The sequence below is a fragment of the Notothenia rossii genome (genome assembly GCF_949606895.1).
Source record: "Notothenia rossii genome assembly, chromosome: 1".
Lineage (NCBI taxonomy): Eukaryota > Metazoa > Chordata > Actinopteri > Perciformes > Nototheniidae > Notothenia > Notothenia rossii.
The window spans coordinates 13,311,042-13,367,787 of NC_136912.1; the positions used below are offsets into that span (position 1 = coordinate 13,311,042).

The following is a 56,746-nucleotide window of genomic DNA, read 5'->3' on the forward strand; positions in this document are numbered from 1 at the left end:
GTTTCTTAAATTCTTCACAAAATGATCTTTCCCACAAGAAAATACAAACACGTAGCCTGTGTTTATGGTCACTGACTTTGCTTAATTTGTTGTATGCTTCAAATGGCTATGACGGGAGTATAAGATAATGATGCAGTGTTTATGTTTTTGAGTGTTTAGTGGTAATAGGCCCGTAACTGTTTGCCTGTTTTGGGCGGATGGGCTTAGACACATGGATAGGGGACATCTGCATGTTTCAGACCGTGTGAAAGACAGCTTGTCCGTCCAAGTGTCAATGTGATGGAGGGTTTGGGAATGAGAGGGGGACATACAGTGGCAGAAAGGGCAGCGACCCCTTCCGTCTGAGATAAACCCTGCTGAGAGAGGTCTGGGTCCCAGGACGCAACCGCTCAATCACACACTCTGCGTTTACATGCACTTTCCTAATCTGGTTACATTAACTTTAATTATTTAAAGTTGTGTACAGAAGAAGAAAAAACTGTGTCCCTTGGCTATGTACACTCTTTTTTTTGTGTGCCAATGTGCATTTTGTATTGTTGTCAGTGCAGTCAAAAATAAATATCTTGACTTGCAGATGTACTTGTGAAGTTTAGATAATACAATCCAAATTTCATCGCGAACTGACACTTAAATAGATGGGTATAAATTCCAAAAATAACAACAATTTGAATAGGTTTGCACAGCAAGCTAAAACTGTACCGTGCTCCTACAATAAATTAAAGAAAATACAAAAATATATTTCAGATGAAGTTATATATCAAATCTGAATTACGGCACTAAAATATGGCAGAAGGCAGGATACTGTACAAATCAAGTACAAGATTTTACTTTAACCAGGTTATCTCAATGCCCATTGTGTGATTTCATTATTTAACTTTAATTATTCCCAGGGATCTGTTCTCCTTTGAGCATGAAAAACTGCCATCACTGGAGCCAACATGCAGACCACCTTCTGACACAACGCTCCCTCTGCTGCTAATGAGAACCTTAAGGCCATGAAGAGGTAAAACACATCTGACTAACACACTGTCGTGCATGACCAATTCAGAGACTTTGTAGCCATTAAAGTGTTAGGTGAAACATAAAGAGTAATAGCAGGGGCAAGGTGGAAATGCACCTGGACATAAATAATAATTGATGTCACACTGAGTTTAGAGCAAGTGAAGCTAACAAAAGCAGTAGCAAATCTGGCACATTACGATTTTCAAGCTGTTGAATCAAAGCTCCCGCTAAATACCTTGAAGCAAAAACACAAAGGAAACCACGGTTTGAATTACATTTAGGGAGGCAATATGAAAATGTATACTGTAATAACTGGAAGGTGTTTTCTAGCAGACGTACCTTGGACTAACTGAAAGGGATTAGAACAAAAACATCCTGACAGGAGAGGCTGGCACATTATAAAAATGACTCATGCTTGGTAACCAGATCCCAGACCAAGGGGAAGTTTTTACTTTATTAAAGAAAAGGGCTAGGCCTAGAAATATTGCTCTGAAATGAGACCTCAAAACAATTCCTTGGGACAATAAAACACAGTGGGTTCCCATACAGTGACCTTTGTATGGTGGGTTGAAAGGAAAAAATCTCCAAACTGATTCCACACCACACCTCTTAGAAGCGCCTGCTCCATTCGCCTCTTTTCCTTCTGTTGTAAAACGATCCCAACGCAAAGAGTCTGTGTAAACCGGGATTTCACAAATGACCACAGACCCTGGGAAAACCATAATGTCCACTATTGAGAAAACTCTTACAGCACTGCACTATCATACCAATCATCCCTCCAAACTCAAACTGAGGACCACCTTGAGAGCTACTTTTCCCAAATAATGAAAGTAAAATACTTTCCATTTGCTTAATCTAAATAAGGGTGGGATTGATTCATCTGGCCGGTGTGCGTGTTTGCCTTTTTGTTTAAGCGATAAAAGTTCAATATACAGTAAGTGGCCGTAAAGCAATACTGCAGGCAAGTCTCCTCCGATAAAAATGTTGACGTTTAGAATGTGAATTGATGCCTTTGGAGAAATTGAAATGTGTTTTATTAATTGCGGAAATTGCTTGGAAAGGGAGTGAAACTGTTTGGATTTAAAACAGTCAAAAATAGTCTCTCAAGAGAAAGAAATAGTGAAAGAAAGTGATATTGTTTGATATCACCTGAACTGCTTACCTGTCTTGTTTAAAAGGATAAAAAGAATGCAGCTTGCACTCAATGTTCTTCTTTTGCTAAATATTTTCCCATGAGCTAATTGGCCTAAAAAGTAAGTTGATAGCAAGCTATTGACATTGGTGTGCCCTCATTTGTCAACTATTTAGACAGTTATATTAAACTATGTGGCAGGTGCGCACGCACAGACACACACACACACACACACACACACACACACACACACACACACACACACACACACACACACACACACACACACACACACACACACACACACACACACACACACACACACACACACATTTCTGGCTTGCTCAGATACGATGAGATGAGAACTCAATAGCTCGGGCCTACCTGATGGAGAGGCCAAGCAGGAACAGATGGGCTGAGGATGGCGGGGGACTGGGAGTGAGGAAGTAAAGGGAGGGAAATATGGGAGAGAGCATCGACAGTCGGGGACCACCATCATTGCTGCCCACACCAGACTTCACTTACCACCACTCGCTCGCCCGCCCCCATCCCATCCCACCAAATTCATTTGCAGCTCAGTGATTCTAGACTGTAATGAATCTGCAATTTGCACACATATGCAGGGTGCCTGACATGGTACTCCTTTAAGATCTTTTAACCCCTGATGGAAACATTTACAAACAAGTGGCCACAAGAGTCATCAATCTGCACATTAACCTCTTTCTTGCCTTGGGGGATTCTGCTATTCTCTATTAGAGGGTTCAGAGAGGACCAAAGAAACTGGAACAGAGGAAATGGAAACGGTCGCTTTCAAAGCTGACTACAGAGGAAATTAGCCAACTACTAACAGGACCAAGCTATGGTCACTTCAGTCCTTGCCTTCCCTTGCTTTAAGATTAGAAAATACATGATCAAAGCCAAGTGACAGATGTGAGACCCTTGAGAGGTAGAATGAGCATTTCTAAGCTCCCTGTGTTGGACTCGCTACACATCTGGAAATGCATCAAGTGACAGATCAGTTTCCTGTGCGGACTACTGCAAGCCAATGCTGCTGTATTTACCTCCCTGGAGCTATGTCATTGTTTTTGTGTGTATGTGTATGCATCAGGCATTGAGTACACCGTAAACAGTGACGGGACACTTTGTCTTTCCGACTTGTGCAACCCGGTATGTGTCTCGTGCCACCGCGCCAGGGAGCCCTGGGTGGCTTCAGTTACTCATGCCATGTGTATACTTTAGCCAAACAAGGCCTAAGGACACTCCAGGGTGGTACAGAGGAAGGAGGGGCGAGGACGCTAAAGGCGAGGTAGTGTGGTCCAATGGTTGAAGGCTGTGATTTAGAGGCTGTTGATACCGGGCAGACAGCCCAGGCTCAGTCACTGACTCACTGTAGATGACGCTGCATAAGTCACTACACTTAAAATGTCCTCATGTGTTTAGAAATGTTCAAGTGGAAATCAGGCGCGCTCACACAGCTGGAAATCGCTACTGGATCACATTTTCTTGTCTCTCTCTCGCTTTTCCCTGAAGCTTTCATAAACAGATGGCCGGGGCTCATTAAGCTGTTGTCAGGACTATTAATGACATTGTGAACACTTTCCGAGTTCTGTACGCCTTAGGGCTTGCTATTGCCAAAGCTGGGCCATTAAAGAAGGTGTGAGAATAACACAATGCTGCTGTGTGCTGCAAGGTGAGGGATGGAAGCCGTGAAAGAAACGTACACACATGGTGGAATGGCTGTAAGCAGCGGGCTCAAGTTAATGATTTCATGTTCTTGGTAGAGCTGGGAAATATGGTGTGCTACATGTAGAAGAATCCTGATACTTTGACATTGCAATAATACATTGCATGCATACTGTGTGCATTCTATGTGCTCCAATTCTATGATGGATGGGCTACACTACAGTCACACCTGACATTGGTACTGCTTCCAGAGAATACCCTCTGCATGCATGGTTGCAAAAGATTATCCAACCCGAACAAGAGATATAGCCACGATATGTTAAAATTAGGTGAAGCTAACATTCTGATATTCTGATATATGTATAATGTTTACAATGTTTACCATTTTAGAAACATGAATCATGCTAACATTTGCTAATTTAAGTTATTACAATTCATACAGAGGGTTATATAAATATCTAAACCTAATTGTTCTTGAGGTATTTTAGGCAAAGCCACAATTAGGATGCTCATAGTAGTACACTACATATGTGCCAGATTTGCCCCAGTTTGTGACTCTTACAACCTCAGAACCAGTGCCTGGATACGGTTCCAGGTACCTGCTGTGCGGACTGAGGCTGGAAAAAGGAGTCTTTTTTATTATGGTCCTTGGTCTTGGAATGACCTTCAATCACGCCTCAAACTGAGGGCACTTGTCTCAATAGCATGTTTTAAATTGAAGTTGTCTGAAGTCCTTACCACCAGCTGCTCTTGCAGTAATAAGTGCTTTCTAACTGTCCTAATGTGCTCAATGTAGTGACTGCTTTTTCGTCTTTTGTTTTCTTAGTTATGTTCTCTCTATTTTATATGTTTGTGTTATGTGTAACGTTGCTGCCTTCTTGGCCAGGTCAGCATTGTAAATGAGATTTGATCTCAATGCTTTTATCTGGTTAAATAAAGGTTAAATAAAAATAAAAAACACTGGTGGAACTGCTACCTCCGCGACCCGACCACGGATAAGCTGGGGAAGAAGGATGGATGGATGGTAGTACACATAATTTCTGGTGATCAAAGTCTTCAGAATTCATCATCTGAGGACAATTAATGGATGTACAAATGTAATACAGTGGGGCAAAAAAAGTATTTAGTCAGCCACCAATTGTGCAAGTTCTCCCACTTAAAAAGATGAGAGAGGCCTGTAATTTTCATCCTAGGTACACTAGGACTAGACAGAATGGGGGGAAATAATCCAAGAAATCATATTGTAGGATTTTTAATGAATTAATTGGTAAATTCCTCGGTAAAATAAGTATTTGGTCACCTACAAACAAACAAGATTTCTGGCTCTCACAGACCTGTAACTTCTTCTTTAAGAGCCTCCTCTGTACTCCACTTGTTAACTGTATTAATGGAACCTGTTTGAACTCGTTATCAGTATAAAAGACACCTGTCCACAACCTCAAACAGTCACACTCCAAACTCCACTATGGCCAAGACCAAAGAGCTGTCAAAGGACACCAGAAACAAAATTGTAGACCTGCACCAGGCTGGGAAGACTGAATCTGCAATAGGTAAGCAGCTTGGTGTGAAGAAATCAACTGTGGGAGCAATTATTAGAAAATGGAAGACATACAAGACCACTGATAATCTCCCTCGATCTGGGGCTCCACGCAAGATCTCACCCCGTGGGGTCAAAATGATCACAAGAATGGTGAGCAAAAATCCCAGAACCACACGGGGGGACCTAGTCAATGAACTGCAGAGAGCTGGGACCAAAGTAACAAAGGCTACCATCAGTAACACACTACGTCGCCAGGGACTCAAATCCTGCAGTACCAGACGTGTCCCCATTCTTAAGCCAGTACATGTCCAGGCCCGTCTGAAGTTTGCTAGAGAGCATTTAGATGATCCAGAAGAGGATTGGGAGAATGGCATATGGTCAGATGAAACCAAAATAGAACTTTTTGGTAAAAACTCAACTAGATGTGTTTGGAGGAGAAAGAATGCTGAGTTGCATCCAAAGAACACCATACCTACTGTGAAACATGGGGGTGGAAACATCATGCTTTGGGGCTGTTTTTCTGCAAAGGGACCAGGACGAGTGATCCGTTTAAAGGAAAGAATGAATGGGGCCATGTATCGTGAGACTTTGAGTGACAACCTCCTTCCATCAGCAAGGGCATTGAAGATGAAACGTGGCTGGGTCTTTCAGCATGACAATGATCCCAAACACACCGCCCGGGCAACGAAGGAGTGCCTTCGTAAGAAGCATTTCAAGGTCCTGGAGTGGCCTAGCCAGTCTCCAGATCTCAACCCCATAGAAAATCTTTGGAGGGAGTTGAAAGTCCGTGTTGCCCAGCGACAGCCCCAAAACATCACTGCTCTAGAGGAGATCTGCATGGAGGAATGGGCCAAAATACCAGCAACAGTGTGAAAACATTGTGAAAACTTACAGACAACGTTTGACCTCTGTCATTGCCAACAAAGGGTATATAACAAAGTATTGAGATGAACTTTAGTTATTGACCAAATACTTATTTTCCACCATCATTTGCAAATAAATTCTTTAAAAATCAGACAAAGTGATTTTCTTGATTTTTTTTTCTCATTTTGTCTCTCATAGTTGAGGTATACCTAGGATGAAAATTACAGGCCTCTCTCCTCTTTTTAAGTGGGAGAACTTGCACAATTGGTAGCTGACTAAATACTTTTTTGCCCCACTATATATGGAATGTATCCTTTACATTATTATTGAGATATTTCAATTTCTCAGAAGGACCAACAGACAGAAAAAAACAACATTGGCATCTATAGAAAGCTCATCATCATCTGACAACTTCATTTGGACTTCTGAACTGTGAGGTGTGAGTTTGTGGGTTTGCCTTCTTGGAGTGGAAAAACTGAAAAAGCACAATGGGAGCTCTGTCATCAGTGCTGGTTTTCAATGCTCATGATTACGATGTTAAGTTGGGAAGCAAACAATGCAGAAACCTAACAGACAGAGAGTACAGTGGAAACTTTCAACATCTCCTCGGTCTGGAAAACAGAGAAGGCAGCAATGAGAGCTTGCAGAGCTCCGGACTCATGTTGTTGATCCTTATGTGGTCACACGCAAACCCAACCGTCTTCCTCTGGGATATCCTCTCAGAGGGTCAGACGCTGAGGGAACGAGAATTCCCTTACTGACCCTGCATAAATAAAAGGACCATGCAGGTGGTATCTTTTCAGGGAATTATTATGTAAATGTTGTATTTATTGTACTAATATTGAATTACTAGCATGATCCTGATGAACTAAAGTGATACAAAAATCCACATCTAAAATGGAATGCAACACATGTTATACACTTGTTTTGAATAATATGGAATCCAAGTATTGTGAGAGAAGACACTTTATAAGGATGTTTGCCCAGTTCTTCATGTGTGTGCATGTGTGTTTGTCTGCTCTGTCAGCTTCGAGCTGCGGTCTGTCGAACTGTGATTCTCTCCAATGGCCTATCTCTTCCAGCAGATGTACTCTTCTCCGCTCCACAGCTGCATCCCACATGTTTTCACACTGTTCGACAATGCAGTTATATTCTTTTTTTGTATGCCTGGAGCTCTAGATTTGGTGGTGATGGTGGTAGTGGTGGCAGATTCCTTCTCTGCATATGGTCTTTACATCCAGAATACTGCAGTAGCACTTTGGCTATACTTGGTCCTGAAATGTCTCCAATTGGGTAGTGTAAAGAATGTAGAGAGTGGGGGGTCAGATCTGGCAGGGTCTGCTAAGGCTTCATAGCACACACAGTCATTTCCATAATTGCCCACAATCAAACCAACCCCTCCTGGATTCCTCCCGCTCCAGATTCCTGTAGATAAGCTGAGCTGGGGCTCTGGTGCCGGAGACCCCCAAGTAAGAACAGGTGCCGCTAATGTAACTGATTTCAGATTCCCGGTGTATCCAACAAAAGGGAAGGAGGGGGGGCTGTTGTTTCTCCAGTAATTGCCATGGTGGGACATACCCTTTCGGGTCACTATCGTGTGACTTTTCCAAAGAGGGAAATAAAAGAGGATTTGTCTCACATTTGGTCTGGTATAATCAGGAGGAAAATGAAGATGCCTCAAAGAATGTGCAACTGCGAGACTCAAAAATGGCTGTGCATCAGGGCATAGCGATTCTTTCACATTGTAGCTTATTTTCCACTGCCTAACACATGTAATTCTTCATTCTGTGGCCACCAGATGTAACCTATTTAACAAACAAAGTCTCACATCCATGATACAGTTTGTGATGAACCATAGCGTTCTCAATTTTCAAAATGTCAACACCTTGCACAAATCTTAATGCCTTTCTCATAATCTCAGTTATTTGAGACGAAAAAAGAACAACAACAATGGATTATTTTCAAATATTTAAAAGACTCGACTCATGGCAATAAACCAACTCCATATGGATAGCAGTGAAAGATGTAGTCAAATTCCTGCACATTTCTGCAGTAGTTATATTGTAAATAACATAACCTGTAAAGTTTTTATTGCATTATTTTTAACTGATGCATACACATGTTAGATATTTTTTGGACTATGGAGTCAACATGCAGAATACAGAATATACCCATATCAAATACAATTTCATCATCTTTCTGTCTATCTATCTATCTATCTATCTATCATAGCAAAGGCACCCTCATTTTCCCCTCAAACATTGCCAGTAGCCTACCAATCAAAACACAAGTGGTTATATTATTTTATTATTAGATTAACATGATCTATTTAAAATGTTTAAAGACTTGCGTAATAATTCTCTGCACTTTTCAGTGGATTGAGCCCACAGTGCGCCTCCCACTGCCTCCACTCACCGTCCTCTGCTCCACCAGGTAACTGTTTACCTCGACGTGGACGCGACTCTGTGGCCACATGCGCGCCCCCGCGAAGTCATACGTCACCGCGCTCGCTCCTCTTCTCGCGCGCTGGTTAAAAAGAAGGAGGAAAGAGCACGGGAAAACATGTGAGCGGTCTGAGGACTTTAGTGAGAGACAACTTTTATGTCTTCTGTGTTTTTTTGACCCCGTGCATGCACAATCCGCCTTGCTGTGCTTAAAAGGAATTACGTCTAAAGGAACGTCACGGCTCTTTTGCAGTTTACGGTGTTTTTCTGGGGTTTGACTTTTTGTGATCATCAGGATAAATTGTGTTATTGTTTTGTTTTTATTTTTATTTCTTAATGTCTTAGTTGTACTGTATAAGCAGAGGCAACCATCATTTATTGATAAACATTTTTTTTATAGCAGTGGGTCAAATTCAGGCACCTGCTCTGACAAACAGCATATTTCGAAATTGTCTTGTAATAGGAATCTACTGCTTTCAGAAATATAGCCCAAAACTAAAAAAATACTCACATTGCAGGTTAATACCACTCTTTTATTTCAAAGGGGGGGGGGAGCTGGTTTTTGTTTTATTTTTTATATATTTTTTGTATTCATTTTATGATTTTTTAAAACTATGAAGCATTTGCAATTTGTCCTGGTCCTGGCCATCGCGGTCAACGTGTGGGAATGTGGAGACGCAAAATTCGGCGAAAGGGGAGAAATTAGCCCCAGGAGGAGAAGATGTTACGACGGGAGCTTGCCCAAGCGGCTGAAGAAAAGGGAGCGAAAAGTGTTGCTTGACGGCAGCAGCAGCGGAGAAGTTTGCCACAGGTTATACCCCCGTGTGTCCTGCTGTCCCACCAGGAGAGCCGCATATCAGATCCTGCACCGCAGGGATGCCAGGGTAGGTTATTATATCCATCCACTACGCATGCATTTCCTTTAAATTGAGACACTGGGCTTTTACGGCTTAAACGCCTCAGGAGATGCATTTACAGCCCTTGTGTATTGTCATTCTGCCTCTTGTTACCGACAGCTGAATATGGGGATGGTCAGGGGAATTTGCCCTGGGCTATGCTGCCTCTCAGATGTAACAGTCTTATTTTAACATTCCTAAAGGGATATACCGTATGTGTGTTGTATGTTACCCAATTGCCCAACTTAAAATAGGCTTCCTTCCTTTTAAATGTTACCAATAAGTTCGCCTTAATAGTTGAAGCTTATGTTTTTAGTCTCTTTGTATCGCCATAACACCTTTTAAATCGTCTAATAATATCTCTTCAAATTAACTTAAAGTGCTCGTATAGTGTCCGTCTATGTTTTCTGTAAAAAGTGTACCTGCTCCTCTTGCTCACCTCATCTGAAGATAAACATATTTCGAGGTTTTGATGATTTTCATTTGGTTTGTTGTCACGCTTACACATCAACAAATGGAACGCACCTTAATTCAGCTGTCCAATGCGCTTCGGCGTTACCATGGTAATCACTCGCCGATTTACGTTACTTCACGCCACAGTTAACTGTCAGGAGAAAGGGGAGCTAGCTAAACTGTTGAAACTGTTTGCCCCAAAAGGTAGGAACCCGGTTGTAACTTTGTATTAGCCGTCGACCTTTTTCTGCGCAGCTGAGAGGTGATAACCCACTCTGCTTCTTGTCGTGTGTTTGACAGCTTGTTCTCAGCGTTTTTTCCGGTGCAAGAATGTGTTTGTTTAACATATTTAACGTTAAGGGAAAAGTCCCACAACACTCACCGCTCATTTACGTTAAACTCTTTCGCGTCGACCGAAGTGATACAAGAAGTGTAACAAATGTCATGTAACGAAGGCTTTTAACTATATGCTCAGTTTCCGTGGAGTGAAAGGCAGGACTGTATGTGCCAAACTTGTATCGGATTCCGTTGGGTCCTTACCGGGCCATTCTCATGTAAACCACTCCTCGAATGATTCAGTGGCTGGGTGGTATCTTACTTTGTGTTGCGACAAAAAGCCATATTGCATCATTTAATTTGCTCAAGTCATGCAAATAAGAGGAGGGGGGGGAACTGAATAGGACGAACTCGACTTCTCCTCCTCCCCATTACACTGCCCACACACGGAGCCCTTTCTGATTATGGCAAAAGAATAACAACAACACCATTGTGTTTGTTAGTTTCACTAATGGGAGAAGCTGGAAAACATCACTCTCCCCCAGTCATCAGCCCTGTCCAAGTGTTAATGCCATTGGGAGGGTGTGTGTGTCCTTCACTATATCCCCCTGCCAACCAACTTACACCTATTCCCTGAGGACAAGTGTTTTGTTAAAGCTTAGCGCTTTCTACATCAGTGCTCTCCCTCTCTCTCAGTTTCTCTGACCATATGAGGTTTGCAGAGAATCACTGATTTATTGCATTAAAAAGAAAAGCGAGATTTCCCCCAAGTGTGGCATTGTATATTAATATGTTTGTTCCGGCAATTTCATTGGCAAAAGCCATTATGCAGATGCTATCCTAGAAAGAAGTAATCCTGTAACAGCTGTTCTCCCACATGAAGCTTGGTTTGATGCCAACTTTAGAAAATGTAAACATCTGAAAGAGCCTGGGAATATGTTATTGGAAATGTTCTTTTCTTACGCTTATATTGTTCCATTTGAGTTTGATTATGGTTATGTTAATTGACCTGCTTTTTTGTGTCCTCAGCAAAAGTGCAACAGTTGAGCCTCATTTTCTCCCTGCTTTTGAAGAACATACTCACTGAGATTCAGCATAAGACAACAAACAAAGGTCCACTTGTTCTGGTTTGGATGATGGCAACATTGGAGCCCATCCCAGCAACATATGGACACAGGGCATGGCTGAGAGCACACAAATGCTACTCTCCATGGACCTCGTGCCAGCCCATGGCACACAGAATCAATGGGCAATTTAGAGCAGGAGGGCAGGCATGCCTACGACAACGCATGGTATGAATTTGTAGGGCCCAGATACAAAGGAGCACACCAGGGTGACCAGGGTCACAGCCAGCCTGGAGCTCCCTTTTTTGAGGAAAGGTCAACAATTAGATAAAATGTAGGACAGAAGAAGTGGGATTCAGATCTGACTATGTCTGACTCTGAAACCTTAAACAGGCCAGACTTTCATTTCCCCCTTCAATTTGTCCGTTATACTGCCTGTTGTGATGAGAGATTCTCTGTGTATGTTAGTACATTTTTCAGGTAGACCCTCAAGGTTTTGCCAGATGTTCTGCCACCTGTTGTGTAAACACGGCTCTGAATATCTTCTAAACTGAAAATCTTTTCCCCAGGTGCAGTTTGTTCTGCAGTCAGAGCGAAGTGTAAGGCATCCATATGTTGGCCTTGGGTCCGCTGGTCTAATTGACTTCGACAGACTGCTAATTTGTTGATACCAGAGTGGGAATGATGTGCCTGTCTATCTCTAAATTGGTGTTTACACATGGACCTCACACAGAGCAAAGCACTACCAGCCTGCCTGGCTGCCTGGCTGCCCAAGCAGTGCTGCTCTTGACCTAAAACAGATTACATTGTGTTTTATTACAGCTAATTTGTTATGTAAATAATCCTGCTAATTTCTTTTGGATTAACTCTTTGTGTATTTTTGCGGAATGATCCCAAGTCAGGCTTTGAGGCTCTTATTTGGGTTCATTTGTGCACTGGGATCTGTCAGACATGGGAATTGTAATTTGACTTTAACTGTTTATGAACTTGGGTAAGTAGGCAGTGAATGAGATGATTTCTTTGTTTATTCCTCCAAACAGACAGGGTGTTCCAACCTCAATGTTTAACAAATTGGAATCAAAGGATAGAGCATTGGATATCACAGAAAATGTTGTTAGGAGAGGATAGAAGTGTGCTAAAGATTTAAAATCTCCAATTGCGAGGCTTTGTTATAATTCAGTTTGACTCAATAAGATTGCAGAAACTCTCAGAAAATGTTTCAGTGGAAATAGACCATACCACCACTTCCAGTGAAAAGTTGGAGCGTTTTTTGCACTGTGAATGGTGTGAAGCTTCATGCAGATCGCAGTAGAGACACTGCAGACTTTCACACTATGCAAGTGACCGCCTGTTTCCTTGCTAATTCATCAGATGATGCTTCAAAAAAAGAAAGTTGCAATGAAAACTAGCAACCCTCAGCGATTGTCAAATCTGCAGATCATGTAGAACATAAACAGAAATCGTATTAATATTGATGTTCTACAAATGATATAGAATGTGGAGTAATGGATTATTACTTCTTGTGGCACTTTACTTGTTGCTAGCAAGTTTATCTGACTTTGTAGTAATATGGGAGAGAGAGGTTGTCAACATACAGTTATTTACAATGTGTTGTAGGGTTGAGTAGAAATAATTGACTTTATGTGATAACTGGGATGATGTTGGCTTATTTAGGACTGAATGGTGAGGGATGGAAAAAGTGCTGGAAATGTTTAGGCATCTCTGTGTTTTAATAAAGGAACATCCAAACATTCAATCTTTAATTGTACACATTCCACGGACTGAAATAAAGACTACATATGGAAAAAGTTAGATGACATTTGCATTTTTTTTAAAGTATTTTGGACTTACTAGAATCATTTGGATTATTATGAAATGATATTCTTTAAAAATCTCGAATAGTGTTTAAGTTATTAGGGATTTATGATACAGAGGTTTGAAAATGCAATAAATAAATATAACGTAAGCCCACCATTTTAATCAAGCATTGCTCCCTTTTTGCGTGTGGTCTCCAGATTTTCTCCACCAACAACACCGAGTGTGGACTTCTCCTGGAGGAGATCAAGTGTGCTCGCTGCTCCCCCAATGCCCAGGTGTTGTTCCACTCCTTGGACATGGATAAGATGCCACACAGGGAGCCAGACCTGCCGCGCCTCTGCCAGGACTTCTGCCGAGAGTTCTACTACACCTGCAGGGGGCACATACCAGGTAAATTATACAGATACTGATGACCATGAATGTGAATTCAATTATACCCCCTGCTCGGTTACCTGGTGATGACACGAGCAAACATATACACATACATAAAGTAGGCATACGTGATGATTCCTGTCTCATACATTTGAGATGAAACTGACACCTCTGATTTAGATAAATTAAAATTCCCAGTAGAGGCCTCGTTCCTCATTGAGACGCAGCCTGCACATGTACAACTGGCAGATTTTTGGACTTGTGCAAGAAGTGGTGCGTCAGTAGTCTGGTCTGTGAATATTTATTTATCCAGCTCTTACCTCATCTGACCTCACCTCCATTTGTTGCTGAGCTTGTCTCACCGTTTGCTGTCTCGCTTGCTTTAAGAGTTGCACTTTAATGCATCGGTAAAACGACCCGCCACACACTGCCTACATAGACACCAGTGTTCTGATTAGTCTGCAGTCTGATGTAGCACTAGCGATATTTTAGCTTTTGTTATGACACGGTATTCAGTGTAGCTGTATTTATGGAACCAGGTGCAGAAAGTTTTGTTCTCTTGTCTCCGTTATGTTTGTTCAGATCATGCACGTTTGTTTTAATCAGCGTACACTTGCAAACATTGGCTTTTTTAAAAGACCTTGAGAGTAGTAACAATACACACATTTGAAGCATTTCCTGACACGTGAATGGAAAATATTAGATTTGCAAAGGTGGGTGTGAAAACATGCACGCAAGGCATCCTGGATACTGCTCACTGGACTTAAGTGCTGGGGATGGTCCTGTATTCGGGATGCATCAGCACCCTGGCTGTGGTCTAGACATGACTTCTTCAGACATCAAATTGTCACTTAAAAACTTGTGGCTCATGCTCTGCCACCACCATGTTTTCGTTAAAGTTGTACATTCACATGAAACTAAAGAAAGTTGAAGTGTTGCTCTGCTTGCCCCCATTATCTCTGACCCTCAGCTCTACTATGAGATGGCAGAATTCCTAGAACAGGGGGTAAAACTCATTGATGCTACAGTTCTCTTGTGGATGTGGTTCTGCTAAATGATAGGAGCCCCTCTGCCCTTTGAAAGCTTTTGGTCCTCCACATTTCCTTTGAAGGGATGCAAGATCACAGGTACCTGTGCTTTCATGGCATACCAAACATGATCAAACACTTTCTGATCTCCTCCAGCCAAGTCTTCTTCCAATCTCTGACGCCACAAACTGATTAGATCTACTCAGATTTGCAAACAGAGAACAGTTTCAAACACACTTGTCTGCAACCCACCCACATGCTACAGCTCAAGTCAAATATCAAACGCATACATTCCATGTGAGTCCATCCTCGTCTGCGTCTAATGGCCTGCTCGCATATCTTGCACAGCACTTGAACTACACTTAAGGTCGGCGAGTGGAACTCCAAAGTGCGTAGAAAGAGGGAAGAAGAAGAGGAAGAAGGAGACTTGTCTGGAGTTACATTACATGCTTCTGAGCTGACAGACATATGGGCTCAGAGAGTCAAACCAAAAAAGCTCCAGAGAGGAATCTGGAGAAGAATCCCCCCTCCCCGTGTTCACCGTCATGCTCCTCCCCGCTCACCCCCCCCCCTTCAGCCCTCCACAGATCAGCATATGTGGTGACGAATGACACATTTATTTTTCTACAAAGGTTGTGTGTATGTAAAACTGCTGAAGTGCATCAAGATGTCAAGTACTTTGGGTAGGCCACCCAGGTTGCCTTGGAAGATAACCAGATGGAAGTATAACTTTAGCGCTGTGGAGCCGGGAATATGGACCGAGTTCTCTCTCTTTCTCGCTCTTTCTCTCTCGCTCTTTCCTGTCTTTTTTGTTTTGCATGGTCTTCCTTTTTTATCTTTCACTTGTTTTGTTTTTTGACTTTTACACAGTACAATAAAGCTGAAACACAAATAAATATAATAAACATTAAAAATGCATATCTTACTAAACACAACAAGCTTGAAAACATAGTTATCTGATTGCAAAAATGTTAATAATTGTGTTTTAAATATTTAATACATTTTAAATATTTAATATGGATGTGTTTTGATTCAAGCTCTTGATCTTACCATGCAAGGCAGCAACAGTATATATTACCAAAAACCTGAACAGAAAATATGTCTTTCACTTTAGCTAATTCAAAATGTCTGGCCTAAGGTATTAAAATGAAACAGTAGCCTTTACTGCATCCATAACTGTCGTCCTGCTCCCATGAAACTTTCTAGCAGCCCTTGATTAGGCCATGTACTTAGCCCCCATTTCTTCATAAAGACATTTACTGCCTTCACTCTCACTTCTGCCCGGAGGCCTCCTACCTTCCTCGTATTCCTCTTCTCCCATATCTTCCTCCCCCTCTTCACTGAGCCCCCCACCCTGCACCCGAGGTCCCTAACCAGCATGGTTAAGATAACTGCAGACACAAAGTGAGTGAGTGGGTGGTATGGCCAGCGCTCTGTCTGTGTGTGTTTGATCTCCATGTTGTGTTTAGATGTTTCAGGGGATATCCTATCACCTCCAGTATTTGGTGCGGTCAGCGCTTGCGGTCGGTGTGGCAGGAGAGGCAGATGAAAGGAGGGACAGGGAGAGTCCTGTTTGTGTTTTTATCACTGGTGTATTTGCTCTCCTTCTTTCCTCAGAGGGATTGGCTAAAGGAAACAATATTGGCAAGATTGTTTTTAGGTCGCAAAGGGCCTCTGAGACCCACTGCACACTTAGCTTTTTGCCGGGAAAAGTGTTGTGACTGCACAGGATGGAGGCGTAGCTGCGTGTGACTGCTGTGTTTACACAGGTCATTTTTTGCTCTGGCACTAAAACATTTTAGGTAAACAAGCAGTCCAAAGGGAAATGAGGAATGATGTGAATCACATGCTTAATTACTTGAATACAATTAGTACGTCAAATCAATGTTTTTAGACATCACATAAATATCACATTTAGGGATGCCTGAGAAATGTAGGATTATTAAAAAGTGTTTTCCTCCAATTTATTGAAATAACAATGTTACATAGGGTAAACTATCATCCACTGTTACTATGGAAACCACTACACTAATGTGACTTTTTGTCACGCTGACAGGTGACAGTAATAGCTTTGACATGGTGTGCCCCTTAACGTGTGTGTGTGTACCAAGAATTTACCAAATGAAATATCCTTCAGCTAGCCTCATAATGTGAACTGTTATGACAGCTGAAATATCATATTCTGTGATCTCTTCAAGTAAATATGGAGGCAGTTAGATTGGGTTTGTTTTGGTTGTGTTTGGGCTGTGTGAGCAGAGCCTTCACCTGCTGGGTAAAGGGAATTGGATTGTACTCCTTGAAAGGTCAGGGCTTTGTCACTTAGATTAGAAGCTGCAGATGAAAATCACTCTGAACCTGCTTCCTTGAGATGCCTAAAGAGAGAGATACAAAACTGAAAGCATTCATACAGCGCACAAGTTGTTACAATGCGATGTTTGTACAAATCAGACAAAATACTAAACTGGATTGTTGCTGAGGATTTGAACGTGTCATCATCAAGAATGTATAATGAAAGTGCAAAAAAAAGGCAAACCCTTTTACTTCCTGGTATGAATCCACAAGGACAAGTGCAAAAGTATAATTTCATACATCAAAATAAAGACAGTTTAACTGTAATTGAGAATGCAATCATGTTTCTCTCTGAGGAGGCATACTTAACAGTAGAGATGGGTCTTATCTGTGATCCTTTTGGTTTGGCTCAGTTTCTTTTCACTTGTTCATTTCAGCCCAGTCAAGCCAAGATTTGGTTTGGCTCATCAAACATATCTCCATCCCTCCCCAACAACACCATCAAGTCCTTTCTCTCAGTCTCTATTTTACTACATTGTCCTCTCTCGCACTGAGCATTCTATGCACACCGTGATAGTACCGCTTTGTACACAACTTACATGTGGAAAGTAAAATCCAAAGTACCATAACAACTATTTATTTGATTAAGCTGTCTACCTAGTTACCCTGCATCTACAGTAAGAGTAACCCCCTCTGTCTGTGTCTGTATTCTGTTGTGTTTGCTAGAACTGTTCCAGGCCGATGTGGACGAGTTCTGCCAATACTATGGGAGGAGAGATGCAAGTCTGTGCTTTCCAGATTTTCAACGAAAGCAACCGCAAGGGCAAGATTCCAACTACTTGGGAGATGAGAAAATAGAAGATATCAGCAGGTTTGTAGCCTGACTTTTACTATGCTTTTTTTTCCATCCGAGGGTTGAGTTACACCATATATAAGATGTAGTGATCGTTATTTTCAACGAGCTTTGGCTAGTACTTGAATGTGTTTCAGCCAAGTGAACGTTTAGGCTTCATTAATACTTATGAGTTTAGATTCATGACATACAGTCAGCATTTGATTGTTTTCATAGTCACATATTCTGGGTTCACTGCTCTATTTGGACATCGTCTATACTCTCAGACAGAAATGCTAGGCCATCTCCTCTCTAATCCTAAAGTTTGTCCAGACTGCATTTGCTCAGCTTTGCTCACATAATGAAAATGCTTATCCTGCGTCATTCTGGTTGCCTCCCTCACTGCAAAGGTCTGTACATCACAGAGGGCTTTGGCCTTTTGTCCATGGGGGATGCCTTTCATCTCTGTTCCCCCTGAGGCAAGAGGGCCAAGCAGCATGTGCACCTGAATTGCAGCAACTAACATTCAGTCAAATAACTTCCACAAGTTAAAGAGTCAGAGGCTTATTTTGGGCTTCTGTGCCTTATGTTCTTGGGGTCTTCTCAGGTAAATGAGAAGGACACTCTCATGTTAGTTACGGGCTTACATTAGGGGAATTTAGACAATGAGTTCAGATGCAAAATGATCAAACTTGATATCCCACCTTAAAAACAAAGAAGGTGTGTTTTTGTCATTGTAAGTTATTCCATTAAGATGATCATTGTTAATGTCTGAAAAACGATGTATGTTTCAACTGTAGTTATGTGTTACTGTTGATTATTTCATTCTTCCTTTACATTTCAAAATGCCCCTTCTACCTTATAACTGGATTATTCCCTCTCACCATCAGTCTCTGACCTTTTGTCTCCTCTTGTTACCCAGGAAACACAAACACAACTGCTACTGTGCCCAGGAGGTGTTGAGTGGTCTGAGGCAGCCGGTGGCCCTGGTGCACTGTGGTGATGGATCCCAGCGGCTCTTTGTCCTAGAGAGGGAGGGAATTGTCAGGATTCTCAACCATGACCTGGAGCTAATCAAGGAGCCCTTCCTGGACATACACAAGCTGGTGCAGAACGGCCTGAAGGTAGGAACGAATCTGACTTTATAGTGTTGACAGTGTTGGTGGGAATCCAGATGTTATATGATATAATGGATATGATTTTGAACACAGATGTTAAGGGATTTGAATGAAGTTGCATGAAGTATTGTTTGCTACATTGCTAGATTCATTTGCTAGAGCTTTAACACAGTCCTTTGCAACACAACTTTGTGCACCTACGTGTGAGGAACATCTCCAGCCAAGACAAATCCCTTAAAAGTGCTGCCTGTTCACTATTAGTATTCAATTATATAATTACACCAAACAAGCAAAGCAGTCATTCATCAAATGTGACCGTGGCTAATCATTACGCTATTATCTGCTAATTAACTGTACATACAGCACACATTGTGCTCACTGCTAATTTTCTGCTAATTCGCACAAGATGGGTTAATGGCTTTCTTAATCTCTCCCATGTTGTTCCTATAAAGGTTCTTACATCCCACATGGTTACCTAATACTTAACATCGTGTCTTAACTATTTACCTCTCGTAGTGACTGGATCAAATTGTCTACACTTTTTTATTATTTGAAAACAATGTTTATCAACTATCTGATATCCTTTTGATTTGATTGAAAAGACTGATATATCTGTTGTTTTTTGACAGCAATAAGCATCTATTTAGCATTTACTGTATATTGTGTGCTTTACCCCCTACCATCATGAAAATGCACCTGCAAGAAGAGGGGACATGATAGGGGTGTTGAGGGGCGCATATAAAAAGGGCTCAACTTCTGTTTGGCTTTGCGCCAACTCTGAGAAAAATAAACATAGGCAGAGCTGTTAAAAAAAAAAAGAAGGTGCACATGAGGTATCTTATGTCATTAAGGACTTTAGAGTCTGTTGCAGCATTTTAGGAATTGTTACGACAGTTGTTTCATAAAGAATATATATATGCAACCGATTGTGGACTGTGCTGTGATGCTAGATCTCTGATTGTCTTCCTTCCAACATCGGAAATGTGGCGAGACTTGAACTTACATTTTTACAATACAACATAACCTGTAGTTTTAAGATTTCTATATCTCAATCGCAAAGACACTGCACTCATGAGGGCAATGTCATACTATTTGTAACCAGTAATCCTTAGTGCATCTCGGATTTTGAATTTGAGAATTGTTTGGAATTTGTTGTGATTACACGAGATGTGGGGCACACTCCCAGACAGGAAGTTTATCTATCACGCTACCTCCTGCTCGTCCACTGACAAGACCCTTTGCTTACAAGGAGTCAAACGGAGCACAGCGATTGAATATGCAACTGCCCCCTGCGGTATGCTCTCGCTGCTCTGCTGTGCTCCCTTATCACCATTCAATCCAAACTGGTTGTGGATAAAGTGATCATTATGACAATTAGACGTGGCTCGATCCCCCGCAGGCCTCAGGAGTCCTATTCTGTGATGTTGGCTGGCGGATTGGGCTCCCAGCCACACGGGGTGAACAGAACCAAAGGAGGGCTAAGGTGTTTACTGGCAGCATCAACAGGATGGAGCTGCCTTTATACAGAGAGAGGAACCCAGGCCCCCGGGAGACAGGGCAGATAACGGGTTTATCATCAGCTCCATGCACATGCTTTGATTGTAATGTTCTGTGTTTCCTTCTGCTCCTCTATCCCCCTCCTTCCACGGATCCCCCCGGTGCCAATTAAGCTGAACTGCACAGAAACAATGCTGTGCTGTGGTGGTGTGGGCTCCTAGCTGCGCTGTGGGTGTTCTTCTCCTGAAATCCAATCTCTATACTCAAGCCCCCCCCCCCCCCCCCCCCCCCCATTCACCCACCCACCCACCACACATTCACACACACACACTATCCATGTCATCATCGCAGTGGTCTCTCCACAACTAGCTCACATTCACACACCTCTAACATGATGGTGAATGTTAGACAATCCCCCTGATTGGACAGGGCCCTGCTACAGGATGTGGTTCAGAATGAGTGCATGTAGACCAGTTAGATTATTTTTACCAATGTGCTGACTATCACTGGATGTTCTAGTCCAATACCAATGCAAATACTTTTTATTAAAGAAGGAGAGGGAATACACTTTAAGCTGCCTATTGGTTTTCGTTGAAATACATGTTTTTGACATGGTAGTAAAATCCCCTGAACTCCTGTTCTAATTGTTTTTAACTTTTGCATTATACCAAACACCAATCTGTTTTTGCCATATACTGACTGCAACATCCTGTCATAAAAAAACAATAGAAACCAATTACAAAAGATTGTGTTGCTTCAGCTTGGAAGCTGTCTGTTTTTCTACAACAAATTCAACAGAAGATATATTACAAAATATAACTTCAGGTGATTCTTTGTACAGTACAATTCTCTACTAATTACAGCAATTCTCAGACTAACAGCATCTTGCTCTGTACAAGAAAAAAGGCGCTCGAGAGTAGCGCGTGCGGTAGTGACAGTGAGTTTTATAAATGCAGACATCTGAGCATAGCCACCCAAAGCTGACAGTCCACTGACATTAGCCCGTGTAACAGGGGCGAGGGGGCCCGCATTAAAATATTTCGCTGCTTAAACAAATAAGTCACAGCATGTTATTCTTTCTGTCCCTGCTCCGCTGACAGCTGCTCTACATTCTCAACGGCCATCAGGGCTGAATACGGACGACTAAAAATAGTGGCCTCATCTTCGCCATAACTCAAACTGATCTCACAATGATCCTCAGCGTAAGGCCAGAAAAAGTCCATTCAATGAATTTCATGGTTCAGAAGATAGATTATATCTTATTCTTTGTTGGTAGGAGATGCATGAGATTGCTGTGAAATCGTCACAGGATTTATGTATCAACCGGTGGAGGAGTTTCAGTGGAGATTTGAGTCTCATTGTACAAGGGAAAAGCAGAGAATACTACGCGGGAAGTGTGTGTATTGTGTGTGTGAGGGAGGGAGGGAGTTGTGAGTGCAAAAGCTTCAGGTAGTCTTTGAGTGAAGGGCGTAGACATTGTTTTGCTCCAATCAAGCCATGTGGAATGTCTTTTAGTGGCGGTTTGCCCACGAGCCAATGAGGAAGGATCAAAAGGTCCAGGGTAACAATACATGAGCCAACACGCGCGTCACTGGGACTCAAAGACAGCTGCAGCACGCAGAATTGAAAATTGTAGCGTTGTGTGTGTGTGTGTGTGTGTGTGTGTGTGTGTGTGTGTGTGTGTGTGTGTGTGTGTGTGTGTGTGTGTGTGTGTGTGTGTGTGTGTGTGTGTGTGTGTGTGTGTGTGTGTGTGTGTGTGTGTGTGTGTGTGTGTGTGTGTGTGTGTGTGTGTGTGTGTGTGTGTGTGTGTGTGTGTGTGTGTGTGTGTGTGTGTGTGTGTGTGTGTGTGTGTGTGTGTGTGTGTGTGTGTGTGTGTGTGTGTGTGTGTGTCGCTGCCTCCACCGCTCAGACAGGACAAGCATTCCATGTAATGCGCCGTGAGATGTGAGATAACAACCGAGTCTGCACCTCACTTTCCCAGCTTTCTGTGGAGCGACGCCAACACTTTGACAGGGCCAAAGCCGGAGCCCCAGAGAACAGAATTGGAGGGAAAAGAGGAATGCAGAGGCAGGTGTTTGTGAAAAATGAAGAGATAATACCTCATGAGAAATTCAATCAGAACCCCCTGCCTGGCTGTGGAAGAATGATGGCAGTCGTAAAAAAAAAAAACTCAAAGATGTTCAAGGGAAAAATGGAGTATGGAATGTGCTTTGAGTTGACACAGCAGAGTCATTTGTAAAGTTTGAGGTTTGGAGATGGCAGGCAAAAGTAAATTATTATTAATGTGAGTGTTTGCAATTTAAAAAAGACTGTGGAAGCTACCTCTATATTTTATGCTGTCATCTTATGTGCTGAAGGTGAAAAGTACAGCACAACACAGTATATTTTAAACTGCTGTAAATGTACCATGAGACAAGGCAAAAGAAACACTCCTAAATCTAACTTTTAAAGCAACAATGTTGAAGCTGAATTCCCCTAAATTAACTTTTAAAGCCGACGATATGTGAGACCTGCCGTTTTTCTAAATGAGCTTGTTTGTACAGTATATTATTTTTTGTGTCGTGCCAATAATATCTTACCTACCGCAGCTCTGGCAGGATGATCAATGCTCAGCAGCAACAGGTTGGCACTTCGTCTTCTTTTAATCAAGGTATCTCCTCTGCAGTAAAAGCCTTTCTGATGCACTGTTTGTTTATCATGGCTCCATTGCGAGCCCTGCTGTTCGCCTGCTGCTGAAGGAGCTAGTCATTAGCAGGAGACCTTATATTTCAGCCCATTTAACCACGGTGTATCTTGGTGGTCCCTCTTTGGCTCCGGATCTAGGCCTCTTTGGAGTTGTGGTCTTTGACCCACTCCCCCTATGGTGAGTTTATTTTAGGGATGAGGGTCACTGCATCCCCAAATCCAACATATGGATCCAGCATTTTAAGGTGAAGTTGGGAATCTCTTTTTCCAAGATGAAACCTTTTGCCATTCGTTGGCAAAGTGCATTCTGCTCTGCTCTGACTAATATCCAGCTGTATCGTGTGTTGTATCGGCTCCCACATAACTCGTTTTTTATTTGAGTTCAATGATCTGACATTTAGTTTTTCTCATAAACTCGCTTTGGAGGAACCGCTTTTTGGGGTGGAGATTTATTCGTCCACTTTCACAAGCTTTCACTTTATATTCAGATTGATAGAACTCGTGTGGCTCATTATTAGGGTCTCTGTTGTGGCTCATTGGTACTTCAAGTTCATTCCTTTGCGAAGAATCATCCCTTTCGCATTTGCGTGTGTCACTGCGAGTCTAATGCAATACAAACAGAACTATGAGATTTGAACACCGATTTATTATTAGTTTTCCTTGGCCTGTGACTTAGACTACACCTATCAACGGCCTGCCACTAATGTTCAAATCTGATGTATATATATTTCCTGAATTCCTTTCTTCCTTCTACTATTTTGAGGGAATACCTTGAGAATGAGACAGCTGTGTTAGTAAATGATACTTGTTTGTTTGCCATGAGTGAGATAACTTCTCTGCGTAATGCATCACTTTTGCTTTCCTCAGTGGAAAAAAAAGAATCAAGCTGTTTTAGAGGGATACAATCACACAGAGAGCACTTTATAAACATTCTTCACACCTAAGTCTAGCATTCTGTTCATTCTTTGGACAAGAAGAAATAGTGAGGGAGAGTAAAACATAGAAAAAGGGCCGAGCTGGCCTGTCTTGCCTAGGGAATGAATTGCTGAAGCTGATTATTACAGCTATGATGGGAGGACCACCAGGGTAGTGACAACTGATCTAGCTGCCTCCGGGGTGAGACAAAGGTTTACATATTACACAAGCAATTTAGATGTTTTCTAAACATGTTGCCAAGACAGTGGGAGTTGGCAGCTCTCTGCCCCCCCACCACCTCCCCCTCCAAGCCTTGCATTTTGCATGGATTTTGTGTAAACCAGTAAAGAGCGAGGGGGACGGGGAGCAAAAAGCACGGATTGAAGCACTCTGCACTTTTGTGCTCTCTATGAACTGTGAGTGAGCTAATAAATTCTTTCAGCCACTCAGCGTAGCATTCACGGATATCCCCCAAAGATTACACACACAAATCACTGCACAATGGAGGCCACCGGGAGGGCCCGAGCGTCACAGGGGCCCCACGACCCTGTGGACAAGCGCACATAACCAGGCTGCAGAGAAGACTGCGTAAAGGCGGGGGGGGTTGTAGAAGAGGCGCAGCTCTACCCAGAGTCAAATGCTTTATAATGGTTGGTAATGGTATATTCAAGGAGGTTGGTGAAGGTGTGAAGTGAAACAGGCGAGGGTGGGAAAAGAGAGAATGGGAGAATAGCAGGGGTGTGAAAGGGAATGTGATGGATAAATAAAAAAGAGGGATTAGAGAGGGTGAAGAATTAAAGAAGGTGGGGGGTGAGGGGTGTGTAGAGGCTGCATGTAGTGGTCCGGGTGATGATGAAGATGACCGAGGGGGGTGATTCCAGCCCGAGCAGAAGCCAAGGAGGGACATAATTAACTCCTGGATCTTTTGTGTTTCTCATCTGACTGCAGGGTGGAGATGAAAGGGGCCTGCTAAGCCTGGCATTCCACCCCAATTACAAGAAGAATGGCAAGCTCTACGTCTCCTACACCACCAACCAGGAGCGCTGGGCCATCGGACCACACGACCACATTCTCCGTGTGGTTGAATACACCGTTTCGAGGTAATGGGAGAAGTGTGTGCCAAATCTACCTTAAATATGGGCCGTTCACTGCCTGAAAGGAAACCCAATCCTCAGCTGCCTCGTAGTCTACATACGTTTAACTGAGCCATTAACTATTGGGGATGGATAATGCCTGGCCCACTAATTTAACCGCCGAAAAACACAGGACAGTTTACAACGTGGTCAGTCGTAATTTGTGGCGATGCATGACGATTGGTGTAAATTCCCACAAATTGCTTTTCAGTACATCTCTCATTTGACTGCTAATGGTTCAAAATTCAAAAAGCACAATTTGTAGAATTGTTAACCTTTTTAAATGAAATAAGAATAGGATGAAATGGAAACTTATTGGATGTTGTAAAAAAAAAAAGTATTGTAAAACCCTAAAAGGAATGTATTATAATAGGCTGTTCCTATCCAACAACACTTATTTGACACATTTCTGCCAGAAACCATAGGAACCACAGTAAATACGAAAGCTTTAAGAGCTCACAGCGTAACATGGGCGTTTATTTGCAACACTCCTGTGATGATAGCGACGTTTGCCTTTCGCTGTGTCGATACCTCACACTCCCTTGACAATGACCTGTAATTAAGAAAACAATCTTCTCTCACGAACGTGTTTAAGTGTTACATTTTAATTTGCATAATCACAGTTGTATGTTTAACTTAATGATGTAATCTTCATTATAGTCTTGGCATGCAGTCACGGTGATTGCAGCGTATAGTCTTTCATTTGAAGGGCGAATAGAGAAATGACTACTCAAAATAACACATCATGAAATATTTGTTGCTGATACTGTAAAGCCAAATCCCCACTTTGCATAAGAACTTGTGCAACATTGTGTTATATCCCCACCCACGGTCTTGGTCTTACTTAGACAATGCTTTAGATTAAATGTCTCCAGACAGCTAACCATTTAAACTCATTTAATGTTGGATGTTGTAAAGTGTATTATGCACGTCAGCATTTCTTATCCATGCCTTGGGAGCATTTTTATCAACCAACATAATTATTCAAGTAATGACATGAGTGGGTACTTATGTATAAAATAATTTCTCCCGAAGTATAGCAAAACATTACATGGTAATTATTTTGAAGCAATCAACTGCCCCAAAAAAATACTTACGAAGACCCTAATACAGTGAATAATTCAAATATGTATATGAGAGTGTATTTAAACATGTAGGTATTTCGATTATATATATGTTACTTTGTAGTGTAGCAACCATTATTTTTGCACCCTCTGACAGAAATGACATTTATGTTTTTTGTTAGGAAAAACCCGAACCAGGTGGACACCCGGACGGTGCGCATGCTGATGGAGGTGGCCGAGCTGCACAGGAAGCACCTTGGAGGTCAGCTTCTGTTCAGCCCTGATGGTCTGCTGCACATCGTCCTCGGAGATGGCATGATCACCCTGGATGATATGGAGGAGATGGATGGACTCAGGTGAGATCAGAGGTCTGAGAAACACACTATCAATGATCAAGTGTTGGTGTGTGTAACACGATTGAATCACTTCGTAGCTCCCACCATCGTGAAGGTGTATTTTCTTTGTGTTTTTGAATGCAGTGATTTCACAGGGTCCCTCCTGAGGGTAGATGTGGACACAGACTGCTGCACATCCCCTTACTCCATACCGCGGAACAACCCGTACTTCAACAGCACCAACCAGCCACCTGAAATATTTGCTCATGGATTACATGACCCAGGCAGGTGAGTGGAACACTTGAAGAACTAAACAGCTGTTCCTTCAATATTGGGGTAGTGCGACTCAATCAGACTTTGAACACCTTTCTTTTCTGTCAATGAATTTGAATTTGTGTTTTCATGAATGTATTTTCAGAAAGGTTTCTCATAAACTCTGCTCTTAGGCCAACTTGCTATGTGCAGTTGGTTGGTGTTTCTCCTGTATTAACCCCTGATATTCTGAACCCTAGGTGTGCAGTGGATCGGCTTCAGTCGGACAATGGAAGCCTCCTGATGCTCTGCACAGACACCAGTGGCAAGAACACATCCGCAGGAAGAATACTGGAGATAACTCCGGGCAAAGATTATGGTGAGCCCATTATTTTTGCAATGTTAACATAGTTCATGATAAAAATAACTGATTGCAACATTTGTCTGTGTTTTGTTTGATGGCATTACGTCTCCAGAAAGACATGAGAATATATCAATTTCTTGGCTTCACGTTTATTCCGCTGAAAATGACATCTGTTTTCACGACTGTCTTTCATTTTGTAAGAACATGGTGTTTTGGCAGCAAGTTCAGAAAACACCCCGGGTCGAGTGCAGAGACAGCGAAGGTTGAACATAAAAATGATGTGATCTCGAAAGATTCCCCCCTTGTGGAGTGTATATTTGCCAGGAGAATGTAATATCGTGTCCACGAGTAAGATTTGAACCTGTCCACAACAATAACTGTCTAGATGATGGTTGAGTATTGTTGAAAACACAGCTGAGAAGGGCCCAGTTCTTCTCACATTGAGAAAAATAATCAATAACAGCAGTTCCTTCGCAATGCTTACACTTCTCCTCACAATAAAACAAATCCCAGCTGTTTGTTCCAAATTAAATTGGGCTAGTTATCTTTGCTTCAATCAATGTTGTTTTGGCAACCCAAATCAACCCAAATGTCTCACTACAATTCAATATGCTGGTTTTTGCGACAGACCAATTCCCTCTCTAACTTGGCAGGATGGCTGATTTAGCCAAACTCTCAGGGAGTGATTACAGTGGGGCAGCAAACCTCCATTCATATTTACATTACATGTCATTTGTTAGACGCTTTTATCCAAAGCGACTGTGGACAATCCCCACAGGAGCCATTTGGGGGGAAGTGTTTTGCCCAGGGACACAACGACATGCTGACTGCAGTGGGACACGAACTTGCTACCCCCTGATTCGAAGTCCAGCCCTGTATCTACTGAGCCACAGCCGCTCTTTTCCAAGACCGCTGTAATCTAGAAAACATGCTATATCGCCATATTCACCATCTTTGAATAGAAGATTATTAAATCCTCTGCCCTAAAGACATTAAGTCTAAGATGTCTGCCAAGGAAGAAGTCAAATACTGTATATTGCTGTCCAATTTAAATCAAAATTCACTCTTTGTTGTTTCTTCTTATCTTGTTGAGTTTCCACACAATCTTTATCTCAAATAGACTACTGACAAAAGACAAACATGTCGCTGATGACGATGACCTAATATTTTATTTCTAAGAAAAATTATATGCTAGAGGGGGTAGGACCAGAAAAGTTTTTTAAAGCTTCTTCTTGCCCCTGTTGAACATGACAGAGACTATTTGAGAATAATAATAATAATAATTTTTTATTTTGTTGTACTTTGTTATAATTATTAATTTGAGTGAGAAAGAAAGGGGGAAAAAAAAGAGTATATATTATTGTTGCATGTTTTTGTTTCTGACATGTTCAATAAACTGACTAAACTAACAAAACTAAGGTTATTCTTTTTATTTAAACACCAACAAAACAGCACTTGCTATTATAGGCAGCAGTTGAATTGTTTCTTGAGCAAATAAGTAGATTCAAACCACTGATGACCTTTCCTCCTTGTCCCTCTCCAGAAAATGAGCCTTCGGTCTATGACCTGCAATCCAGTGGAGGAGCTCCACCTGTGGGGGGCTTCATCTACAGGGGCTGCCAGTCGAGAAGACTTTATGGCAGCTACGTGTTTGGAGACAAAAATGGGTAAGACTAAGAAAGCTGAAACAGTACAAAACTGAAAAAGACATGTTGAGAAATCCAGATGGACTCCCTGCACACTGCACCATTTTACAAACATAGCTTTTCCATGACCATTACATTCAAGTACACACTTGAATAATGAGTTATAGGACAAACATCTTAAGTCCTATTGAGATCAACATAACTCTTCTCACACTGAAATCTGTCCCTTGCTTCGGCACTTGCCAAAGTAAAGACAAAGTTCCATCCACGTGGGGGAAAACAAGTTTTATGTTACTGTCACCACGGCGGCACGGCCCACTCAGTGTAAATGGAGAATTGAACATCCTGCTCGGTGCTGTTCACACTTTTCTTTGGTTTGTAATTTATCCTAGTTTGCTGATGTCAAACACTGACGCTTGAGTAAACAAAGGAAGTAAATAGCAGGGGGAAGTACACTATCTGGAGTTGGCACTGTGTTTAAAACAATGTGTGGTCGGTTAATTCGGTGCCTCATTACAATTTGAGGGCATGCTGTTGTGGCTAAGTGAAGGCTCCGGCATGATGTTTGTTTTGAAACCAAAAGCAGAGGTCCTAAATAACACCATGTGAGACATGGGGTGGAAGAGCAACATGGGTCAACGAACCATGTAACATCTAGTCAAACTTGTCCCTGTTTCCAAATCTCAACTCTAATTTGCCCAGTACTGCTTTCATGTAATCGCATTTTATTTTGTAATCATACAGCGAATTGTGCATGTCATGAGTAGTACATACTGAGCATTATACTACAGTGAACATGAGAAAAACGGACAAAGTAACGACTGCAGGAATTCACCTACACGTTTTGTTTGTTCCAGTAACCTGCGGATCCTCCAGAAGGCTACCTTGTCAGACAGCGGTGAGCAGTGGCAGGAGAAAGCTCTGTGTCTGGGCCCAGCTGGCTCCTGTGGCTCCATGCTGGTGGGACACATCTTGGGTTTTGGAGAGGATGAACTAGGTCAGTGACAATGATAAGACACACACACACACACACACACACACACACACACACACACACACACACACACACACACACACACACACACACACACACACACATCCTCTATCGCCTCTCACATGTCCGACCTTGCTCTCTTTCCCTTTTCTCCCTTCCCTTCTCTGTTTTCCACATGAGTGTCAGATATGTGTGAACTTATTTTATGGAATCACTTTGAGGTTTTACAACATGTGTAATTTTCTTGTATATTTATCAATGGTGCAAATGTTAACATCATGTTGAGGAATTTTCCATTTGGTTATTCAAAATATTTTTGTAGTGTTTCGCACAAACAAAGCGTGACGCACGATTTGCAATCTGGAAAATGTGCAACACCTAGCCAACTAGGAGTTAGATCTCCAAACTACAGAACAAAAATCCCTCTTACTCTGCCCCTGTGGCACCTTCCCAACAGGATATTAAATGGTGCGTACTTCCTTCTGGATTAATTGTAATTTCCATAAGATAGCAAGGATACTCCAAAGACCCATTTATAAACTGCCTATCGGGCCACCTACGAGGCGATGTTATGCATGGGCAGAGAGATGTGTTACTGTTTACCTGGGGGGACTGCAGCATTAAGATAAGAAAGGGTGAGCTGAGGTGAGCAGACTAATATGATACAGAACATTTTACCAGCTGGACCCCCACCAGACTCAGAATTATTAACTGTCAGCTGTGCTGTTTCTGATTAACACTCACACATGATATTCCTCACTCACACAGCCATCAGAAATGTTTGATCACAGTTCTTGCCAGGTCTTGGAGTTATTCTTTGACGAGGTATTTAAAAGATCCTGTATTTGATCATGATTTGCAACTGGTGCAAGAATCATGAAGGGGGTTGGGCTTGTGTCCCATTGTATGGGCCCCACGGACACATGTTTACAATTTGTCCCCTTATGGAATTTTCTTGCGGGCTTGTTCCTCATTAAATTACCCGCCTGGTTCCCAGTCATGAGTATCCAATTGTCCCATTAAACTGTTTCTTAGACTCCTTTGGCAAGTGCAGCCATGCAGAAGCTGTAGCTACCCTCATTCTCCTCATCCTCTCCTTATTACTTCTTGTCTTCCCCACTCTTGTCTAATTTCCTCCTCTTGTCCTTATTTTGGAACAGGTATTGCATGAATGGCCGGAAAGTAAATCATTTGGATATATGCTCTGCAAAGAATATGCAATGCCAACTGTGTTGATGGCCAATATCAATGATTGTTTCTCTTTTGCAGGTGAAGTCTACATACTGGCAAGCAGTAAAACCATGGCGCAGTCCCACACTGCAAAACTCTACAAGCTGATAGACCCCAAAAGGTACATTCACAATATATATTTTCTTTTTCATCATATGTTGGTGGTATACAGTTGGGTCTAAGTCTGTAATGGAGTTACCAGCATCTAGCCCGCCATCCTTTAATGCAGTTTTCGTCTAATGGTAACTATGTGACTGTTATGATCCCACACACAGTATCTCATAAAGACATGAAACTGACTCTTATGAAACCACTGATCTATCGTTGATCAAATTGCATTGAAGTGCAATCTTTCTTTCAAATGTTCCTCCTCAAGTCCTAAGTACTTATACATGTCCCCTCTGCACACACATGATTTATCGCTGTGACAAGAACTCCCCTGCCCTTCATAGAACTATCTGCCTGGGCCAAAACAAATGCCGAGCAGTAAGTGGAGAATAAGCATAGCATTTCAAAATGTTAGTGTAAAGTATTGCTAAGAGCAACACTGACTTAGCTGGCCGTGTTCTCCTTAGAAACGATTGCCTTCTGGTTACTTTCAGAGCATTTGACAGCAGAGTTCGTTCTGCTAAGAGCAGGGAAAACACAAAGGCACCTGTTGTCAAGCACAGAGACCTCTATATAATGTATTTTAGCACACGTAGCAACCGTAGGAACACACACATGTTCATTTATAGAGCACCTTTTACTCCTCATCTCGTAGAAAGAGTTCAGCAGCAATCCAGCACATACACACCGACTCACAGTAGGTTTTTAGCCGTGCAGTCCAGTCTATTTCTGTGCAATCTAATCCTGAATGAATGGATGTTAAACAACTTGAATGTGTTGGGGACATGCGTGTGAGTGTAAGTTCATCATTCAAATGTGTGTGCGTGTCACTGTCATAATGCTTACCATATGCATCGCAGTTTTAGAAACCGTTCCGATGGTGATGGATCTATAAACAATTTTTGCAAGTGAGAAACATTTTGTCACTGAAAATATGCAGAAAGGGCATCAGTTCATCCCACATGATACAGTCGAGATGTATACGCATTTGTTTCTGATTTATTACCCTGGCAGAAAGAACATTTACTGCAAACGTAAGCAGACTTTGTAATTCAAACCAATCGCACATTAAGCTCCAAGCTGAACCCCTCCGATGTTTCTACCTATCTTCTTATCAGCACTTTTGCAGGAAGTTGAGAGGGTAAAACCCAGTGGGATTAGGCCCATCTGCTCAGGTCTGGGTCCAATTGTATGAACTAAATGCAAAGAAAAGTCCCAAATGACACATCTTTAGGCTAGGTTCAAATGAATTGAGAGAGGCAGAAAATGTAAGAGAAGAAGAAACGAATTTGCATGCCTCAGAATCACAATAGAAACATATCCGCGGCTGATTATTCCTGGTTGATGACAGTGCCACCCAGGCATTAGCGCAATTAATTAGACCACAGATGTTTCAAAGGGGCCCTGGTGGCTGGACGCATTTCTCCCAAAGAACAATTCTTTCCACCATCAAGTGGACTTGTTTAGTCTGTGCGGACCCTGTGGTGTTGGAGCCCTGACTCCTAATACACTCTGGCTTCGTTATTATGATCTTGTTACAAGGAGGATGTAGAGGGGGTACGAGGGGAGTGAATGGGGTTGCTAACGTGTCTGACCTCAGCGCGCTATCAAGTCTGGTGGTCCTCCCCTTTTTTATTTACCATAATGCGAGGACATCTGGACCCTCAAACCATCTCATAAAGAGCTTTGTTTTGGGGGGTTTTGTGGTTCAGTATAGCATTTAGCGTTGTGTTTTGATCAACTGGGTGTTTGGGAACATGGAGGGAGGAAAGAGGAACTGTTAGGGAGGGCGGCAAAGGCTTACAGGGGAACATCAGCCATAAAATCCTTCAGCAGTGTTTGTGTAAACATGTCCTGACCAGATGACTTCATTTCTAGGTATTTGTTTGTCAGTTGGAGTACCCCTCCAATAATAAATAGGCCACCATGCATTTTGAAACATGCTGAATGTGTTTGGTCTGAGGGTGTATGTGAGGGAGAGAGCAAGACCGGGCTTGTTTTTAGTATAGCAGCAGGGATGGAAATATTTCAAATCATATAGACTCTATAATAAGACTGGGAGATGCAGTTAAAAGCTCTGAATCCTTAGTTTCACTGAGAGTTTCCTTTCTCTTCACTTCACATATTGTTTCCATATGTTAAACATTAACATCCATGCACATATATTGTACCTAAGGCAAGATACATGTATTTGTACAGCACACTTCAGCAACCACGTAAATCAAAGTACTTTACTTAGATGTAAAAAAGACATTAAACCAACACAGGACACATAAATATTATTATTATTATGTTATTTTCTGATTAAATACAAATATCATATTGAAGTTTTTATGCCTTGTTGCTTCCTATTTTGCCGTTAATCATACAGTAACAAGGCAAAGCAGTTGCTTTCAAATTGAATGAAACTTGAATCTGCACATATACTCTAGGCTGGTATTTATGGGCACGTTTGGCTACTTTTCACTTCCAGTGAGTCTGCGTTTGATAACGTAATTATTTATACAGTCAGATCATTATATTTATGCCTGGAGAAATAATGCAAGAAAGAAACCTACTAACAAACAAAGATATTATGAAACAGCACAAAACAGGGATTTGTTTCAACCTCTCTGTTTATGCAATACGTCATGGAAGTCATAGTCACACAGATACATGTTTATCATATCGTAATTCAAAAGGCACAGGCTGCACTTCACCCGTGCAGTTGGACAGAATCAGCTCCTTACAGTTGGTCCCCAGCAATAGCTCAATTGTTACACATAGAGCCGCACCCCCTGCGGATTTCTGCTGTAAAATGCAATTTGCCTCTCTATTGGTTACAGCCCCTCTCTACAGAAAAGCAGTATTATGAAAGACTTTTCACACGTTCAGGTTTTTGTCAGCTGCAGGCTGCACTGATTGAATTACAGTGAGCACCTTAAAAAGACACTTCGAATAGGGTCCTGGGACCTCCTTTATGAACTGCATTAGCCATGGAAGTCACAAATCACTGGACGTACAGGGGAAGGAGACAGCGGGTGCTCGTTTCTGGATATATTTATCTGTATGTGTGCCTTTTTGTGAGTACAGATATAAACTGTGTGGGTGGTGCGTACACGCGAACATGCACATCTGTGAGCCTGTGTGAGCGTGCGTTGCGCTAGCTCCCAGCACGCTGCAGAAAAAAGCCCTTTCTTTATTTTCCTATCCCTCCTAAATCTTCCTACATCTCTGCTGTGGTCCTCCCCTTGACAAAGCTGCTTGCCAGTTGCACTGAATAGCCCTGGCTCCTACAATACACAGTAAATTTCTTGCACAATTAAAACAAGGAATGAAGCTACAAAAGAAGCCCCCAAACAATGGAGTCGGATGACAAAACAGCAAAAGAGACCACACTGGGCCGTTTGATTAAGCCATTGTTAGGGCGCACAATGTACACCACTCCACAGCCCTTTTCTCACATATACCTCGTGTCAATCAAACCGGCCCTGCGAGCCAACAAGCTAAACACACACACACACACACACACACACACACACACACACACACACACACACACACACACACACACACACACACACACACACACACACTGACAAACCTAATAATCAAACAGATCAGGAACAAATCTGAGGCAGATCATCCACAGTGCAGACCTGAATGGACGTCAGTGTTAAGATATGTTAATGTTCAGCTTCCCCTGATGTAAGGACAGAAGGAAGGCAGTTTTTTGCACAAAACCAAAATCCTACTCAGCATTCATCTTCCTCACACTCTGCATTATCTCTGCGTGTGTTAAGTCATTTCTAAACTCATCTTCAGTTTTAGACTTTCTTAATTTCCATTCTATTTTTAATGTAATAATGACATGATTTGCCTTCCTCATCATCATCCTCATCATCATCTCTCTTTCTGTGTCAATGTAACTACCTCATGTGTGGGCACTGTCGCCCTTCTCCCACTCCCTCGCTCTCACACATACACCACCCCTCCCAAAGTTGATAAATTCCCACAGTGGCTGTTGACCCAGCTGCCTTTGTCAAGTGGCGCTACCAGCAGGTGCTGTTTTCACAGCCACCCTGGCAGTCGTACAGACTGTTTAGTAGCGCTGCTGACCCCTGCTTGCTATTAACAGTGTTAGCTACAGACCCCCCCAATCCTCCAGGGACTCTTACTCTTTCTCTCTCTTACTCTCTTTCTGTTTGCTTCCCTACTTCGCTCTTTTTTTTTAACTGCATGCAGCCTGCAACAACAAAAGCCACCATGGATGGAGTCTGGAGTTGGGTGCTGATGGGAGCATGGGAATCAACCCCCCCCCCCCCCCCCCTCCTCCTCTCTCCACCCCTCCATCCTCTACATTTAAAGCAACTTTAACGCACACACACAGTCACAGTTTTGTCACTGTGCACTGCCATCACTCAGTTTGTCTGTCAGAACATTTGCAACACATTTTTCAAAGTAGGAAGTAAACAGTTGCACAGTCAAATAAATACAATTATCACCAAACAATATCATAGTTACAGTCATTTATCAAACTACTGACAGATCTTGTATTTGACGCTGAAATATGTGTCCCTCCACACGTAGTCAGTCCTATACAGTAGGTAAAACCAATATAGCATTTACACACATTTACCCACAGCAGACTATTGCATCTTAGAGTGAGTGTATGTACTGTAGTTATAGTTTGAAACATGGTGATTTCAGAGAATGATCACCCTGGTTGTCCTGGGTCCTGAACTCCATCCGTTTTAGTTTCTCCTGCTGATTGACCATTTGCTCCCCAGCCATGATTGATGTGGCCTGTTCTCCCATGGGCCGAGCATTACATATAAATACACACTGACCTCACTCCTGATGCTCTTCAGCTCTCATACCAGCATCAGTCCACAGGAGTCCAGTTACCAAGCCTGTATGTGTGTCAGTGTGTGAGTGTGTGTCCATCAGTGTCAAGTAAACTGTGTTGCCTCATTAGCTTTTTACGTCCGTACACTACAGTTCTCCCTCTCTCTCTCTCTCTCTCAAAAAATGCACACACAGACACGTGTTGGTGTGTGTGTGTGTGGGCAACAGGCACTAACAGACGCTTCACATTTGAACTCACTGTATTATTTCCAGATTTGTAGAGCGTGATATGAAATAATTCTGTTGCAGCCCATTTGCTGTTGTGCGTGTCTGGATGTTTGTCTTAATAAGGAATGATCACAATATGTGTCTTTGGTGTTCAGACTTGACGCATATGGTGTGGAGATGTTTGTGTTTGTGTGTGTGTCTGCATTTTTCAAAATCATGTTTATATCTGCAGAGGCCAGTGTAATCCAGTGTTAACCCTATGTGTTGTTTTGTTCTTCAAGGAGGTAGGATTTAAGTTAAAACAATAAGACAGCCTAATGGATGTTCCAGCTTTACAGTTATTTGTGAAGGAGTTGACCAAATATTGGAATATACACAATAATAAATGTAACGATACACAAATAATAGGAACATTTAATGACATATATTTGAACGGGCTGAGTCTTTTTGAAAGGTACAAAATGAACGCTGTAATGTGCATCACGTCCAAAGTGCTATCTCACTGAGGTCACATATCAACAAACGCTGCCTATCGTGTGAGATCATAGCATATGTTGGAAGATTTGTTGATCCTACTTGTTGTAACATTCAAAAATAGCTTTACAGTAAACAAAGGGCTACAGCTATAAAGATACATGACCATTATGAGTCAAATGTTTTATACAGGGTTGCCAGTATTCTTAGTATAGTATTACTGCGTACCTCAGCCAATGAGAGTTGGATGTGAGTTTTTTACAAAAATAACATTTTTTTAACATTAATTTTTTATTTTTGCACAAATCTTTTTGGAAACTGATCTGGAAATTAAGAACTGATGTGTTTGATTTCTCACTGAAAGGGTCTTCAAACTTCTTACCAGACTCCTTCCATTCCAAGTCCAATCAAACAACCTGTGCACTCTGGAGAAGTCATTTCTGTTTTGGAACATCAGAACTCTGCCAATTTCTCCGCTTGGCGCAGCAGCTGAGCACAGAACAAACACAGAGCTGATTAGCTGTGTAGTGGAACTGGCCAAAAGTCTGAAAAATAGGTAGAATCTAAACAATATACTTCATGTGTCATGACATGAGATCGTCCAAACATGGAGTTAGAGTATAACTACACACCTTTACACGTTACTAAGCTAGTCTGTGTTTAATCAATACAAGGCTGTTTACGTCTCACATCAATTCGAGTACACCTGTTGTTTTCGGATGCAGACAGAGAGTTTGAGGCATTTCAGCAAACACAGTTAAATATTCAAGGGTTCTTTTAGGGTTCAGAATTCGAGAGAGTGGTTCGAAATCCAAAGTGTGTCATTCTGTCACTATTATCGGATATAAATTCAACATTTAAACTGATCAAAAGACAAGATTGACCCAGCCACTTCACATGGAAAACACATTTTTACAGGAAAACCGTATTTCAGCCTCAATTACTTGGGTTGGGAACTACTGATTTTTGACGATACTATAATTGTATCCAGTCTGTTGGGTGTCTATGTGCGAGGATTTACATTTCATTGTTTCAGTTCTTACATTTCGAAAATGGTGTTAATGCAAGTGCCGTACAACATCTTAAAACCGATACACTAACCAATGATATACTCTAAATAGCTTAACTGCGGAGATTGCCATTGTGTGACTGATACGAAGTAGTATTACTTTATCAGTGTGTGACTTTATTCAATAATATGAAGCATCAATATAATTTACAGCCTCGCCCCACTTCCTCTAATTCATTAGCCTGCTATGTGATGCTCTCCCCCACATACTGACCTTCCCTCCTTCTACCAACTGTCGCAGGCCCCTCGCCCCAAAGGAGTGCCAGCGTCAGGTGGAGCCCCCCGAGCTGCTGATGACAGCTTGTTCCCGACACTGTAAGAACGGACACTGCACCCCGACCGGAAAGTGCTGCTGCAGCCCCGGCTGGGAGGGGCCCTTCTGCAGAGTTGGTGAGGGTCCTTTTAAACATCTGCCGCTTTCAGTGTAGTCATATGTGAATAAACATCCATGTGTATAAAATCCTATCAAATATCCATGGCGACTAGATATGACAGAAATATGCTATACTGTATGCAATAGCAAGTGTTGTACTTCTTGTTGACTATAGCATTTATTATTATAATAATGTGTTCTCATGTCTGGGTTAGGGTATCTTGTGCTTCCACTATACTGCACAACAAATGGCTTTTTGAATAAAACCAATTTATTTTACAAAATAAACTGAACAAAAAGGTGAACTAATAAAAACAATGATTGTTACACAGCTACACAAGTGCTGTTTCCTACTGATACTCGCTTTTAAGTGACCCAAAGTCCGATGCACAAGTTGACATCAGGATGACAATTTTTTTTAAAAAGCAACCCAAGTGCTGTTAAATTCCAGATGTGTAAACCAGATTTATTATTGCAGAGCATTCAGCGTTAAACGTGCAATATTATTTTCTTTTACATTTTCATAAAAACATTTAATCCTTCATGAAACACAAAACCCGCTTCTGTTGCATATCTTGCTTTACTTACGACCTCTGTTTTCTCCTCTCTCTGTAGCCAAGTGTGAGCCAGTCTGCCGCAACGGAGGCGTGTGTATGGAGCCCAACAAGTGCCTGTGTAAGAGCGGCTACTCTGGGCCCCAGTGTGAGAAGAGTGAGCAGGGCATGCCCAACGACCAGGAGAAGGACGGCATTCTGGACCACATCATCGACATGACCTCGTACCTCCTGGACCTGACCAGCTACATCGTATAGGGGCGCAGAGGGGGGCTGCTCCCCGCTGTCATCCCCCAGCTGACAAAAATCTACCTACCACCACCAGCAGACTCTAACGAGGTGTCCTTAACACGGCCTCTTAATCTCCCTCACACACACACAGGCATGTACACACTCACAAATACACACAGGATCCCTGTCAGACTGCTTCTCATCCTCATCCTTCACCAAACCAAACTTTCGCCTATAAGCTACTTGCTCTTGAGCACCAGGCCTGGCATCCAAGCCGTGTTCACACTTCGGAGAGACAGCAGAGGAGATGATTGATACGCATGGCCAAGTTATGGATGTTCCACTAGGACATTCCCTCTCTCGTTCAGAAAATGCTTGCAGGAACCGAGACTTTGGACCTTTTTTAAGGGGCTAATCTGTTGCCTTACTTAAGACCCAACAATAAATGGGGTTTGAGGCATTTCAGCGAAGACAGTTGATTGTTCAGGGGTACTTTTAAGGATTCAAAATTGTAAGGAGCAGCGTGGCTTGAGATCCAATTTGTACTCATGGTCCATTCAAACCCAGCAGAATAAATTTCTTCACATGAAGACTTTGAAGGAACACTCTGAAGTCAATGAAAGTCGTGGGTCTCCAGTGCTATCATTTTTCAAAAGGCTATAATACAAGAGTGATGTCGTCTCACTTATGATGTTGTTTTTAGTTTGTGGGCACATTGTCATAAAAAGCTATAACAGTATACGGTGTGTAAACTTTGTTTTGCAACAGTCACTTGCTATCAGTGTACAGAATGGATCTCCGGCAGAGGACTGTCCCCTCCACAGAAACAGGAACCACGGAGTGAGAACGTTTTGTCAAAGCCAGTTTCAAACAATCTGAACAGAGTTTTTGGCTCCCATGCACTGTATTCATTTTTGTTTCATTCACTTTATTATTCAAAATGAATTAAAAACATATATTAAAAGCGCAATGAGAGTAGTTGTAACATTGACACACACACACACACACACACACACACACACACACACACCAAACCATCACAGGTATGGTCTAACAAACTCCTTGCATTGCGTCACACACTGAACCCCAACTCAAACTACAAAGGGAAGAGATACGGTGATGTATATTTCCAATAGAGCTTACCTAAGTACTACTTAGCATTGCAAAAAAAAAAAAAAAAATCTATAGCATTACTATTGTTATGATAGAGGAGGGTTTATTTTTTTAAGCGTAATAATATATGGGAGAGAATGGTGTTTATAGAAAGCAGTTTTACACTAAGCTTGTCAGGTCATGTCATTTCATGTTCTTGTACTTATACATATGCAGCTTTTTCCTCTGTTGAGAAAGTCACGTAAACCTTTTTTTATTTTCCTTTTCTTTTTCCCCCCCACTGTAAAAGTAATGCATGTCTGTGCCTGCAGAGAGTAATTCGGAGCAGTTGGCTGAGTCCATCTAATTATTCTCCCTGACGTGTGGTTTCATTCCCACTGTCAGAAACGTGTCTCTGTTTGAGATGATCAAACGTCTCGGGCCACCGAGTCGCAGATCCTGGAGCAGATTTAAGATGAGGATCTGTCTAATGTTTGAAGGTTACAATATAGTGACTCCTATATGTAGTGAAAACATCAGACTGGGATTGTCTGGAGCCGCGTTAATGTGTGCTCAGATATTCCCGAAGTTAATACAGATGCAGCAGACTTACATGCATGCTTATATTCTTTTAAACTATCTTATTAAGAACTCCACATTTGATCTTTTGCCATTTTTATTCCATAAAAGGAGTCAGAACCAGTCAGTGTTTCATATTTTCAAAGGCAAACAGTTGCAGATGTGCTCTCTCCCCAACTTTTATTTTGAAAAAACAAGTTTCCAAGTATCATGGTTAATTGAAGTTCAATGTCGATAAAAGATGTATTTGTTTTTTCATCTCCTGCTTTGCTTGTGTTTGCTGAAATAAATCAACTCTACCTGGTCAAAATGGAATTCATGCTGTAAAACGGAAAATTATAATTTTTTTTAGCACTTAATGTGAAAGTTGCATTGTAGCTGCTGAGACGGCGTGGTGTGAATAGAATAACCATTTTCATTATTTAAGTAGTTACACAAATAAAATAATTATTTAAGTTCTATGTTGTTTTTACCATTGTACTGTATGTGACCATTTTTTGTATTCCTGTATTGTAAATAAAACTAGGGATAACTTTGTTTCTCTACAGAAATATCAATATGTCTATTAAAATTTATAGCATGTCAGAAATACTTGTCTCTTGTTTTTGGTATTCACCAATAAATGGTAAAGCTTAAAATGTACTTTTGATTTCAGAAGGGGATGCCTATATAATTTGTATATATTACTCCAAGTCACTGGAAAAGTAGAACTTCCCTGGGGAAAAAAGCTCAATTTGAACCTGAGTAGATGTGTAGTCATTATTCCTACTTCACAATGTATACATTTTTAAATCTTTATTCAGTGGGAAGTGTTATCCAGGCTCTGTCCAAAGGTTAAAAACAAAATGGAATTATAATCTACCTAGCACACCCTTTAAAGCTCACGCACTTTCATATTAACTCATTATTTTACAGGTTTTTATAGATATTGTGGAAGAGTGTCCCGGAAGTCACTGATCCCGGACAAGAAATAATCCAGCGCATAACTTCTGGAAAAACTAGTTCATTGAAAAGCCTATTTTTCCAAAAATGGTAGGAGAAACCCTAGGAGAATAACGTAACAAAAATAGTTACCACAATGAAACCCCCCTGAGTTGTTTAAAGACCATTTCTGTATTACCTATTTTCAAATGTTTACGTTTGGTGCATATAGGAGAAATCTACAGACGCATTTACAAGAATAAAAACCATAGTGCGAATTGTTGATGTCTTCTTTATAGCAGCTTGAAAGAAAACATGTTATTAGATAGCCCAAAATCCAAAATATTTCACTGGAAAATGTTGGTACGGTGGAACCTTTGGAAATAAGAACACATACGGACGAAATTTGTCAGAATGGGATGGTCTTTAGTATAAAACCTGTACTTGGAACAGTCAGCTGCAACATTTCCACCGACCATTTTTCCTGCAGCCAGGTAAAGAGAGTAAAGAGAAGGATGTTGAGAAACAGTTTGAGTTATATGAGCGCCAATGTGGCACCAGGCCTGGGCTTTTCCTCTTACTCCCGCTTGAATGGAAAAGCCTGCGGAGTTGACAGCTAGCGAGCCGAGATGGCAGCTATGTGTCGTCATGCTGCGTCATGGCATCGCTCAAAGTTCAGCCTGAAAAATGTCCTCTTGTGAAATGGAAATTCTTCACTTTCAGAAGTACGCAAAACACATTCATGCAGCTAGGAACACACGCAAGAGCCACCGCTGATGGCAATATTAATTTCCTTCTCAAAATACCAATGAGGCTTTGTGTTGTACTGATAGTGAGTGGAGACCACCCACCTTACTCTGCTCTCACACACACACACACACACACACACACACACACACACACACACACACACACACACACACACACACACACACACACACACACACACACACACACACACACACACCCTGCCATATTTAGAGTAATGCAACACTAAGTTCACTAGGCACTGTTCAGATCCAATCAAAATTGCATAAAGTGGAACTGTCCAATATAGTGCTGCGAAGCCCAGCGTATATTTGAGTTTATACTCTATCTGTGTTCATGAATCATTACTTTTCATTTGGAATAGTTTTCTTTTTCCTTCCCAAAGGGCTCTTGTCTGTCTATCTTTCCCAAACAGTGTAACCCAGTACTTTGAATAAACATGAGGAGCCTGTATACCAAATATTTGTAGGACTGAGATGGCTGGAAGTGCATGCCATAATATTGTATACATGAGTGAAAGAGTCGGCACAAGCAATACTTATAGGGTAACAGGAGGAGACGGGAAAAAACAGGAAAAAACAATAGCCCCGTGATTAAGAAGAGACGTCATTCTGTTTCTGCTCATCCAGACAAACTTGAACAATTCATTATGCTGTATTTACTTGAGTTTCTGATCTGTTTCCCATTACGTCCTGAGGGAGATCCAATACGGCCTCAAGTCATTGAAATGGAGCATGGAAATAATGAATTGATATAAACAAAGGGTGACCTCAGGATAAATCAAAAAATAACTAAAGCCGAAACTATAGAGCCATGGGAGGCAAATTAGTCAGATGAACCGATCGTCTTTGCAAACAGGTGTCTGTATTACCAATAAACAAGTATTAAACTACTCCAAACTAATGAATGCATGGTGTACAGCAGGGATTGATGGCACGCGTAAGGTGAAACACATGTGACTATTCAATGTCTGCCTGAACTACAGCGAGGCTTAGTTTTCGAGAATGTATCTAAGTAGATGTGTAGTACGATCTGCTGGTTATCCAAGTATCCTCCCCCCCCCCCCCCCCCCCCTTCCTCATTTGGTTAAAATTGGAAACAAAATCTGGCTAAATATCCTCAAAGTACATTTCACCAGTTTTCTTACTCTAACGCTAAGGGTTTTGGGGTACCATAGGAGTCTAGAGTTAACTAGCCTTATATTTTTGTGCATATTTTGGGTTTTACTTTGAGATTTGGATCACTAAAAGAGATATTTCTTAATATATTCATTTATCTTTCCACAGATGAAACTAACAGGAGATTTTCCTTTGAATGTTTGAAATGCTACAAGTGTGAGTCACCTAACTTTGTATTTAATAATAATAATAATAATAATGCATTTTATTTATATAGCGCTTTTCACAACTCAAAGACGCTTTACAGTATGAGGGAGGGTAGACAAACAAGGACAGGCAAACAAGTAAGTATAGTAAAATAAAAATAAATAAAAAGGCAGTCAAGAGGAAGTTGATTGAGAGGGGGGGGGCTTATGGGTAGACAGAGTTGAAAAGATGGGTTTTGAGGCGGGATTGAAAGAATGTTTTAGAGGAAAACATTATACTCACGAAAGGTCATCTGACAAATGTGATAGACATTTGTAATATGTCCATCACCAATCATATGGCCAAAACTAAAAATAAGTTGCCTACATTTTAAAGATGTCTTTACTGACACGTACTTCAAACTTTGAGAGCTTATTTTAAGATTCAATAGCTTAGTAAAATGTGTGGCTTCACGAAATATCTCTACAGATTTAAAAATGATCTTTTATTACATAATCCCATTACTTTTGCAAACTTGTAAGGTCATTCCCAATCTTTTTCTCTATACCTTGCTCAGTGCTGAGTTCATGTCAGTTTTAACAACTTTTTCTCCATGGCAACCGATCCAGGTGTATAGTGAAGACTGTAAATTCAACAACATTCTCTAAAAATAAGCATTAAGTGAATAGTTAGGTGCCGGTGAGGTTTCACAAGACTAAACTTCATGTGCACGTGGAGGTAAAACATAACACAGTTCCAATGTATAGCATGGTTACTTACGCAGTGGAAAATCCATAAATAATATTACACAGTTGTACATGGAAACTCGAAAGGTCTGGAATCGCTGTGAAATATGTGTTTTAATGACTTTATTGCTTAAAGGCCTTTTCAAAGGTTTATTAATGTATAATATAAATCATTTTGCAGAAAAAAGTCTGGTTCCTTTAAAAAACTGGTAAAACAAAAATGATTTAAACGCAGACCACCACGATTCAAGGTTTTTTCCTGTAACTACCTAAACACACTAACTCAAGGCTTTTTAGCTAATTCCCCCCTGATGTCTGGCGCTCCTCAGCATAATCCATTATTCTGACTCCAACATCTGATTTTTCTGATACCACCCATGTCCACCCATGACACTTTTCTGGAAACGTCTCCCGACACTCACCATGATTGTGACATCCCTTCAGGTCTTGTTTGACTCACCATGAATAACTGTTTCCACTGTGATCTAACGGCACGTTACCTCTTCTCCACCGTCCCACAGTATCCCTGTTAAATGTACAGCGTGTGTTGTACATTTAGCAGATGTCACGTTTCAACATGAAGTCATGATGTCTTGTCAGGGAAGCTGGGAGAGAAGCATTGATTAATGTTGTGCATTAACATCTGTGTTTGTCCGTATTGGCCCTGCTTTGCTGTGATTTTGAATATAAATTGTAACCACTCCAGATTCCAACATATTGATTCATGTGAGAGTATTGGATCTGGACTGTGTAAACATGTGTGGTGCATGTTTTTAAGTGGGCCTGTACCTGCTTGTGTACATGTGTGTGCATGTCAACCCCCTGGATGTATATCTGGCTTTGTCACACCCCTAATTGCCTAGTGTATTCTGTGACCTCATGTGTTTACTCTGACTCAGGGAGTACTGCTGCTGAAACGCACGACTGAGGCAGCTGAAATCTCATATTCCCCAGCCCTGATCACTTACTAATGAAGACACACTTTCCGACCAGCCTGCCGCTGCTGCCTTTTCTTTCTGCCTCACTTAACTCTCAGCTTATCACATAACAAAACAAACCTAACTCCACGACCACCTTGGAGGAGGTTTGGGTGGTTTTATGCAAGTCTGTTGCTTTTTGGTGGTTTTTGTTATTAGCAAAAAGGTTTTTTTCACACCTCCCCTATCTCATATTTCCCACTTCTTCAATTCATCTCAATATCTAGGTTATTTACACCCATTTCTATCCTCAGGCACTTCCTCTTTTACATTTTTTTTTTTTTTATTGAGCATTAAAAGTACAAAATATACAATTACATAATAAGAAAGGGACAGAAACATAATGCTCACTTTCAGTTTTTTATTTTAAATATCCCACCCACCTCGACCTCAGGTAAGAAAACAAATTAAGCACACAAAAAAAATGTATATAATTTTAAATAAATAAGTATTAATAATAATAATGATAATAAGGTAAACCTGTAAGCAAAAATATTCTTACAATAAGAATAATATGAAACAAAAGGACTCAGTCATCTGATCTGTTAGGCATAATATCCAGAATGTCTATGAAACGGGCTCCATATTTGATTAAAGTTCTTTGAAGAACCTCTAAAAGAGAACCTCAGTTTTTCCAAAGCACTTCCTCTTTCTACCTTTTTACCAGCTCTTAGCTTACACTCCTCTCTACATCCCTTCATTCCATCACTCCCCCCCTCTCCATTTCCTCCCAGTCCCTCACTGCTCCTGGATTCAGAGCTTGTTTACTCTCCCGGACCACAGCACTGACTCGCATCCATGAAATGATGCAATTAAGGTTCCCACTGGGGCTCAATCTGTCATGTTAACACATGCTAAACCCCCCACAGAGCGCTGAGAGCAGCGCTGAGTGTTGGGCGACAGGTAAAACTGACGGGGGTGAGGAGTGGTGGTTTAAAAAATGAGGTGATGTCTTGTACTGTAGAAGAAGCCAAATATAACCATGATAAATGATACCGCACTACATTGAAGGGGGAGGAGAGAAAACATCAGTGTGTGCGTGTGTGTGTGAGTGCATGTCTGTCTGTGTGCGTGCGTGTGTCGAATGTCATTCAAACAGTCTGTTCCTATTTATTACTTTTATTTGTATATTTATGCAGATCTAGCTTTTTGCCAGCAGACAATTGAAAACGTTTTAAGAAATACAATCTATGAGAGCAGCCTTCGTGAATGATGTCATCATTTTACTGCAATATCCTCCAAAATAGTCTAGACCTTGATTTGGTGCTTAAATTGTTGAGACGTGAATTTACTCTTAAGACTGTCCAATGGCAGACTGCAAGGCAACAAAAAAAATGACATTTCTTTCACTCCTTTGATTGAAGCTTTATCTAAAGGTAAATGGGAGTACAATGTCCAGATCATAGAGCATGACTTGTGGTAAGGAAAACAAATGTACACTGAAATAATTTTCATTAAATCTATTGTGTTTTGTAATTGTATAAGGTTAGTTGGAAACAATAATATTAAGTTGAACCTAATATATTTAAACGTAATATTATTGCTTTCACCTAACCTTATACAATAATCTGGATTCTGTTGACATAATACATTTATTTAAAGTCAACGTTTGAATTTTTTCAGTTTATAACACATTTTGTCAGAAAAATTCTTCCACCATTTTGAGTGAAATGTGCTTCTGTTCCTGTATGTTCAGTAGCTTGAAGGTCCTTACAGGGCATGTGTAAATCTGCATATATCATGGCTGATCTATATGAATGTGCGTGTGGCTGTCAAAGACAACACATCGCTCTTTGTCTGCTTCCCCTCTCTGTGATCCTCAGACGGGCTAGGTAAACAACTGATGTCGGCTGGAATGGACCACCTAGGTACAAGTTTCCATGTGGGGGTATCCCCTCAAAGCGAAGCGAGGACATTTTCCGAAACACATTAAAAAGAGTTATGCAAATGGTTTACGGCAGCGCTCGTGTGGCTGTATTGTTATATTAATCTGTATACACTGTGGCTCATCTTGGCAGGACCCTTTGTTTGCCTTCACTCTTAATCTGCAGCGCTCATCTCGAGCTTACATCACTCCGAGTCAACAGAGGGACATCCGCCGCAGCTTTACTGCTAACACTAGCGCTGACACTGGGGTCAAAATGTGTTTGTGTGTCAGAGTCAAAAGCCACCATGCAAAGCCAAAAAAGGGGCACTCAGTGTCCGCTGGTTCACAGGCACCTGACCACTGCAGAATGGCAAACTAGGCCAAATCTGCATCTTTCCTTTACAAGAGAAATGGCCCAGAACAGTTTTGGGATGACCTTGCCCTTGCACATATTTGCACTTCAAACACTGACTGCCCTACGAGAAAGAGAAAAGGGAACAGCGAAAGGAAAAGAAAGTTAAGCACAGTTGTTGTTTCTGTGCTTGCAAAGATGTGGTTTCCTCTGACTGAAGTGTGGCCATAGCTTGCATCAGCCATCCGTCCGTCCGTCCGTGTGTGTGTGTGTGTGTGTGTGTGTGTGTGTGTGTGTGTGTGTGTGTGTGTGTGTGTGTGTGTGTGTGTGTGTGTGTGTGTGTGTGTGTGTGTGTGTGTGTGTGTGTGTGTGTGTTCAGGCCAGTGAACTCCGCCAGATGCAGCCTTGTTATCTGATTGGCCACGGCCCTTCCGGCTGCACTGTGTCGAGCCTTACACTTTATCAAACACAGCAAAGAATCGGGGTCTTGCACAAGTCAAATTACACACACAGGAGTAGCATGTTCACACTATTTCCTGAACACACGCGTGCATGCAGGGAGACAAATGCACACCTCTGCATGCAGATCATCCATGAACACCATCCCACTGTATCTGAAAATGACTCTTGGTCAGTCTATCTTGGTTTATTCCTTCAGCGTATAATAGCAAATGATGAAACTTAAATGTGCTTTAGCCAATATTTGGTTTTATTTGTAAAACTAATATTACTCCCATCAGCCTCTACTGTACCATGTGTTTAGTGACCTTTAGTTCAAGTCATAGCATGCTAGCATTCTAAAATACAATGGTGAACCTACATTATTAATGTGCTAACACAAGAAACTGTCAAGGGACAAATTGTCCGCAAGGAAGCAAAACATTTAATTACCAAAAATGTTGAAATATTCCCTTTGTTTAGTAAGATTTGTAACTTAATTAAGAGAAGCTTTCCAATGAGTCAAACAAAAAATGACATCTTCTTTTAACTTGTGCAATGAATCAACAGTTAATGTGAAACAAAAAAAAGACAAAACAAAGCTTGGTAAACAAAAAAAGCCAGATTGTTTATGGCTCCCACAACAAATTAAAACAGTGCATGGCCTCTCAGTCAAACCCACACACACAATCACACAAATGCACCCCCATAACTCCAAGTCCTGCGTCAGAGCGCACTCTACAAGATGAATCATAAATAAATCTAGTTAGTGTTATTCCAGAAATGGAGGATTACAGAGTAAACATGCCCTTTCCGCAGAGAAATATTGAACTGAATAAGAATTATTGCCTATTCATTCTCATCAATGCCACATGAGGTAGGAACACATGGTGTATCATTTTCTTTGGCGATGTTCTGGTGTTATTTTCTGTGGCGCTGCCTTGCCAATGCCAAAGCTCTAATCCTCGCTTGGTTCAGAGGCTGCCTGCGTTGCTGCTGGTGTACTGTGTGCATCCTAATCGCTCCAAAGCTCTGTGTCTAATGGCTGCACTGCCTCTGTGAACACTTTGTACTTCCAGTTTAGCTTTAGCCTAAAAGGCATGGCAGAGGGGTGACAGGAATGGGTTGTTACACAAACAGATAGGAAGAAAGAGGAAGGGAAATAAGAAAAGAAGGCATTAAAGGTCATATATTTGAGGAACGCATGACTCTTTTACTCATCAAAAAACATTCATTTAGTTTTAAGGCTGCGTCATAGAAGATCTGTCAATCAATGTAGTAATATTAGCAGGCTCCAATGTTGTGTTTTAAACTGTGATGGCAAGGCTACGGATTCATTTTAATGTGATGTTTGTTCTGTCTTTCTATACGACAATCATCTATAAATCACTATGCCTTAAGAATTTCAGAAATACAAAAAAATGCCACTCGCCAAACCAAAACACATACACTTTACAATCCTATAAATCAGTGAAAATCCTTATATTTGTTGATTTCTGAAAGCAGCAAGTCTTGCACTTGTTTGTTGGATACATTTATTGTTTTGACCTTGCTATAGGGGACTTAATAAAATTTATATGGGCTACTTGGTTCTACATGGGTTATCTCTAGTTTCCTGTTATGAGTGAGACAAATCACTTGTTATGTAACTCAATATCACTTTCTGGATTCCAGGAGTTCCTTGAAGCATTGTTATGGTGGAATCACAGTGGCATAAGCATGATTTAAAAATTGAAAACGGAGATGATTCAAACAAGACTTGATGCTAGAGATTAAAACTTAAATTCTTGAGATGCCTGTCTTCAGTCAGGCAGAGTTAATGTGTTAATGTACATATGTTCCCGCACATGAAACATGAAAGGAGGACAGATCACAGGATCAGGGTGAGAGAGGATTACAAAGTGCCGCGCCTGCACCCAGGTGATCACGGTGATGGATGCGGGGAGACTTCCTCCCTGTTTCTCTCCCCAAATCTGTAACCACGTCCTGCTGCCACGGCCGTCCCTGCTGTCCTCATCAAGCCCTCGCAGGTGTCCCGTCTGCTGCCCTCAGCCCTGACCTTTCACCTTTAACCCCTCACACCTGGGTGACTCCTTTGCATACCCTCTCCGAACTCTGACCCCAGACTGTCCATCATCCTGGGGGTCACCTGGAAAAAGCTTTAACCAAAATCAACTATGGTAATTCTGTGATGATGCTCTCTGCACAAAAGTCTGAGAAAAAAAATATATGATACACCCGTTTTATGAGATTTATAGTTTAATTGAATAATAACTTACCGTTTTGTACAAGAGGCTTCATTTTTAAATAGTAAAACAAGTTGTTCATCACATATTATTCAATATACTACAGTTTATACGCCTGGTTATTTATACGCTGATTGATTTTGGGGGTCTTAAATAGAACGTTAAATGTGTATAATGTTTCTTGCTTTGGGAAATAGAGAAAAAAACATGCATGTATAAACACGTAAAGGCCAAAATCTGCTTTCGATTTACACTCATAAATACATTCATACTGTAAACATGTGTTTTTATCAGAACCAGATGTACTTACACTTTGCCATGTGCATATGAAACTATGCATATGAATGCATGAATACAGAGTGGTGTGTATATCATGCATACCGTGAGTAACAGAATAGCATATGTTGCTTGCTGTGAGGTAAATAAAAGAAAGTAGCTGCCCACAGTTTTGCATGATCTTGCTTTTTTAAGTCCATATAAAGTGACGGAAAGCTGTGTTTTTATGTGGTGTGCCCTAGCAGCCATATAAACCGGTTCAATGTCAATATAATAATGCTAAATGTAGCTTTCAAATCACATACATTTTTGGTTTTTATTTTGAAACCAGTGGGATTGCCAAAGTCCAAAATTACAGATCACTATATCATTATAAAGTTCTTGCAAATGTCCTTTTTATTTATGAATAATATCAAGTAGGGTTTGTTTACAAGAAGATAAGATAAGATCACAATACGGAAGGTGTAATATATACATACATAGTCATGTCATGTCGATCATTTCCACATCTATTTCTTGTCAAGTCAATCCTCCAAGTTTGACATTTGACAGAAAAAAGTAGAACACCAAAAGAGCAAAAATGCACTTGTAAAACCTCAAGCAGACCTTTGACAATTCAGTCCAAATGAAGCCATTATTGGCAGTTACTAAATCCAAAATGATTGTCAGCAATTATTGAATTAAGTTTAATTTGACTTTCCAGTGCACTTGTGGTCTTTTCATCTCTGTGGGCGGGAGAAAATGCATCTGAATTGTCATGAAATCCCCCCACATGTCACTATTACATAAGAAAAAGTACATTTTAATAAGAGCAGAAGGGCTGCCTGTATGGCCTGTGTGATTGACCACCTACAACGTTCCGGGAATCCGGGGGACTCACTCCAACCTCATCATTTATGACGGATATGTTATATCTTTTGAGCAGGTGGGGGTGGGGAAGAGGCTTTACATTAATGACATCTGATCTATTTGTGCGGCTCCCCTTTTCAAGTTGAGGAATCAAAGACCACCAATGTGTTACACCTCTAATGTGGTCAAAGGAGGAGGAGGATCTGCAGATCTGGCGCAGACACACTTGAAATCTTGATCCGCTCCCACCGATTCCATGCTGGCAGATGGAGGCTTCGCAGCACAGCTCTCAGATCAGCCCCTGCACTTGCCACACACTGCGCTTGCACCGACACCGTTTATCATTCTGTTTTTACTGTTGACGGCCACTTTCTTTTTTTTCTCCATTTCCCTTCCTTTTTGGCAGGCAGGATTAAGTTTAATTGTATCGTTTATGACAGATACGGAGTGAGGTTTGGCACTAATTCAAGACAGACCGTTCAGAGCCATTTTATGGTTTCTTTCTACCTCACTTGCTGATGTGTGGTGGTGACACATTTGACAAAAAAACCTCCAAGATGGAAGGCTGGGTGGAGGGCTGTAGAGAAAGAGATTAAAAACGAATTGAGACAAAACTTTTATACACACCAATTTACCATTTTCAGTCACCCTTAACCACACCTTCTTTCCTGCATTTCAGCACCTCATACAATCTCATTCCTCTACAAGTATGATGGGTTGAATATAAAAACTTTGTGGTTTGCAGTTAAATCTTTTCTATGCCGTGGTCTCCTTTGCGGAGGTGGCCCCCCAGGGCCAACGACCCACAGTAATCTCATAATTAGCTGAATGGGATTGGAGGAAACTGCCAAATATGTGCTATTTGTTGTTTAGAGGTCACACAAATTGAGGTGTCAATTGAAAACAGAAAAGTCTGGTTTGCTGTAAACTGACTGTAGGAGCAGGATAATGTTGGCATGGTGCAGATAGGCATAATCAGTTTGGTGTGGGCCCTCGGGGGGGCTGGTTAACACGTGACTTTAAAACGTATTCAACAGCTGATGTTCATTCATCAGACAGATGTAGTGTTAAGGCAAGCCGTCTGTGTGTGTGTGTGTGTGTGTGTGTGTGTGTGTGTGTGTGTGTGTGTGTGTGTGTGTGTGTGTGTGTGTGTGTGTGTGTGTGTGTGTGTGTGTGTGTGTGTGTGTGTGTGTGTGTGTGTGTGTGTGTGTGTGTGTGTGATTTTGCAGACCACCAGGCATCCAGACATGTACTCCGCCTTTGAGCTTAATACAACTGATTGCACTCTGATCAGTGCTGGTAATAGTTAAAGCTTCAAAGGCTCTGAGGCTGCGGCTGTTATTTCCGAGACTTAGATGGTAGTCCCCAGCTATCGGAAAACATGTATTCTTCATCTCTGTTATTTCATTGTATAATGTCATACTGTACGTTTATCTACAATCAAAGAAGACTGAAGTGAAATGCAGATTCTAAGAATTGTTGCTTTCCCTAACACCTTTAAGACTTCTTGTCCCTGTTGGTTCAAGGGGAAGTTAACTTTTTATCACTCAAATAATTATTTCACACTCATGACTGATGACTTAAAAGCCAAGTGTAAGGAATGAAAGAAGTCTTAAAAGTACTCAGGATTATGATACCTGTGGATCTGATGATGAAGACGTGTCTTACATCCCAAAACAAATGAATATTGAATGGATAGAGTTTTGTCAACAAATATACTTTTCAGTTCTTTGCATTCCTGAACCTCAATTATCCTCTGTGATCCTCTTCTTGTTTTTCTCCATTGCTGTCTTCATCTGTCCCCCCCTCTGCACAGGTGAGCTGTCACACTGGACCCTAGAATTACACCGTGTGACCCCCCCCCCCCCGCTCGTTGAACAAAGACTCACACACACACTTAAACGCCCTTTGGCACTGAGGAAACCTCTACAATTGCCTTTCAAACAAACACACATCACACGTTGGAGAGGGTTTCCGTGAATAGATGTAGCTAACATGAACTTAAATGGTCTGTATAGAAACTGTGGTGGAAGAAAATGATGGAAATAAGCCGGAGGGTCTTTGTGGTGATGCTGCATTTCATTGGGCTCTCTGTGGCTCGTCGTCATAACAGGTAAGATTTGATTTTTTTATCTAATTTGTTGCACTTGTAAATAGTTATTTAACTTTAAAGCATCATTTCCCTAAGAGCAGTCAGATGCTCGACTCTTAAGACAGCAAGAATCTGTGCAATTTAGTCAACTTCTTCAAAAAAGAAGGGGTGATTGTCTCTTTCACACTGATTGTGGGGGGGCTCTTCCAGTACAGTGTGAGTGGGCATGTGAAATGAACCTACTTGGCCTGTGTCTAACCATTTAAAAGCCTCTTAGGGTGTGAGGAGATTTAACAGCGGCTATGAGTGAAGCTCGTTTAGTGGCCATGTAGTTTATTGCGCTTTTGTTTATGACAGCAGATTTTAATGAGGGAGAAATTATTAGTGCATGAAAGTTCTTTTTCTGGTGAATGCTTGGGAATGAGGAAGGTGTTTCATAATATACAGCTGCAGTCAATCTGTTCAAAGGAAACGGAAAACTATAAAACGGTTGAGATATTTTATCGGAAAAAGGAGATTGTAAATGAGTGACATTTCATGCTTAACCCTTACTTTTAAACTTGTTTCAGTTACCTTTACATTTGTGTCTTTCTACTTGTGTCAGGATTTGATTATTGTTGACATGACACTGCTACAGTATGTTATGTTTTGCATATCTTGCAATAAACCGCTTTTCTACCGCTCTTGATTTTTTATTTCGTTATTTAGTATTTCTTGTTTATCTTTACTAGATGGATTACTCTGTTGTTCTTCCTTTGGGGGATTATTTGCTAATCTTTCACATGTGATACTCTTTATTTCTGGCATGAGGGTCAATGTAAGTAAGACAGTTAGTTTAAACCTTTGTGAACGGTGTTACTCATTCTCACTCATTTATTTTTAAATATTATAAACATACCAATAGTCTTAACATTTCTTTAAGTCGTCCAATTGTATTCCCTATCATATAATTTGCTGTCGGGTACTGTCAGCAGTTTCCAACTTGTTTGCAGTATAATTAAAGGCTGCTGTCTTCAACTACATTTATTCAAAGTAAATAGTAAATGGGCTGTACTTATATAGCGCTTTATCCAGTCTTTAAGACCCCTCAAAGCGCTTTGCATACTACATGTCGTTCACCCATTCACACCCATTCATACAGAGCAGTGTATGTTACTCTCGGAACTAACATGCATACATATTCACACACCATCGGCCATGCCATCGGGAGGGTTAAGTATCTCGCCCAAGGATACATCGACATGTTGCCTGCATGGGCGGGGGATCGAACCCACAACCTTCTGGTTGAAAGACGACCACACTCCCTCGAAGCCACAGTCACCTAAATATAAGTTTGTCTGCATACTCACATGCATAGTGCAATAGAGCTATGTTAAATCAATATACAAGCACTTCTTATTTTTATCTGTCAAATATCAAATATTTTAAGATGTCTTCGTGTTGTTATTGTGATGCTTTTCTGTGTACAGCAACAGCTGTTAGCACTGTGCCCAATGCAGATTTCCTCCAGGGGACAATAAACTCTTTCTAAAGTGGGGGCAGACGAATAGCCTCCCTCTGTGCTTTTCTAATCCTGAAGTGTTCACCTTCTTTCAGGGCGTCAGTCTGTGTGGGTGCTGAAGCCCTGAAGGCTTGACGATGCTTAATGATCTGATAACCTTTTGTCCCAGCCTCCACAAGTCAGGGGAGGATGCGCTGGAGCACACTGGGGGTCGAGCGCTGCCAGGACTCTGCAGCTATGGTCAGACTACTTCCTGTTGTTTGGGATGGAGGAATGTTAACGGCATTTGTGAGCGTAAGTCATTCTGCAATTCAGTGACAGCACGAGTACAATGACATATTACTCAAAGTTCACAGGTTATCAGTGAGGCATCTCTGGAAAAAAAATCCAAGTGTCATGGAGTTCTTTTTACATTTTTCTCATATTTTACCTGTTTCTAATTAAAAAGTATATCCTCAGTTGTAAAAACAAAAGTTGTAAATGTACCCACATGTTTCACTTACACACAGTTTTGAGGTGCTTTTTGAGGTTTGCTACATTACTCATTTGCCATATTTCAGAAGGCTTTAGTGTCTTTATTCTATTAAATGTGTGTTATTTAAGTAACTAGTTATATTTGTGGATGAGGATGATCCATGAGCTTGTAAAAAAAACCACATAGAAATAACATGACCTTGTGAAAAGCAGTTACAAAATATTTTCAACAGCCATTTATGACAGTAAATGCTGATGTTGCTCAATATCTGCCGAATGTATTAATAGGAAACTGCTTGCTAACAATATCACCACATCAAATTTAAAACCTGACACATTTAAATGTTGTGTTTACAGCTTTTTTCTCTTACTTACAAGTGAAATAAAAGAATGCTCCTCTAATTTACACATTGTATACTTTAATGATGGATCGTATATACCGTGTACAGCATTGATGTAAGCATGGTGTATGTTGTGTCTGTTCTCCTCCACAGCTGTGTGCAAGAAGCCCTGTGTAAATGGAAAGTGTGTGAGACCAGACAAGTGTTTATGCTCCACAGGATATAAAGGACCTCAGTGTAATGAAGGTAGACTATAACGCAAAAAATCATTGTCAGTCTTATGTTTCTAATTTCTTAACCCATTCTCATGCATCGCTTACCGCAAGGGTTTCTATCTGCTGCTCGAATAATGTTTCATATTGGCTCCAGATGTGAATGAGTGTGGTTTCCTGGAGAGGCCGTGTTCCCAGCGCTGCATGAATACACACGGTAGCTATCGCTGTTACTGTGACCCTGGGTACACACTCAGCGCAGATGGACACACCTGCACCAGTGAGTCATTTTCCTGTTCAAAAAGATCATTTCAAACTTAATCTAAAAGCCCAAATTATAAAATGTCTAAACTGTCAGGTCATATTTCAGTATATATATATATATATATCAGTTTTACACAAAAACCTGTGTGCCATCTTTATACCATAATAGGAGGTTAATGTATCTGAGGAGTTGGTACTCCGTTTACACACCTTTTTAGGCTAACATAAATGTTTATGACAGAAATTCACGGTTTATATTGTAGAAAGTGATATCATAACAAATGTAGGTGGTGATAGGGATTTAAAGGGCACCGAATGTAAATAATTGATTTATGTGAGATACAGATTCTTGTTTTTAAGTAGTGTTAAGTGTTCATTTCATGTGTGTGTGTGTGTGTGTGTGTGTGTGTATGTGTGTGTGTGTGTGTGTGTGTGTGTGTGTGTGTGTGTGTGTGTGTGTGTGTGTGTGTGTGTGTGTGTGTGTGTGTGTGTGTGTGTGTCAGCTGTGATCCACTTGCCTTTTTCTGTGACCGATCCTCAGCCAGTGTTTCCCTGTCTGTCTTCCAGGAGAGGCCGCCTGTTTCTCCCTGCGTTGCCAGTTTGGTTGCCAGATGGAGGAAGGGGGAGCGGTGCACTGCCTGTGTCCCCCCGGCCTCC

The 56,746-nt window shown here is 41.3% G+C and overlaps 1 protein-coding gene across 3 annotated transcripts; it reads left to right on the plus strand.

Moving 5' to 3' along the window:
* Positions 1 to 8,759: 8,759 nt before the first annotated feature.
* On the plus strand, positions 8,760 to 41,050 carry hhip (hedgehog interacting protein). Of its 3 annotated transcripts, none has more exons than XM_079673552.1 (13): positions 8,760 to 9,549; positions 13,370 to 13,562; positions 17,588 to 17,732; positions 18,616 to 18,817; positions 24,857 to 25,008; positions 26,288 to 26,461; positions 26,585 to 26,728; positions 26,953 to 27,071; positions 28,600 to 28,723; positions 29,560 to 29,699; positions 30,966 to 31,047; positions 37,874 to 38,022; positions 38,621 to 41,050. In XM_079673552.1, the coding sequence occupies exons 1-13, from the start codon at positions 9,280 to 9,282 to the stop codon at positions 38,815 to 38,817; spliced, it is 2,091 nt and encodes a 696-aa protein (XP_079529678.1). In that variant the 5' UTR covers positions 8,760 to 9,279; the 3' UTR covers positions 38,818 to 41,050. The 3 variants fall into 3 exon arrangements, with proteins under 3 accessions (XP_079529678.1, XP_079529679.1, XP_079529680.1); XM_079673553.1 differs by lacking the exon at positions 8,760 to 9,549 and adding an exon at positions 10,119 to 10,218; XM_079673554.1 differs by lacking the exon at positions 8,760 to 9,549 and adding an exon at positions 10,185 to 10,276.
* Positions 41,051 to 56,746: the final 15,696 nt, after the last annotated feature.

Excerpts from the sequence above, each read along its gene's own strand:
- hhip (XM_079673552.1), top strand. The coding sequence starts at position 9,280 with ATGAAGCATTTGCAATTTGTCCTGGTCCTGGCCATCGCGGTCAACGTG. Across the intron at positions 25,009-26,287 it reads GTTGAATACACCGTTTCGAG|GAAAAACCCGAACCAGGTGG; the intron begins GTAATGGGAGAA and ends GTTTTTTGTTAG. Across the intron at positions 26,729-26,952 it reads GGATTACATGACCCAGGCAG|GTGTGCAGTGGATCGGCTTC; the intron begins GTGAGTGGAACA and ends TCTGAACCCTAG.